General features: G+C 32.8%; 6 protein-coding genes across 25 annotated transcripts in view; 3 read left to right on the plus strand and 3 right to left on the minus strand.

Annotated features, from left to right (window-relative positions):
• Positions 1–4,591: 4,591 nt before the first annotated feature.
• On the minus strand, positions 4,592–11,021 carry LOC112291468 (ceramide kinase). Of its 2 annotated transcripts, none has more exons than XM_024538895.3 (15): positions 10,799–11,021; positions 10,185–10,264; positions 9,548–9,812; positions 9,139–9,291; positions 8,770–8,928; positions 8,337–8,429; positions 8,109–8,201; positions 7,441–7,939; positions 7,033–7,168; positions 6,456–6,611; positions 6,212–6,313; positions 5,967–6,084; positions 5,423–5,697; positions 5,234–5,300; positions 4,592–5,064 (listed from the first exon to the last, which is right to left on the minus strand). In XM_024538895.3, the coding sequence occupies exons 2-15, from the start codon at positions 10,214–10,216 to the stop codon at positions 4,924–4,926; spliced, it is 2,289 nt and encodes a 762-aa protein (XP_024394663.1). In that variant the 5' UTR covers positions 10,217–10,264; positions 10,799–11,021; the 3' UTR covers positions 4,592–4,923. The 2 variants fall into 2 exon arrangements, with proteins under 2 accessions (XP_024394663.1, XP_024394662.1); XM_024538894.3 differs by having other exon boundaries at positions 10,693–10,956.
• An 819-nt stretch (positions 11,022–11,840) lies between these two features.
• On the plus strand, positions 11,841–17,147 carry LOC112291679 (conserved oligomeric Golgi complex subunit 2). Its single transcript, XM_024539460.3, has 12 exons — positions 11,841–12,617; positions 12,968–13,177; positions 13,591–13,927; positions 14,421–14,582; positions 14,848–14,947; positions 15,075–15,287; positions 15,396–15,504; positions 15,644–15,844; positions 16,022–16,126; positions 16,342–16,464; positions 16,560–16,697; positions 16,894–17,147. The coding sequence occupies exons 1-12, from the start codon at positions 12,135–12,137 to the stop codon at positions 17,005–17,007; spliced, it is 2,295 nt and encodes a 764-aa protein (XP_024395228.1). The 5' UTR covers positions 11,841–12,134; the 3' UTR covers positions 17,008–17,147.
• A 1,947-nt stretch (positions 17,148–19,094) lies between these two features.
• On the minus strand, positions 19,095–21,024 carry LOC112290991 (uncharacterized). Of its 3 annotated transcripts, none has more exons than XM_024537898.3 (5): positions 20,802–21,024; positions 20,415–20,514; positions 20,125–20,186; positions 19,888–19,972; positions 19,095–19,674 (listed from the first exon to the last, which is right to left on the minus strand). In XM_024537898.3, exons 2-5 carry the CDS (start codon positions 20,470–20,472, stop codon positions 19,514–19,516), a joined length of 366 nt encoding a protein of 121 aa, XP_024393666.1. In that variant the 5' UTR covers positions 20,473–20,514; positions 20,802–21,024; the 3' UTR covers positions 19,095–19,513. The 3 variants fall into 3 exon arrangements, with proteins under 3 accessions (XP_024393666.1, XP_024393664.1, XP_024393665.1); XM_024537896.3 differs by lacking the exon at positions 20,802–21,024 and adding an exon at positions 20,636–20,791; XM_024537897.3 differs by lacking the exon at positions 20,802–21,024 and having other exon boundaries at positions 20,415–20,712.
• Positions 21,025–25,716: 4,692 nt separating this feature from the next.
• On the plus strand, positions 25,717–30,569 carry LOC112291159 (tubulin alpha chain). Of its 6 annotated transcripts, none has more exons than XM_024538236.3 (5): positions 25,718–26,153; positions 26,330–26,564; positions 26,828–27,198; positions 27,505–28,194; positions 30,244–30,569. In XM_024538236.3, the coding sequence occupies exons 1-4, from the start codon at positions 26,061–26,063 to the stop codon at positions 28,159–28,161; spliced, it is 1,356 nt and encodes a 451-aa protein (XP_024394004.1). In that variant the 5' UTR covers positions 25,718–26,060; the 3' UTR covers positions 28,162–28,194; positions 30,244–30,569. The 6 variants fall into 6 exon arrangements, with proteins under 6 accessions (XP_024394005.1, XP_024394004.1, XP_024394002.1 ...); XM_024538234.3 differs by lacking the exon at positions 30,244–30,569 and adding an exon at positions 28,291–28,558; XM_024538235.3 differs by lacking the exon at positions 30,244–30,569 and adding an exon at positions 28,306–28,558.
• Positions 30,570–35,871: 5,302 nt separating this feature from the next.
• LOC112291511 (DEAD-box ATP-dependent RNA helicase 11) lies at positions 35,872–40,259 on the minus strand. 6 transcript variants are annotated; one of them, XM_024539041.3, is made up of 6 exons: positions 39,930–40,259; positions 38,483–39,422; positions 38,169–38,252; positions 37,651–37,893; positions 37,071–37,352; positions 35,872–36,848 (listed from the first exon to the last, which is right to left on the minus strand). In XM_024539041.3, exons 2-6 carry the CDS (start codon positions 39,299–39,301, stop codon positions 36,369–36,371), a joined length of 1,908 nt encoding a protein of 635 aa, XP_024394809.1. In that variant the 5' UTR covers positions 39,302–39,422; positions 39,930–40,259; the 3' UTR covers positions 35,872–36,368. The 6 variants fall into 6 exon arrangements, with proteins under 6 accessions (XP_024394809.1, XP_024394805.1, XP_024394808.1 ...); XM_024539037.3 differs by lacking the exon at positions 39,930–40,259 and adding an exon at positions 39,820–39,915; XM_024539040.3 differs by lacking the exon at positions 39,930–40,259 and adding an exon at positions 39,786–39,873.
• A 29,312-nt stretch (positions 40,260–69,571) lies between these two features.
• Positions 69,572–71,293, plus strand: part of LOC112291745 (protein DETOXIFICATION 16) — a 2,924-nt gene continuing 1,202 nt past the window's right edge. The window contains exons 1-4 of one of the 7 annotated variants that reach the window (XM_090255892.1): positions 69,811–70,155; positions 70,365–70,488; positions 70,597–70,898; positions 71,004–71,293. The exon at positions 71,004–71,293 is cut by the window's right edge and continues 1,202 nt beyond it. In XM_090255892.1, coding sequence (XP_090112018.1) covers positions 70,608–70,898; positions 71,004–71,293 — 581 coding nt within the window. In that variant the 5' untranslated portion in view covers positions 69,811–70,155; positions 70,365–70,488; positions 70,597–70,607. The other 6 variants (XM_024539594.3, XM_090255891.1, XM_073538904.2 and 3 more) reach the window with 6 other exon arrangements.

Consider the following 71,293-nt stretch of genomic DNA (forward strand, 5'->3'; position numbering starts at 1 on the left):
TAGAAACTTACACAAAACCTTAATCATTGTCAAGAAACAATTTGGAAATACCATTGAGAGAAAAATGAGGACATTCTGCATTACTAAAAGATGATTAATTATAATAGGGTATTTGTATTATTGATACATAGGAATAGATATTTGGGACCTTCTAAAAAGAATTTAAAGCAATTACTTAAGTAGGATCCATAATCTAGGAATATTTTAGAAAGTCTAGTGTAATAGAATAAAATATAAATACGACTAGCTAAGGCCTTTTGGGTATTTGGTCATGTATGGCTTCAAATCTTTTTTTCTTAGTAAAGTTTGGTTTTTCATCTTCATATTTAATTCTGTTCTATTCTATTTTTATTTTCTCAGACTTATCTTTCATGTCCTATTCTATTTAATTCTATTCAATTTTATTCTAGTGTATTTTATTCTTGTCAATGCCTTTCTAATTTTTAGACTTTTTTAAGACTTTTTAGTCTTCTTGTCTTTAGTAATAGCCATTTTAGTTCAATATATTACCATCTTTGAGTGATTTCTTAGTCTTTTTGAGTGACATAAGAATACATTGAGATTTTGTTTCTTTGAGATTTATGTCTTTAACAGAAACTCTTTATTATAAATTTTATAGTTGATTTTAATTGTATAAAACTTACAAGATTGAAAGGCAAAAAAATGAAATTTTTTATCTTTGTTATATTATAATAATATTAAGTTTATGGCAAAGTTGGATGCATTTGTTTCTAAATAAAATGGTTTTGATAGATTTTTTTGAATTAATTTTAGAATTGATGGAAATAATTGTTTTAATACTTAAAAAGCATCTTTGGTCTTATTATCTCATGTGATTTTTTTTTAATAAGTCATATTAATAATACATTAATTTTAGAGTTTTTTTTATTAAAAATTTGATAGAAATTTACAAAGTCAAAAAAAAAATTGGACATCTTATATTAATATTATTATTTTTTGATTAAAAATAATTTGTATCTTTTGATTATCTATAAAAATTTCTTCTTTAAAAATAATTTATTCTAAAAATTCTAGTGAAGACTTGTGAACAAGACATTTCTCTAATTTGGTATAAAGAACTATTTTTTATAGTTTTTCTATAGAAGTCTTACATGTTGTTTGAATATGTAAAGATTTCACCAAGATAGATAATCATAAAGTCATCTAAATAGACTTTGAATTTATCATTCATTATGTGCTAAAAAGTAAGAAGGCCGTTAGTGAAGCCAAATAGCATAATATTAGTTCAAAATGGCCATACTTTACTTCAAAGGTAATTTTCTACTTGTCTTGTTTTTTAATATAAATAAGATTGTGAACTCTTCAAAGATCAATCTTGGTGAAGATATAAGTTTTTTTAAGTTTCTTCAAAAATCTTGCTATTTAGAATAAAGAATATCTATATTTCTTTACAATCTTATTAAAACCATAATAGTCAATATACATATGAAGAAAATCATTTTTTTCTTGATAAATAAGATTGGTGCTCTAGTTGGAAATTTAGAATATTAAATGAAGCCTTAAGTCAAATTTCCATCAATATATTCTTACAAAGTGTCCAATTTGGTTTGTAATAGATTATAAATTATTTTGTGTAGAAGTTGAAATACATCTAATAATTCAATTGTACAATCATAAGCTTGATATTTTAGTAACATATTTTCTTTTTACTTCTCAAATATATCCTTGAAATATTTATATTGAAGAGGCTTGTCTTATAAAGGTAGTATTATTGACCTATCCATTGATGTTGCATAAAAAATAAATTTTATATCATTTTTAGTAGCTCATATAAATTCTCTGTCTTCTATAAATAAAGATTGAGATGACTTGCTTACTTAAAAATTTATTCTTCTTAAGAATTTCTTCAATTCTTAAGCAATATCAAGATTATGTAATTTAAACCAAAAAAAAATCAAATACCATTGGATTTGAAGAAAAAACAAATATAAATAGAAATTTAATTTAATTATCATTATTGGCTTCTATAAAGAGATTCATGTCTAAAGCATATTTTTACAACTTAATTTGCCATGCAATAACAATATTTTGTACTAAAACGATGCAAATTATATAATTCAGCTTTGTAGGAAGAAAAATTACTTTATTAATTACTTAAGGACTTAAAAAATGGTAGTAGATATGATTGCCTTTTTCATTTCAAAATTTTTAATCAAACCGTGTTGCTTCTCCAATAATGATTATCTCTTTGCACTTATTACTTCTACAACATGAAGTCTTTAAGAAAGAACAAAAAAAAAAAGATTTTGTTTTGGTTGGTTTTTCTAAAGATTCTCCTTGCAGAGTAATATCTTTCTTACTTTATTTATAATTTTGTATAAGCTTTAATATCCTATTATATAATGTGATTTTTTAAAAAAATTAATTTAATTATTTTTTAAAAAATTAATATATATAGCACTATTTTTATTTTATTTTTTATATTATTTTTGATTAGAAATACTTTGATAATCTTTTACTATTTTTAGAATTTTGGATTAGTTATATTAAAATTAATTGAGATATGAAGATTTTGTAAAAACTTATATTTAGGAAAATTGTTAATCTTAGACATATTCAAGAATTACATGGAATAAATATTGTAAGCCAATAAATAAATAAATAAATAAATAATAATAAAAAAATAAAAAAAAATAAAAAAAACTTAAGTGTAATCAATCTTAAAGACTCTTGAAAAATTCTCTTTATTATGTGGATTATGTATGCATTAAAACTTTAAAAATTTAAAGCATAATTTTTTTTCTTAATTAAAAAATAATAAAAATTATTCTTTACTTACAAAAAAAATAGCTATAAGATTGTTGTTAGGTATTATTTTCATATAATAAAAAATGTTCCTAATCTAAAAATTAGACTAAGAAAATGAAAACATAGCATGTAATGGTCTAATACTTTTAACTTTTTCTACCAAAAATATTCTATTTTCTATTACATATGTCTTTATAATAGGAACCATAACACGTCATTATTAGAATTTCTATTAATTTGATTAAATTTAATTATATATATATAATATGCAATATTTTTTTGATATTGTTTATACTCAAAACAACAAAATCAAAGACTTTGGACAAATTAAGATGATGTTCTCTCTTGTTTAGGCACATAAGGATTTTTGTAAATATTTTATTACTTCTTTATCTTCTAAATGTCACGACATTCTTAACATAGAACCTTAGGTGTTTAAAAATGATAATAGGATTGATCTTTATAGTATAATAGAAGATCCATTGGTAGTTTTCCGACTTCAAGAACATAAATTAATTCCAATACTAAATCTATATTTTACATTATTACAACCTAAGGTCTTAGATCTTTACTAGATAGGTTTCCAATCACATGCCTTCTATTGGAGATATAAAAAAAAAAAAAAAAAAAAAAAAAAAAACCTTAAACAAATTAAATCAAAGAATAGGTTGTCGTAGGATGCATAATCTTCTTTTATTAGATGGTTTTATATGAATAATAAAAGCAGTACCTATATTAAAAGAAAGTGAAGAAAACCAAATAAATCTTAAATTATTTTATGAACCAATTGATTTCATTAAATTTGATCTATTGTTTTGTAATTGAAAAACCAAGCACAAATTTATGAACTATACTCAAGTACAAAACTACTTAAGTACAAATTTATAAACTATACGACCAAATTGGAAAGAATACTCAACACTAATCAATGAGATTAGAAAAATAGAATGGTATCTCAAAACAAGACTATTAATTCAATTGGTTTAGTGTTCAAGATATAGACGTGTATTCAAGCAAAGAAGGAAACTAACTATGCTTATATGTTACAAAGGTCTAGCAGCAAATGCCTGATAGAAAGCTCGAAGGCATTCCAATATCTCTCCTTTTGCCACGTTTTGCAATCACATAAGATGAAGGAACCTTACTAGCCTTGGATCGGCTCCAGAACGTGGTTTGGGTGAGGAGGTGCTAATGAGATCATAGTATCATCACTGCCGTGATTGATAAGCTGATTTTCTTTATCCTCTACTTACAAGACGAATTTGCTATGTATCATCTCCACTTGCAATTGAGGATAGAGGATGTAAAAACTTGAGCTTTTAATCAGACAGAAGATGACCCAATTACTGATCTGTAAACCAACTTTTTTCATAAACTACTTCCACCCAAGTCAGAAAATCGCCGATCTTGTATCATCAACCCTACCTGGATAGATTTTTATTTCGAGCATCACACGCGATATACAGCCATTTGGACCCGATAACGAGATCACCGAGTAATAATAATCGGTTAGGTGTTCCCATTCGACAACATTGGCACAATTGTAAGTCAAATGAAGAGAGGTCATGGGTTTGAAAGGATTGAGAATATCTATGACTTCAAACCATGAACAATTTGCTGGGGGGTAATGTTACCCACCCAACGCCCATTTCTCTACGTCTTGAGGAGTGTAATCGTCTTTCCAGAACAAGGCGAGTATGACTTCTGTCACTCTCAGCATTTCACTGTCACAGAATCACGGTGAAGCTCCTTTGATGTATTCCATGTGCGTCAATTTTTCTTGGGTTTATGGACGCATATATAGCACTGGCACAGATCAATATCGCAGCTCACCAATAGAATGCCTCGTTGATGATTGCAACAAATAATTACGAACATTTTGTAGCTTCCATTGAGTGGGAGCCTCAGCACTGCAACAAATGGTGTTTGGGGTTGTTTCATTCCCCTCGACTTGTCTCCCTGATTAATGGAGTAATTTCACAGAATGCTGGGGTCTCACTACTGTCTTAAAGCTTATAACGGCAGACATATCTGAGTATTGCCACGTGTACATCTCTACAGAAACAAGGCATTCTGAGCATTCTACCACAGGTACACAAGTGCTAATATTCATCTGCACCTAAAAGAGCTGAAATTACAAGCGATATCGCCAACTCAGGTTTCCGGACCCCTTGCAAACAGAGTGACAAGCCCACGGAATACTTGTCCCGTAAGCTGACGCGCTGGGAGAAGTTCGCCATCCACATTCCACACGCTTTCCTTATCCCCATGTGACAAAAACGTGAACAAGGGTGTCTGCGACACAAACAAACGTAAGCTCAAGTAAGAATAGAGTTTTGGTTATAATGTAGCAATTCAGAGATACGCCTTGTAGGGAAGAACAACCGTACCAGTAATTTCGTGAGAGGCAACACTATGTAGCTAATCAGAAAAATCATGTCAGAAGATTGACCCAGCTTCACACCTTATGATGCTCAACGAATGGAAAATTGAAAGGATCCGCACCACGTCTAGTCAAGCGCAGCAGCTGCCTGTTTAGAAAACCCCAATCAATTAAGAAAGAAACTAGACTATGATAAAAAGACTCGTCTTCCCTTCTTTCACAGCAAGTAAAATATTTTGGCTTCGAATTAAAGAGAACTATAAAACAAACCTGAGATAGTCAGGACGAGAACACTCTCGAATGAGGATTAGATGAAGCAGTCCATCTGCCAAGTGTGCATGGGCAGCCACTCCTTCCGGAGCTTTCTCATTCCGGCAAGACATGACTGCGGCACCTATGCTCTGAAACTTCGCATGGCATGTTTTCCATGTTGGTCCTTTACTACTCTCTTGTTGTCGGGGCCCCTCTGTGTCACTGTCACTGTTGATTACGTGGGAGAAATCAAACCCACTTGCACAAACTGCACAATTTGCGAGGCATACGACCTACAAGATTACACAGCCACTGTCATCGATGCAGCAAATTATTGCTTGAGATTTAGAATCTGAGATACGAACTGTAAAAAATGGTATGTCTATGAAAAAACTAAGAACTTAAGAAACGCTCAAGTAAATTCCAACACTCCACTCAAAAAGGATGGTTGTGAAGGTTTATCGAGGATAATGTGGTTTAACGACACAATAAAAAAATCACGTTGAACCACTCCTTGCAAGGTGCATTTTATTCTTACACAATTTTAATACAGTGAATATACCTTTTTGTTGTCATCAGGTCTGGTCTTGATAGATGTCTTTCTTGTCCAAGGGCCTTGAGGTATCTCTTTCTGGGGATCTGATGGGATATCTAAAAATGAGATTTCGGCCTCATAACTTCTGTTACATACACACGGTTTACAAATCGTGTGTCATGCAGCCGTCCCTTGGAATAATCTTTCCAAAAAGCCTTTATTAAGGAGATGGCTTAGCCATTGATAAGAACAGAAAAGGAAGAAAATCTCACTTGTGTTTTAAGAAGACCATACAGCCTGCAATATCATAACGAGCAGGACCCATCCACCGTAATTCCTCGCTTTCCCTCATCACATCTCCATAGAAACCATATCTGTCAAAAAGATCGTCAATAAACACTGTGAGCGCATGCATTGTGTTCGCATACAATCAGCAACCCATTCAAAGGGTAGTAAGATCCACAAATGTCTATGTTTACACAACTTAATTAATGTCTAATTCAGATGCATCCCTACCCAGCAAACGATGCTGCATAACGAACTTCAGGCTTCTCATCTGGTGACGCCTCCGGATCGTTTCTCCAGCCAGTAACTCTTACTATATCCAGAGGCATGCTGTCTCCTAGAATTATATGAAGCGCTGATGTTAATGGGTCACGTGTCCCTGTTGTACTGTACATGTGAACCAAGATGGAAATTTAAGAGGCAGTCACCAATATGAGGATGAATCTCTTTGACAACAGAGACAGATTTAATAGAAGACTCTAGGGAACAGGTAGCAACTAAATTTAAGGCTCACAGATATTCCCAACTGAATTCTAAAAATCCAATTATGTCATCGCAAAAACCAACCCGAACATATGCACTTACGGAACTCAAAACCCTAGCACGTAATTAGACTGAAACAAGTACCTTGTGGCCAAATTATGCCCAACCAATCAAAGATCGTGTGCAAAAGGGTGAAGCTCAGTGAGAGTAGAACAAACTTTTGGGCTTCAGAAGACGAAATTATCAACTTATAATTACATCGCATAGCAGTAAGACCAGCGAGTCAATGTTCTGAAGAACATGTTCGAAGTTAGACGCTGCATACCTGATAACAACAGTGTCTGTAGACCCGCCAGGTATTATTCCAATCCGCAGTTTGGGATTAGAATTCGATAAACAGGTGTTAGGATTCTCCAATTCTATACCTCTTCGACTCGAGGGAGTGAAGTCAGAAGCATCACCTGCAACCCATAGCTTAGAGCTTCATCACAAGAATCCATAATACAACAAAATCAAGTGTTGACATCGCCCTCCTTCCCAATCACAACAGATTTGCGAGAAATCGACCGCAGAAATCGGCCTTTCCATCAACGTTGAATTCACTCTTACCTACATTAACGTACTTACGACATCCCAACATGCTGCGCTTCGGAAGAAAAATGGTGCTAAACTTTTCCAAGAACAGACTCAACTGAGACATGACTTCAAGAAGTTAGGTGAATTGCGCACATACCTTTCCTCTTTGTACCGATAATTGATTCTGCTGGAACTGCTGCAGGCTGCAAAAAAATTCCTTGTTCATCCTGTACTGGCATATTGTGAGAGATAGAGCAGTAACTTGAATTACTATCAGCCTGTCTTAGCAACCCATCTTCAGTCATTTGAGTCAGTGTGTCGTTTACAGCTGCATGCAACCCGTCACACCCAGCCCCATTCGAACTAGTTTGTGTGCCCTTGTCAACATTCTTGGCGTCTTGACCGTTAACATTTTCTAAGGATAAAGGGACAGCTCCATTCTGGAGTAGTGGATACTGATCTGGAGAATTTTCAACTGATAGCTCTATCAAGCCTCCTTTGCCTTTAGGCATTACAATGGCCTCAGAATTACGCTGTTGAAGAAGCGTCCGCTTTTTATAGAAACTATTCAATGTTTGGGGCATAACGGCAGGCTGCGCTTTGTGGCGATGCATAACCAAGCCATTCAATACTTCGTTGAAGAAGCCATCTCCTCCCTACAAATTTAATAAAAATTGTAAGGAGCAATTCGTTCTGTTGATGTATCTGCAACCTTACAAATAACTTAAGAGCAACACTTATGTAGGGGAAAAGAAAGAAGTGAATATCCAGCTTGAAGTAAACGAAATTTGCCTCCTATGCAAAATCAGTCAGCAAACAACAAACCACAACAACAACGCCATCCAAAGCATTGAGTTCGTCTGTCGTAGCACGTTCCATTATATCATGTGCATGGCCTGCCCTTTCAGTCTTGACCACCTGCAACAATCAAGGACATACGAAAAGACTTCAAATTATATCACTAAACACAGCTGTAAAACATTTGAGTTCTTACACATTAATATTCACATAAGGCAAACCGCCCGAAGGATATGTATGAGGATTAGAAACTACCGTCACTTTAATCTTCGCCAGCTCAAACAGAGACGCTACGCGTTTCCATGTTTGGACACAAGATCCCTTTCCTCCATAAGGATTGACGAAGACCTGTATTAAATAAGACACCAAAGCAACTGATTACTTGCTTGCGTGCAGCAACATATAGCAAGTAGGCAGGTAAGATCTTTACATAATTCGTTCAACCACGCAACACCTAAAAAGACAACACGATTATTTTCTTCATATCACAACATCCGACACAGAAGCAAGAATAACAACGCAATCAAAGGAGCTTATAAATGACTTGAATCCACCTTTGAAATCAAACATCATGTACCTACTACTTCATACCCATGACAAGTTATGTCCTGAACTCCACATAACCAGGCAATACACTTGGAGCATCACAAAATACTGCACGTTTACGGTTCATCTAAATAAAACGCACCAGCAATTCTTTTGGCCTACGAGAATCTCCATGTAGTAGCATTTGGATTCGTTGAGTCCACTGCTGAACATCAGGAGCACTGGAGTGCCCGAACACATACACCTTTGGGACCCACTTGCCATCGAAACGCACGAACGTATGCACTTCAACCCTATGCAACTACCCTTCCAAGTATGAGGACAAGGCACACAAGCAAATGCCATCTTAAAGTCATATTCTATAATGTCATAACAGCACATTGCTATATTACACTTTTGACTGCAAAGTTGGAAACATATCGACACTATTTAAACCAGCAACACCAGAACTTGACACTTAAAAAATGAGACATGGTTACGACGATGGTATTCCACGTAAAAATTCGCATACCTGCTTTGGTGCGAGAGAACCTCCACACAACTGCACTTTGGCCTGGTTAACAGGACCTAAATCTAATGATTTTACGGCGAAAACTTCTGCTATCGGCAGGTGTCCTTCAGTATCCTTGATTGTATTTCTACAGCACAGTAACGCATTTGCATCCTATTCACCAACACTGTAAATAATTAATGCACCACTCAAAGCACTTGATACGCGAAGTTAGGCTTAAAAAACCGCCCAAACGACTTGAAAAAAAAGATACAATATCCTTTCTTCCAGAAGACTACGTCTTTTAAAACGGTAATGATAAACAACGACAAAAAATGGACCCTGCAGATCTACGTAGCATTCAATCAAATAAACATACTCTACTAGACTTCTATACTAGAAGAAAACAATGCAGGGTCACGATTAATACCAGCTTCTGATTGTCATCCTCGACAGCACGCCACAAAAGATGAGTGTTGGAAAGCGTTAGCGTAACTTGACCAACATTTTCAAGATAAAATGTGTCTTCCATCACTGTGTTACCATTTCCACAGGAATGTCGTCTGCCAGATCTGGACATACCGCAACAATCACCCTTACTTCCACTGTTACACGGTTCTTTGATATACACATCTTGTCCTTCTTGAGGGGCAGTGCCAATTGATATATATCGATGATTATCGCTTCTCATCACCCTGTGCATGAGCATTGAAAAGCATAAATGTAACGGCCATAGCTCTTGCTAATAGAGTGCACATGCATCAAACATGAGAATGAAAACAATATGGTAGCCATACAGCTTAAGAGGAATGTACAAGTGATGGCAATAACACAGGTAACATGATCAAATAACAAAAAATATCTCCAGAACGCGCCTATTTAAAGGGTTGAAAGCCCAATCATGCAAATGATCATACATATACCAAAAAAATGATGTGCAATGTCAATCCCAGCATAGGGGCCCATTTCACTACATTATGTGACGTGTGGACTACCCTTACCAACTCCATTCTTCAGTAGAATAAAGCAAAATGATTGAAAGCAGAGATTGTCAGCCTTTCACTTGCCTGCCTTTCGTGGGACCCTCGCCCAACGCCATTTAGAATTGCATTACAGCTGGAACGTTCCTCCTCCTCCTTCTTCGTCTCTGCAGAACCAAAATTGCCACCAAGGCAATGCGTAAAAAAAGTTTTAGGTAAGGGAGTCAAGAAAAGCAAAAAGACTTTCAATTGGTGCTGAGCAAACATCAGTTTTCTAGGTGCATTAGAACTACATGTTCGAGGCCGTTATCTGAGATTTTCTCTACAAAAGCTGTTCCAACTACAGAGATAGTCGACACGTTTCTTTGTAGCAGAACCTAAAGACATGACGTGAAAGATTTACGTCCAGCTGCGTTAAAAAATCTACATTCAACTCAATTTCCACTTCCAGTCAAACATTACAAACAGGGAGCCTACTGGCACTGAATCAAACCTACAAATCTCTCAGTATTTCAAGGAACGCACGCCATTACAATCCTACAGCAAGATACATCATTCGAAAAATTCATCCGACATCAAGCTCCAATGCGCGTACCAGGATCCACACTGTCCTCGCTAATCTTTACTGCGAATCAATCAAATCCAAAAAGCTCTCTCCATCCAGACAAAGCCAGATCAAGTTTGGAGCCCTAGAATCTGACCTTCAGAAATCGCCTTCGGATCACAGGAACTCTCACATCAGCAGCAGCAACTGAGGACGAAGATGGTTTCGGGAAAAATAATTATACATACAAGGAAGACAAAAAAAATAAAAGTAAAAAAATAAATAAGGAGCTAATTTATAAATTCCGCGTCAACATCGATGTGCATTTGCCTCGTCGATCATTCTCGGAACCGCAAAACCGCAAAATCTCAGCATTCGCGACCACCACGAAAATCGCACTGAAGTTGCTAGGAAGTTTGATGTTCGTCGAAGCTGCGACGGAAAGAAGCGGAGTCCGATGTGGCGTCAGTCGCCAACTCAGGATATTATTTCTGCCAACTCGACAAAAACAAATATATATATATATATATATATATATATACATGTGGCTGTTTAAACGTCATGGACGGCATTTCTGTTTGTGCGATTTTCATCGTCAAATTCCGTAACGATTTGCTCAGTTTCAGTTTACTAGATCTCCATCTTCGGATTTAACAACAACATATATATATATATATATATATAGATTACAAATTAAATTAAGAGTACAACTTCACAATTACTTTTTCTCAGTTTCAAATAGAGAAAAAATTGTCATGTACACATAGATATATAGACATAATCTTTGAAAAGATAGGAAACGATGAGTCTATGAATAGTTTGAAGTTGGTTTATATCTAATTCTGTAAGCACAGGAAATTTGAAGAATAAAAATAAAATAAAAATAGATATAGCCATAGCATTTGATTGGTCAAAAATAAACAGAAGCTCGTATACTTGTGTATTTTCTTGTATAAATTCTGTACCACAGAATCACAATCCGACAACCGCGAAAGACAACAATAAAGGATTCAAGAATAAGAAGGAAAAAATTAACTCAAAAAATGACATGGAATCTCACAGGATAGCAATACTTGCAAAAACGACGATATTAGATTGTTGCTCTGCTTGAAGGAGTCATTAAAAGTCGTAGTAAGAGGATTAAAAAAAGGTGCGTAAGTAAGCAAGGACGTGCGAAGAAGGGGAGGGGGGGGGAGGAGGACATGATGGTGTGTGAGCACCTTGAATGAATGGCGATACCGAGAAGAGACCGGTGGAGAGGGGCCCAGAGGAGACCATCTTGCGTGCGCTGCACAGTACTCTGCGAGCTCTGAGATCGGATCGGAAGCGAGTTTCCGAGGCCAGGGAATGAGCTTTGAGGACATTTTTGTGGTGCATGCGGTGAAAAATGCCTGAGGGCAGGTGATCTTGGAGGCACAATGGCGAGGCTGAGCATGTGTGTGCAGTGTTCGTGTTGTTAGTCTCTTTTCTCCTTGTAGCTGAGATCAGCAACCATGGCCCCAGTTGCGGAGACCGATTTTCCATCTCCACTCCAGCTGCCGTTAAGCCACAAGTCCGTGGCGTCTCTATTCCAGGACGATAGCTCGGGGCCTTTGTGGTTTAAGAAAGATGCGTTCCTCTCTGGTTCTTTTGATGCGGAGGCTTACATCTCAGATCTGCGACGCTTTGTGCCCTTCGAAACCCTAAGGGCCGAGCTTCGTGATCATTTGGGAGGGTTGAAAAGCGAGCTGGTGGAGCTTATTAATAGGGATTATGCTGATTTTGTAAACTTGACTACGAAGCTTGTGGACGTCGATGGCGCCGTGCTACGTATGCGTATGCCCTTGAACGAGCTCCGGGGGAAGCTTGTCGTGGTGAGGGATAATGTGAACAGCACGCTGCTTTTATTGCAAGACGGGTTGAAGAGACGGGCGGATGCGTCCGCTTCAAGAGAAATGCTGGATTTGCTATTGGACACTTCTCATGTTGTCTCCAAGGTTCATCTCCTGTCTACTCTTGTCTATCCTGTGGTTTCTTCTGTATCGCGTATGCGTTCTTCACGCAATTTTGCTAGCCTCTTTCTTCATTGTCTATGCCCAACACATAGCTTGAAAATTGCACTTGAGTAATAAATAGGACAAAATCCTTGCTCCTCATAGCTGAAGCGGTCCAAATCGAAGTATACTGTACTTACATTACGGCTTTCGGAAATTTTCAACTTGTTATTGGGCGATACCAATTTATATTCCGAACCTTTAAACGGTAATTGAGATCCAGTTATTTTACGCAACAAATTTTCAGGTTTATTCAATGAACTTCACTGATAGATTAGCCGAAAATTATGCAGGTTGAGAAGCTTCTACTGGAGTTGCAAAGTATGCCTGAAGAAGGGCCGCAGGTGCCTCCAGCTGAAAGGAACGACGGATTTAGGAGAGTATACAGCAACAGCAACTTAGGAGAAGAGCAGGGTGCCAGTCCGGAGGAAGCACGGAGTCGATTACTGGAAAGAATAGCTAGCGAAATGAATCGATTGAAGTTCTATGTTGCGCGTGCTGAGGTTTGTTTATGATTTATGTTTTTTCATGCGCATGTCTCAACATTCAAAATATTCATTTGTACTCTCTTTTTTGTCACTAGCCCGTATAGTTTCAAGTGAAAGTACGAATTAATGTAGGAAATTTGTTCAAATAATTATCTTGCAGTTCCGCTTTTCTTCTGTGGATTTCAAGTTATGATATTTTGTTTTTACACAGAGTGTCACATTTGTGCCACTTGCTCAGAGTCCCACACATTAGTCGTGAAGGTTTCAACATAAAATGACTTAAAAGGTCGCTCTTGTTTGCAACCAGCTACGCCCTGAATTTTACATACATTTGTGAAGGTATGTTTGGTTTATTGAGATTGTCCACCATGATACTCTTTGATATTCACATAGTTTTATCTCAATCTCGTCTTATCGTGTTTCCACAGGACTTGCCATTCATTCAAAATATGCAACCTCGCATAGGGAGCGCAGATGCGTTTTTGGATGCTAGTTTAAGGCGCTGTTTTGTGAGGGGTCTTGAACTTCGGAATGAAACTGTGATTATTCACTGTTTACGTGCATACGCTGCAATAGACAACAGTGCTGGAGCTGAGGAGGCATTTCGATCTGCTGTTGTGGCGCCATTTGTACAGAAAGCTCTTCTCTCACCGCCAACGGGAGTTGCAGTGGCTCCAAGAAGTGATAGGTTTGAAGAGTTTTTGGAAGAAATTAAGGCCTACATTCAAACTGATTGCCTGTTTCTTCTTGACAAGGCTGCGGCAGGTATTTATTACTTCTTACCGTACCTATCATTGTGCCCTAACATTGCTTTCGGGGTTACTTCATATTGAGAGTCCGGAAGTTTCTTGTTGCTTACCGTGTTACTTATTGAATGCCTTCGCCATTTCAAGCTACGTTTACAAGACCATGTACCTGCCTGCATTGGTGGAGCATGTCATTAGACACTTCAGTGCACAGCTACTCGATGGTGCCATATTGCAATGACATTAATAAAGTTACCATGAGAGTGATAGTATGTTGATAAGAACACATTGAAAGAAAATATCGACTGTTCTCTGATGCTACTAAAAGTTTTTAATAGGATGGTGAGCAGCGGATGGTCATAGAACACATTGTTGTAAAGATCAAAGGTATCAAATCCTGCGCTACATCTGATGTATCTCTTATTCATCCCCATACGGTGACTATACGTGTTCAAAAGTAGAGATGTTATGTGTGACTGACGCACTTGCCTTGTTCCTTTGGATTCTTGCAGCGAATTCCGGTCTTCTAGTATTCGACTTTTTGAGCAGTTCAATTTTGAAGGAGGTACTTTCGGCTCTACAAACTGGAAAGCCGGGTGTTTTTTCCCCAGGAAAACCTAAAGAGTTTTTGGTGAACTACAAGTCCAGTCTGAAATTTTTAAGTTTTCTAGAAGGTATTGCTTATTGCCTCAATTCTTACTATGCTTTGTGCTCTGTAACTTCATGTGCCTTTATGTGGCTTCTGTGGAAGCTTCTTACTATTTTTTTGAAGGGATTGTTCTACCCTACCATTATTGGCTTCTCTTGCCATTTCATGTGAATGCTTATTATTTCATCATCAGGAGTCTAGTGTTGTTGGCTGGGACATGGGTCAAACACAATATCAAGTATTTGCTGTTGGTATGGCGGTGTCTTTATGGTTTGTTTACCTTTTTGCAGGGTACTGTCGTTCAAAAAATGCAGTAGGTGCTTTTCGTACATCGGTTGCATACACGGATTTCCTCAAGCAATGGAACCTACAAATATATTTTACTTTGAGGTATGTTTGATTTGCTATCAGAACCACTAATGTTTTCATCCTGATGCTATATTTTATTTTGGAAGAGACGACCTCTGGCATTTGGTGATGAGCTAATGCAGGTGTGTAACCAATAATCTCTTGTTAGATTCCAAGAAATTGCGCAGTCTCTAGATAGCGCCCTTGCCGGACCTCCCGCAGCAGTAAAATCTCCGGATATAGCTGAGGAGAGCAAGGTTGGATTGGCTGTAAGCTCTAGTGTCTCGCTTTGGGAGTGCCTGCAACGCTGTTGGCAAGATGATGTGTACATTGATGCCATCTCTGATAAATTTCTGCGTCTTACACTCCAACTTCTGTCAAGGTTTGGCCATCTCGTCTTTATTTTGTTTGTTTGCTGTATGCATTCTCTGTTACTCGATTTCATCCCATGTTCATCTGTATTAACTTCGGTAATTGGAAAATTTCTTAGATATGCGACGTGGTTATCAGCTGGTTTGGCTGCTCGCAAAGCTGGCGATGCGACTAACTATCCAGGAGGCGAGTGGTCGTTAGCCTCTGCTCCTGAAGACTTTGCCCTTGTAGGGCTCTAATCTTCAACTTAAGAACTTTGTGTTGCCATTACTTCCTAGACATGCATCTCCTCCTTGAAGCGGGGCTCTTTGGGTTGGGCTAAGTTGGTGAGGTAGGTGTACACTAATGAGTTTGTTTTCTGTGCAGCTAAGACACGATGTAGAGCTTCTGGTTCGTATGGTGAAGAGTTCACATGTTGATAAAGTATTAGCTCTTCTTAATGGTAGCCCGGATAATGTTGTGGTGGTAGTGCGTGAAAGCCTGAATCTGGGGCTTCGATCTTTGTCGACTATGGTACCTGCTCTGTCTGATGTTCTCACGGATGCTTTGACCGATAAATGTGTAGAGGTAAGAGTGTTTCGTCTTTGTGATAGTTCACTTCCATCGGAACTACTGAAGAACTTATCGCGTACTGCTGTGTAATGCAGCTTGGTTTTCCATGGTTCAATACTCTAGTCTATCTAATAAGTGTTATGAGTCAGTTTATTTGCTGTGTTCTTAGTTAGCAACCCTGCTTGGTTGCAGGTTCTCAAGCAAGCTAAAGGTATCGTCGCAACATACCGCATGACAAATCGGCCACTCCCCAGTCGCCACTCACCCTATGTTTCGAGTGTCTTCCAGCCACTTAAGGTCAACTCTGTCGCACATGACGCTAACCTAGTGATTGTGGAGTTGAAGGTTTTCTTTACGAGCAATGTTTACTCTTTGAGATTTATGCATGCTCGCCTCCCACATTGACTTGAGTTACTCATCTGTGGTCATGCTTTTTCCAGAAGTTAGTTTTTATCCTCGTCTTAATGATTTGTTTTGATATTGGTTCCATGTGCGTTTTGTTTTTTATGCAGGCATTTTTGGAAGATGAAAGATATGCCCATGTAATGAAAGAGATGCAAGCAGAATTACTTGCTTTGGTGTCAGAAAAAATAACATCTCAATATGACGTTTTGGCACGAGACATGGTTTCAATGGTCAGTGTTCTTGTCCTGGCTTGTTCTTCGGTAACATGTTTGTCTTGATCTGATTGATCCGACATTCAGTCCTAATGTGGTGCTCTTGTCTGCAGGCTAGACAAACGGAAGCCTCATTGCTGCTTTTGAGGCGAGGTGCACGGCAAAGAGGTGCTGGAGCTGCTGACACTAATGACAACGTCTCTGATAACCTTTCTGATAAGATCTGTGCTCAGTTGTTCTTAGACGTTCAGGTATTCCTTTAATTAACTCTTAGTATTAAGTTGAGGCATTGACAAGATCCTGGTTGATACTGTAATCGTACTGTCTATAATTTGCTTCAAATTCTGCTGATTTTTTAGAAATTTCAAGTGGGTTACATGTGAGTGTCATTTGGTGTGCACAACACTCTTTCTAAATTGTCCGGGTCTTATTTGGGATGCTTAACAGGAATATGGTCGCCGTTTAGCAGCATTGGGAGTCAAAGCAACGGACATACCAGCCTACATCTCCTTGTGGCAATGCGTTGCTCCTCAGGATAGGCAAGACGTTGTCCAATTCTAGCCCATCTTTGATCACTAGTAGAAATTGTAGGCTATTTACCTTAAAATAACCGGGCACATGTTACCATACTGTGTGGGTTGGGTCATTAATGCGAAGGACTCTCAAATTATGCTTTTTATTCAGATAGTTATTTCCCAGTATGCAGCAAAGTATTTTTTTTTTTTTTTTTTTTTTTTTCTCTCTCTCTCTCTCTTATCGTGTTTTCATTTTCAGCTATTCGATTGCTAAATTGTTTATTAAGATCTGTTCTATTGGACCTTTGTGCTGAGCCTCTTCTGCTTTTTCATCATACTATGCATATATGTAGCCATCTAGAGGCCTGACAAGAGCATACAAGTTCTGCAGAATAATATTATCCTTCAGATCTCACTGTTTGCCGAGTGGCAACACTTGTACCGCCTTTGGTTGATGTTACGGATGCGTGTTTTTTGCTACACCATTGGTAGCTACTGATCTACAGTCTAAACAGCTTAAGGACAGCACACAAGTTCATTCGAGCCTAGGAACGGGAAGAAACTTAGGTAGGACTTGCTAAGACGTTCATTTCCTCAGATTTTACTGTGTCGGAAAATTTTGCATTGTACGTTTACTTTATTTCGTATAAGTTGGAGGTTGGATTCTGGATCATCGAGTTGAGCTGGGATAGCTTGTAAATTTAGCTAGGCTGATTTTACAGAACATGCAGAGAATGCTACGTTGGCATCCATGAGAGGTTTTTGTATTAATATCTCGTAAGGCAACCAAGTAATATTTGTATTCCACTCATCTAAGGTTCATTTTGTGAAAAGATTTGTAAAAAGTGTCATTGATAACTTGTTGGAAGTCAAATCTTAATTGAGGTTTAAGAAATACTATGGATCATGTTGCATACCAATAGTAAAATAGTATAAACATGCTGCATTTCTTATGACACGTTTTCATTGTAGAATAGGATTCTACTAGCATGTTAATAGATGAGGATAAAATGATTAGATTTTTTTTTTTTTAATTTAATAAAGGGGAAGACTTGTGCGATTAGGATTTAGTATATTAAATAATTTCATTTAAAAGATAATAATGTCTTTCTTGTTATAAACATGAAACGTGTTAAGTTGGTGTTGCAAATATTTTTAGAATTATTTTATAAATTATTACTTTTCTTGTAAATTAAATGACGGTTTTTTTCTACTCGGAAAAAATAGATTTTAACATAAATTTTACTTCCAAAAAAAAAGAAAAAATAAAGTGAATAATGTTAAATTTCAAATATAATAATAATGATAAAGACTAAAACAATGTGAATAATGTTATAACAGATGTTGATAATCACTCGTACATACTTGTGAGGCTACAAGTATCAGAAATCAAGAATACTGGTATGGAAAACAAAACATTAATGCATATAAAATTCCAAGATATTATTTTTTTACCTTAAATGTATAAACTCATTAGCCTTTAAATCACTAAAACAGTGATATAAAAAATTGTATAACACTTGCAATACTTACATAAATTTTCTCCTCAAGAATATAATATTGCTTAACAAAAAAACTAATTCTTATAATTAAATATATCTGAAAATCATAAAACATGTAAAAATAATCCAAAATTAATTGATAAGTCTAACATTAGTAGACATAACAACATCATATCTCGATCTCTCTCCCTTTCTCTCTATATGTGTGCAATTATAACATTTCCATAGTTGAACAGATTTTGACATAATTAATATTCAAGTATTAACTCTTTAATAGTTGGTTCAACCATATTACAACAGTAGTATTAGAAAGTCAATGCTCACTAGCTTTTCAATGTAGTGTTATTTTAACAGAATCACATTGTTATTGTACAGATCAACAGTTGTTATTTAATGATATTAAGAAATGGTTGTATTCATGTTTATTAATTTAATCAAGAATTTTTTTAAATATATGACTAATATCAGGAACTTGTAGAGGAATCTCCCACAGGCACATGATGTCCAAAAACAGCTTCTCCACGAACAACATGCTTCGAAGAATGCATCTAGAATTGGGGCTTCATTCCACAGTTGAATCAGATGCCACACTCCAGCAAGCAATGAAAGCAGATTGAGACAAATCTGGGAGTACGAGAAGGTAAAAATGCTTTTCTATGAATAAGACTTGGGGAAGATGACGACAGAATAAATTGCCATCTTCATCAAAAACACCGACTTGTTCGCAACCTTCATGTAGAATGCGGGGCAGATAGAAACCCTCTTGGAAATGTAAGCCTAATATTATCGTAAAACGTGGCACTATGGTATAATATACAAACAGCTATTGCTCTCCGCATAATCCCTACTTTCGGTGGATTTCAACGGCTGTCTGCAATTGACTGACAAACAGGCAGAAAGACAGACAAACAGATCCTCCTCGAAGTTGCAGGCACGACGATGACTAGAATCAGGTTCTGGTTGAATCAGACTAGCGCATTGCTTGATCTGTTCGGATAGTTCGGACGTTGGTGATAGAGCCTCAGTTGCTGCAACAATAGTGGAACGGACTCAAAAACCACACGAGACGACGTGAGTGGCATTGGTTTTGGAGCACTCCGAAGCACGGGGGAAGCAAGCCTTGATGTACTCGCAGTCACACCCCAGGTGGGTTCCGATCTCGCATCGAACCTGCTCACCAGGGAGGCATTCTTTGCCGGGTGCTTGGCACACTGCAAGCAAGCAACATGGTCAGAGATGCAGATGGTCAGATCCTCCGGGAATGGCATCACAGGACCCTCGAACAATCATGGTTCATCTCTGTTGCTCTTAGAATTCCTTGAGATTAGCCATTCGTTGAATACACTACCCCTGTCCTAGAGAGTTCTGGAGATGAGATCTGGTTGCAACGTCCCTGTGATACTGTGAAGATGGTGTGGACTTACACAGTTGTATATCAGTTCGGTGTACGCTGGGAGGTGCGAGTAGACGGCGACTAGCTAGGTTGTTCAGTTCCAACATCGAAGTTAACTGCATAGCCACTCAGACCTCATCTTGTTAGACCTTCAGCCAAAATTTTCCAATCACAGTATGACATTCTCACAGCCTCCATAGCGTTCATATCTACTGTCGAGTGCTTCAAATTCAAGGAATTATTGTGGATCGAGCATGACGCTGCTTGCCTGTGCAGCTTCAGCCTGGATTCTCGCCAAGTCTTGCATTGTCAGGTACTTCCGAACGCCCTCTACAGATTCCAAAATGTCTACTCATCAAATCCTCTCACCTCAACCATTTTTCAGATCCTAAATGTCGATACTTTCTTCTACTTCCTTGGATGCAAGCCGTGCCTCAAAGGCCAAATACCCTAAACTCTGTCGTGCTTCAGAAGCTCGAGACACACACAAAAGTACTAAGTAGCATTCACCGGAAGTTCGAAGAGGAATAGACGTGACAGTTTTGAGATATTAATTACCTGAGGCTACTAGCAATAACAAAAGAACGCCCATAACGTCAATGTACTTCGAGGCCATTGCCGCTCAGCTTTTGGATTTATGACGGCACAATTGAAGTATCTGCGGCACAGAATCAAAACTCTCAACCTTCAGACTCGAACACCGCAAAACTCCGCAAAATAGGAGTACCAGAAACTGACTTTCAAGCTACGAGTACGAATTGCAAGCTAGTGCCCCTAACCAGTAGCCACTTGCAAATGAGTCAACTTCCGCGGGCGGCGACGACAATTTCAAACTGCAGTGTCGTAGACGAGTGCGATCGCGATCTCCTAACGAGCCCCAGCTTAGCGAGACTATCAAGGCACGCTCTACCGCAATCAAAGCTAGCACTACTGTAGTCTCTGAACCTGTTCAATACGCGCTGAATGCTTCTTTTTCTTGAGAAGCAGATTTTCCAATCATGCAACGAAAAATTATGAGAGTGCCCTGGCAGCACAGTTCCAAGCTGGGAGTGGGTCCGATGCAATCAATCATCCACCATTGGCAAGGGAACCTCAACGAAATGGAATCTGGTGTGTTGGCGAGAATTATTTTCAGCAAGTCCGAAGCGTCTCGAAAGGGAAGCTTTTCCGCTCACGGCAATCAGAGGATCGAGCGATAGCAACGGCTATGTCAAGAGGGCTGTAGCAGTAGCATCCACATGCTCACCCAGACCTTGTCAGAGCCCTTGGGGATGACTCTGTGGAAGATATATTGGTCGGTCGGTTAACATTCATGGAGCTGGGGAATGAAACATAGAGTCAATAATGAAAAAAAACTATAATATTTCTTTTATCCGCACCACCATTTCTATAACAAGAGCTCAATGTGTGCCTTTATACTTATTTGAGCAGACAGCTCATATTTTAAGAAAACGCCTTTACATGAAAAGCTGAAGTTGAGAGAAAAGCATATCTTTGAAACAGTGACTTCTTGTGTATCTCTTCGTTTGGATGTCTAATGAATGTAAAGAATCTGTGGGTGACTCTCTTGATGCCCTCCAGGCATAACTTTTATAAGTGAGGACAGACTGGGATGTTGGTGAGCAATCATTCATGCATGGTTCTCGAGGTGGAATGATTCTACTTCGGAAAGTTGTATTATTACTGGCTCGATAATTGTGGGGATGTTGTGAATGAGTTTGACATGAATCATGGTCGCTCGTTTCGTCTTTCTTCTGTGTAAGCAAATCGATCCCGCCCGTTCCGAAGAACTTGATTTCGCGGGGAACAGAAACTGCAGGTAGACACTTCCGCGTCTACAAAATCCTGGACATTCGCTGACTACAACCCCGACATTTACACTCTCAGATCCTCCTCCTCACACTGCAGGGCCAGTTTCCACTTCTTCAAGCTCTCGGTGCCACTGCCAGATTGTATTTTTATTAGATCACAGTGGAAACTGTGTCTCGTCCGTGAGTAACGCAGATACCGAACTTCGACTACCGCTGGTCATCCATGGATCCGTTTTTTTCTAGAAATTCGAGATAAATGTAGTGGGAGGCAGTTTACATAAACTGACATATGTCGCTCCGTTCGTGCGCTCGTTGCTGACAGCGAAAGGCCATGGCGAATCGACGGGAGGATGGGGACCATGGCAGTGGAAACTTTCAGGCACACAAAAGCTTGCGGTGGTGATCCTGTAACATGCCAGTTCATTTCAGTTGCACCGTAGTGTGTTCTTTCGTCCAGGTTTCCATGAGAACTCAGTCCAGTGCACGAAGGAAACCGCGAGAGAGAGACTTCGACTTCGGTAGCGCGTGAGGACCTCGTGGATAGCGTGCTTGAAAATAAAACAAGCGATACCCATGGACGCAGTTTCTCAGTCTGCACCTGATGATCGTAACACAGCAAATCTCACTCTCAATCTCACCCTAGATCTGTCACTCTCCCACATGAGATCTGGTCGTTGCAAACCAAAAGCGGCTCAACTGATTGAGAATCTGTGAGTCGATGCCGCGGTTCCAAATGTGGGTTGGGTTGATTCAATGGGGCAATTATTGCTGGATGCGTGCCGGACAACGTCGCGCTCTTGTCGCTTTTCTATAGACGCCATTAACTTTCTTGCCTTTGTTGACATCCAATTGTTGCTTTTTGTATCATTGGGTCGTCGTAGTCTTGTGCATGCAATCAATATCTGCTCTGATAATAAACAACTAAACAGCTTCAGGCCTAAAAAACCAACACAGACTTGTCATACTTTTTCTGCCTTTCTTTCTTACTATTTCTATGTTACATTTGTGATGAAATATGCATTGTGGGTTGCGTTTTCCATTAATACAAACAAGTATTGAGGTGCTGCTCCTACGATGTTCAAATGAGTTTTTTTTTTTTTTTTTTTTTTTTTTTTTTTTTAAATTGGTTTATTCAGCTTCTTTCTCTTTTCTTCTTTTCTCTGTTTTGATTATTTCAGTATGAACGGGTTTAATAGTATTTTAATGTAGGGCATTGAGTTCAAGCAACACTTTCTTGTACTTGATTTGACTTCGGTCTGCATAATTATATTAAATGATGCTACTTAAATTATATAAATGTATTTTCAATAAATTGGCATGAAAGACAAATGGTACTACTGAAGAAGAATAAATGGTCTTCTATTTTGCCTTTCATGGCTAATAATGGATGTGATTGTAATAGTATAGAATATTGTGGTTACCATTGTGGCTTTACTCCCAATGACCTCTACACATACTTCTGAGCTCTCGGATAATGTTTATTATAGAAATTTTCTTCTTATTATTATTATTATTATTATTATTCTTATTAGCATTGTAAAATAGTGTTCAGAAAATACGTTTTTGCATCACCGTTATCATGTGAAGGATGCCAACAAATTGATGAGGGGAAGTCTTCATGTTATGGTGGATAGTAAATGGTAGAATTATTGACAAAGAAGATATTGTATGGATACCTTGGTAACAAACATGTTTATCAAGTTCTATTTAATATTTTATGCAAATGAATAGGGTAAGTTTAAACTATTAGTATATTAAATTTTATGTGAATATATATATATATATATATATATATATTTATTTATTTATTTATTTAAAGTTAAACTTTGATCTTTCAATCTTTTAATTTTTTTTTATTCATCCAATTATTCTATGATCTATTTGTATTTTTATTTTTAAATTCAAATCTGGCATAAATTTGAAACTAAAATTCTTTTACCATACAATAAACTTTACTATGTATGTATGTTTGTATGTATGTTTGTATATTTTATTTTATTTTATTTTTTTGAATTACATTAGTATAACTAAATGTTTTAAATCATAACTTCTATAGGATTCTACTACCTCATTGCAAATCTTTCCAATTTAACAATTTCAAAAAATATGATTTAAGTAATAATTAAAAAAATGAAAAATTTAATAAAATAAAAAAAATCAAATGAATGTAACATAAAAAGTATTTAGATATACATATGATTTCAAATTTTTGTAGATGGAAAATATCACTTGTAAAGAAATAAATATATATATATTTATATATATATATATCAAAATACTTGTCTTGAAGTTCAACAAACAGTCAAAGAAGAAAATTACCTTTGTAATAGTTATCAAAATTTACTTATTTTAATCTCTAAAATAACATTAAAATCCATGTAAAAATTCCAAAGTATCATATTCATGCATAAACTATTTCTTTACAAAAAACAAGTGTTTTTGATGAAGATTTGTTAATTTTTACACATATACATTTACATAATTTATTCTATTTAATTTCTTATTAAATAAGTGCATAATTTCTGATCATATTAATTATTTTATTTTATTTCATTTTTTTGAATCTCAAGTTGTGTCTTATTCCAATTAAAGAAGTTAAAAGTAATAGATGTTGTGTTGCTTCTGTTAACAATTGGCTATGCTTGATTCATAGTTGGGCAAAGGCAAAAACCGCTTTACAACTTACAAGATTGTTCAATGAGTTATTGCATTCCGCACATTTTATCATAATTTCGAATAATGATCATCAAGTCATTAATTGTGCCATCATTTGAAAACACTAAAAACAAAAACTACAAAAGATTTTCAACACTACAAAAGATTTTTTCTCATAACTTTTTTGAATCATAAAATCATGGATCTTCAACGCGTCATTTGTACTTATTCAATCAAAAAAAGTCCACAGCACATTTTTCCATGTCAAAATACAACACATTCACTCTAAAATTTAATGTTTACACACAAACGCATACACACACACACACAGAAATTCATTCAAAAAGTGGGATATAACACGAATCAGATCTTACCAAATTGAAGCTCCTGTGCAATGAAACCGTGTAACTATGCTGATTTATGTCAATGCTTTGAATATATGAATACATTTTCCACAACATTTGCATCAAGTGCATAAATACACATACCTCATAAATTCTAGTTGGGTTTGTTTCAGTATGTCAGCAGTATCCATAAACCCTAATTCATAAGCCCTTAAACCTTGACCTCACATTCAGTTCATCACTGAGAATCGAGATCGCGCAATTAAGCACCATTTGTTTGTGGAATTTTGTCATGGAATTTTGACGTTGGTTGATCACGTCGCACATACTATGTCAGTAGGACTTCTTTTGCTTGGATTACGAGTTTGCTCATTACATTGTATTCCATTCTGATATCAGTAGTATGGACTGAAGGTGCACGTAATTCTGTGTCTTTGTACACATTTTGAGGAAGAAAAAACGTTCCTGCTGCATCAGATTAATGCCGAAGGTTTCCATATTCACAATGACATTCCGTTTTCTCCAAAGCGAGACTCTTCGTTGAACTTCAGGTTTTGGTTTCGAGTGAGACACGAGGCTATTCATTTGAATTCTCTTCTGTGTTGCTGGATAGCCTGACGGGTTTTGGTCTCTATGTCAATGACCATCAACGAGAGGTATTCGGGATGATGGTGTGAGACGTTACACGGAGAATGGGTATTTTCTTAATCGTTTAATGCTCAAGTTTCGCATACATCGTTTGTTTGCTACACCATACTTCATTATCCAGCAAACATCTGTGAGCGAAAGGATGTTTGCTGATTGTTATGACGCTTCTTTCTCTATAAAACTACGTCTACACGACTCTTTTTCATGCATGTCCTGTATCTGCGGCTTCAGCTTCGAAAGCTCACAAAATTTCTGAGTTATCAGGGAAGTGAAGGAGGCCAGCTTCCCACTGAATGAGTGTTGATTTACACGTGAAGTCAGAAGTTGATTAGTGGGTTCCATGAATAGGACGTTATGCAGCAGTTGCCTCCTAACTGCCGCGCCTGCCCGGTAGTTAATGGCATGCTTTATTCGACGGTTAAGATTATTTCGATTCCGAATTTCTCATGTGTGGGGCTTCAGCTGAAAGTATCAATAAGCTGTACCTGCTCCATGGCAATTTTTGTGTGCAATTCTCGTTGCTCACTAATTCGCCCAATTCATTTGAGTTTCGGGACTTTGGAGGATAAGTTCAGGTGAGGCAAAAGTCTCTGCTATTTTCCCATCTTCGTAATCATCAGGTGCTTCATCTAGCATTGAGCCTCTCGCTCAATCTTGCAAACAATTTATCCATCGTAGTTCTGTACAACAATTTTTGTGCTAAGTGTCTGGACTTGTTACTAAAGAATTTCAGCAAGCGGAAAGAAATGAGAGAGTGTGTGTCTATCCATATTGGTCAGGCAGGAATCCAGGTTGGCAATGCTTGTTGGGAGCTTTTCTGCTTAGAGCATGGCATTCAGGTATGTAATCTTCGCAAAAATGTGCTGCATTCATTCAGACGCATGTGACGAATTGTCAGAATTTTTCAAACGATTGGGTTTCTCATTGTTCGATAATTTCAACTTACTACCAGTATCTAAGTGCAATTCCAACAGTCCTTGTTAGGTCTGAATGCCAATCGTGTGCTAATGTGCAGCCGGATGGTCAACTGCCAATGGAAAAGACGTGCAACGGAGGAGATGACGCCTTCATGACCTTCTTCAGCGAGACCGGTGCTGGGAAGCATGTACCGCGTTGCATATTCTTGGACTTGGAACCTACGGTGATAGACGAAGTGAGAACTGGCACATATCGTCAGCTTTTTCACCCCGAGCAGCTCATCAGCGGCAAAGAAGATGCTGCCAACAATTTCGCTCGTGGGCACTACACCAGTAAATAAAACTTCAACTTCTTAAAGTTAATAAATTGCAAGTGTCTCGGAGTTGATAATGCATTCGGTGTTCGAAACAAATTTTACTATGCTTGGAGAAAATCTCGAAATGCTTGTGTACATATATGCTCTCTGAGGTTAACAGTAAATGTTTATTCGAATAATTGCGCAAAATCTTCTATGAATCTTTTGTAAATAATCTCCTTTATTAAAAATAGAGTCTGATCCCATAACCTCAAACTATGTGAATATATCGATTTGCAGTTGGGAAGGAGAGCGTTGATCTTTGCTTGGATAGAATCCGCAAGCTTGCGGACGGCTGCACTGGTCTTCAGGGATTTCTGGTGTTCCATTCGGTGGGAGGTGGTACTGGATCAGGCCTGGGTTCTCTGCTTCTGGAAAGATTATCTGTGGATTATGGTAAGAAGTCGAAGATATCCATGTGCGTCTTTCCAAGCCCACAAGTGTCCGGAGCTGTGGTGGAGCCTTACAATGGCGTTTTGTCTACTCATTCTCTTCTGGAGCACACAGATGTTGCGATCATGCTTGACAATGAGGCAATATATGACATATGCCGCAGAAACCTAGACATGGAGCGACCAACCTACACCAATTTGAACCGGCTTGTTTGCCAGGTTATTATACAACTCGACCAGTTTTTGTATCTGACAGATAGTAAAACCTTGCTTTCGATATAATTCTTGAAGTTCATATTGTGAAACAACCAAGATTCTTATTTACAAGTTTTTACGAAGTAATTCAAAGCTATATCTTGTTTTGCCATGATTTCTGTCTATCGATAACTTCCAGAAGACGCTTGTTGTAGATTCTCACGATCACCAGGAAGTGGTTCAAAGGTTGAAACATTATTTGCATCTCAGAGAACATTTTGCCAAGCGGCTCCGTCTTACTTTCACACATACTTGATGCATTTCTTGCAGGTCGTATCATCGCTGACAGCATCCTTGCGCTTCGATGGAGCCCTGAACGTGGACCTTGCAGAGTTTCAGACCAACCTGGTGCCTTACCCCCGAATACACTTCATGCTTTCATCCTATGCGCCGGTGATTTCCGCTGAGAAGGCTTACCATGAGCAATTGTCAGTTTATGCGCTCACCAACAGCGTGTTTGAGCCCTCCAACATGATGGCCAAGTGCGATCCCCGGCATGGTAAGTACATGGCTTGCTGCCTGATGTATCGCGGCGACGTGGTACCCAAGGATGTGAATGCTGCGATCGGCACCATCAAGACCAAGCGCACCATCCAGTTTGTGGACTGGTGCCCCACAGGATTCAAGTGCGGGATCAACTACCAGCCTCCTACAGTGGTGCCCGGAGGAGATCTTGCCCGTGTACAGCGCGCTGTGTGCATGCTGTCCAACACCACTAGTGTGGCGGAGGTATTCTCTCGGTTAGACCACAAGTTTGATCTCATGTATTCCAAGCGTGCATTTGTGCACTGGTACGTTGGTGAAGGAATGGAAGAGGGCGAGTTCTCTGAGGCACGCGAGGATCTTGCTGCTCTTGAGAAGGATTACGAGGAGGTTGGAGCCGAGTCAGATGAGACAGGCTATGAAGACGAAGGAGAAGAATATTAAAGAATTCTACGACGAGCTCAACGCTTGCCATATGTGGGTCTCAGTTTTCTGACCAGATTCTAATTCTCCATCCAGCTTTTATTTTCGCACCCTCTGTCTCTAAACAACTATATGAGCTTTGCCCTGCAGTTGCTTTGTTTTCAGGTCTGAAGTTTTTGGCTCTTTCTGAAGTTGGATAACTGGTTCAACTTAACTTGAATCCTCTCCCAACGTTTGCACTGATTTTTTCGTCAGTCACAAGTCTGAAGAGAGTGAAATATGCTCAAATTGTCAACCTCCTAGTGGCGTTGGGTCAGAACAGCAGCAAGTTAACATTAGGTGTGTGATTTTTACTGAACTGATCTCTTTTATGGTTGTTAGTAGGTGACCACTTAATCAATATGTTTACATTGACATACTCTCTGGGTCATCTTGTTCATCCTCACGCTGCTCATCAGAGTGCCAGCTACAACTGTTTCTTGTGCACATGACGAGAGGCATGTCACTTGGATTGAGCTCTTATAACATCACTCTTTAGCATCAAATTTTGAACTAAAAATCACAACCCCAATCCCTCGCATTAAGTTTGCAAAATCTATCACGCGTGACCCAATTCAGCTCTAAAAACATACCATTACCTGGTTAAACGATGCCTCAAATGTGGTGACATCAGAAAATATCGGTTGGCATAGTTTAGAAAATTATCTAAACAAGTGCTGACAAAGAGAAGATCTTCTTGTTACTATTTTGTTTGAGATTTTTTGCAAAAGAGCTTTTGGAAGTACACATGGTAGATTTTTTTGAATTTCTATAATTTTTGACAATCTAAAAAATCATTAGTCTTTCTGGACAAAAAAATATAACAGTAGTAAAGAGTTTATTGTTTAAAAATATTAAGTCAATTACATATGGCAAAATTTCTAAAAATATAAAATTTTATATTAATAAAAATATATATATATATATATATATATATTTTTATATATTTATATATTTATTTATATATTTATATATATCAAATTTCAATTACATACAAATTATTTGAATTAGGAAGGTAGGCTAAATTTTTATTAAAATAAAATATATGTAATTCTAAAATATATTTTAGAACACAATGGTACATTTCTACAATATTTATGATTTTATTGTAAAACTAGCTGTTACTAATGATATTATGTAATAGATAAGTAGATTTTTTAAAAAACTATTCCATACATCTTTTAAAGTTAATTTTTAATTATGAAAGAAAATATAAAAAGATGTTTAACTCATATAAGGTATTAAAATTTGTTATCTTTACTAAAATATTCAATACTATACTAAAATTTATAATAACTATTATAAAATTTAGATTTAATTGCAGATATATATATATATATATATATATATATATATATATATATATATAGATGTTTATTTTTAAACATTAAAAAGTATGGATCTTTTAACATAAATATATTTTATCAATTTTTATAATACTAATGAATATAAATGAATTAAAAGTTGATATTAGTGGTTTTTTAGATTTAGTCTTACAATTTTATATAAAATCATACAACAAAAAATTCTTCAAAAAATATTAAAAAAATAAAATAAAAAAAAACTTAGTCACAAAATTTTAAGTAAAACATTTGCAACAAAAAAATTTGATTGTATGATGTTGCAAAAAAAATGTTAAAAATAAATAAATATTTTGATTAAATATAAATAAGAAAAAAATATGTACTTTTTAAATATAAATATTTTATTAGATTTTTTTTATTTTCTATAATTAACTTAAGTAATTATACTCTCGTTTTATAGTTCCATACAAGTATTAAATAAGTATATTTATTATTAAAAAAATATGTCATTGAAAAATATAGAAATTTGATTTTCAAATATAAAAAATCAATAAAACTTTAATTTTCTATATATATATATATATATATATAGTATAAAAATATAGTATAAAAAAGGTAAAATTAAAAAGAAATAACAAATCATTATTAATTTGTACAATCAACCTGTTTGATGAAATTGTGCCAATATTGATTAATGTGAATTTTATTCTTGATTTAAAAATAACTTCTATATGCACTAAACTTGGTGGATTATAAACAGGCAGAAAATGGAGAATTTTTGTAGTTTCTAAAAGGTTATGAACAAGAGGATCAAAAACCTATATGAGCTTTTTAAAAACATTTTTGTAGGTGGAGTTGCAATTGTATCTAACTAAGAAGAAACTTTAGTAGATATAACTCAATTATTTCATATACGATTGAATTATATGAGTGGCTAAGTACTTACAAAAAAATTGTAGTACCAACTCATAAAAGATTACATACTTGTGAGATAGAATATTTTGAACATTCTATATTTGAAAACCATTACATAATGAGCTTGAATATTTTTTTTTGTTGCAATAAAAGTATGCTAGTTTATAGACATCTAAATATATGGAAGCATTCACCAATTGCTTCTAAACTACAATAGTATGTATACATCTTTTGTAGATGATTCTTTAAAAAAATTGTATATACAATGAAGTAAAAATCAAAATTATTTCTTATTATTAAAGAATAGGAAAAAATATAGAAAATAAAATTATAATAAAGGTTATAGTTTTAATATTTGACAATAGAAGAGAATATAAATTATTTTTATTTTATAAGTTCTAAAAAACTAAAAAAAAAAATTAAAAAAAATAAAAAAAATGCCTATTGTTTGAATTTCTTATGAATTTATCAACAAAAGAAAGTAAATGTAAAGCAATAGAGTTAGAGATTAGTTAAGACTAAGTATTTTTAAATACTAAATACATATTTATGTTTAATAAAAAAGAAGATTAAAATTAAATCCTAATGTTAAGAAATATATTTTTAAAGATTACAAAAAAATCATAAAAAAGATATTAATTATAGAATCTAAAGAAAAATAAGATCTTTGTTAGTAGAAGTATAAAATTTGATATAATCTCCATATTGAAAGCAAATAATATATATATATATATATATATATATTTACACAATTAGATTCTATGATCTTGAAATAAGGATTGATGTTCCCAAATCATTACATAGTATTGATAAAATCTTAGATTCCACTACACCTAAGGCAGTTAATTGTGTAGAAAGACCAATCCTAGAATTGTAGAAGTTTCAAAATAAGAGACAAATTCTTAACAGATTTGGATATGAAGTTATAATAGCATTTGCTTTGATTACAAAAAATGGTGAGATTTTTGCATTTTCAGAAGCTAAAAAGATAAGTATGAATACAAATAGTATGGCAAGATATAACACAAAATACATAAAAAAAAAAGATATGTTCAAATAAAATTGCTATTTGAAAATTTTAAAAATATAAAAAATAAAATAAAAATATTATAATATTAAAATTACTTCTATTTTTATATTATTAATAATAGTTTCAAAAATTAATTTGGAGTTGGTGAAATTAAATGATACTTTATATATATATATGGAGTTATTTTAAACAAATCTATATGAATAAAGATAAAGGATTTAGAATATTTAGAAAAAAAAACCTTAAAGGTAGGTTAAAAAAATCACTATATGGAGTGAAGCAAAATTCTAAGCAATAAAATAATCAATTTGTTGTCTTCAAGACAAATCAAAGATATATTTGCTATAATACTCATTGTTACATGTATTTCAAATAACTACAAAAAGCTAAATTATATTGTTATATTATAATTTTTATTAAATTTTAACAATATATTGGTTGCAACAAGAAAAATATTTATATAAATAATTTTAAGATGTAATTAAGTAAATATTTTGATATAAAATATATAAGACAAAGAAAGTTTTAAGTGTTGATATCTTAATAATAATAACAATAGTAATAATAATCTTATAAAAAAGATAATTCAAAAAGATATTGATGTATTTTATTATAAAGAAAGAAAAATAAATAAGAAATTCTCTAAAAACTTATTTTAGATTATTTTCAATATTACATCTTAGAACTAAAGATAAAATATAAAAAAAATTGCTATTGTATGTGCAAGTATAATAGATAACTTTTTGTATGTAATGGTAAGTATAAGATAAGATATCTTGTATGATGTAAGTAAAAACGATAGATATACAGAAAATTTAAAGAAAATATATCAAAAGGAATAAAATAGATAATTTTCTATCTAAAAGGCATTGTGAATGTTTACATCATGTTTAGTGTAAAACATAAGAAAATTAGCAGTACCATGAAATTTGTTGACATTGAGTTTTTAAAAAACCTGGACAAAAAAATAAAATAAAATAAAATAAAATTACATGTTATGTTTTTGTGATGGTTGATGGATCTATTTAGAAAGGATAGATATAGAAATAAATATATTGACAAAACTAAAGATGGTTCAGAAACACTAGTATTTTTTTAAGCTTTTTGAATATGAAATGTGCTTGATAGAAAAGCATTTGTCAATATATAATATAAAACACATTAATGCTTATTTTTACTTATTACAACAATACTTAGATGAAGATTACGATTTTTATAGAATTATTTTGTATTGTGCTTAAGTTTGTGTATATAAATATGGATGTATGTATGTATGTATGTACAAATATATATATATATATACACATACATATTCTATAGTGGAATTACTTGCCATATAGTTAAATATTCAAATGATGATTCTTAAGAGAGAAGAAAAGTATTTTTACCAATATTTCTATTAAAAAAATGGCTACTAATTGCAAAAATAAAAAAATTATATTATATAATTAAATTTATTTATATAATATAAAATAAAATTATATCAAATATAGTAAAAATTATTATTATTTTAAAATTAAAATAGTTCTTCAAAATAATATATTTAAATTAAGTCAAAAAGATGGTTGGATTAAAAAATAATAATAGTAATTTTAATTCTTTGTTATTTATCAAATACCAATGATTTGTTTTTATCATAACTCAAATATGTTTCTTGTGAAGTTAAAATATATAATTTATAAAAGAATTTTAAAAGTTACTATAATAATATTTTATAATGTTTGCTTAAAAGATGACAAATGAGATATTTGATACTATCTTAAGATCAAATTTTTATTAGAATCATAATTTATACACTAAAAATAAAAATAATCTAATGAAAATAATGTTATTAAGTTGTAGAAATTAATTATATTATGAATGCTTGACTATATAATCATATTGACAATAATAAAAATATATTATTATAGAAAGACATAAGAAACAAGTAAAAGAAGACTTATTGACATTAGTTTTGTTAAATATATTTTTTACACTTAAAATTTCTTTTATTTTATTTTTTGATAGATATAGGTGTGCATATTTACTTTATCTAGTTTTGTGATTAGTTATAGTTTGATGCAAGAGTCAAGCTATACTTTAGATAATTTGACTTAAGAAAGATAATATTAAGATTAAATTATATTTAAATATATTTGAATTACATATTTTATAATCATGATAAAAATAAAATATACATATCTATTCTTAATTACACTATATGATATATATACAATGTATATATGTACAAAATAATTACAAACAATGAACATTATCAATGAACAATTAGGTTTATTTCTAAAATTATAATGTGACTCTTATTGATGTGTTTGACAACCTAGGTCTAATATGCTAATTGTTATTATTAGTTCCAAGTGTATTCTAATTACTAATATTATAGTCTCAATTGTTACTACTCTTGTTTTATTTATTTATTCTTTCATCTATGTAATTTTTTTACCAAGCTACTTGATGACTACACTCTTCTTTTACAAAATTAGTATAATAGATGCTTATATTATTTAAGAAAATTGAAGTAAAGAGTAGATAGAAATATGTTAAATAGAAAATATTTTCATTAGAAAATATTAAAAAATATTCTAGATATAAAATAAATCTATAGAAACTTTTAGACATGCCACATGGCTATAGATACTTTTTAAGGTATTTGTTTTATTTAATAGTAATTTGATATAGAAGTGATCTATAACTTTGACACTTAGACCATAAAGAAGCTTTGATATGGCATTTTTAGTAGCTAATATATATATAGAAATAAGTGAGAAACAAATATAAAAAAATTAAAGATTTTTGAGTTAGGACCAAAATACAAGAAATGTATTAATAAGATTGAAGAAGACATTAGTCTTATTTCTATATATATACTAGCTACTAAAAATGCCATATCAAAGCTTCTTTATGGTCTAAGTGTCAAAGTTATAGATCACTTCTATATCAAATTACTATTAAATAAAACAAATACCTTAAAAAGTATCTATAGCCATGTGGCATGTCTAAAAGATTCTATAGATTTATTTTATATCTAGAATATTTTTTAATATTTTCTAATGAAAATATTTTCTATTTAACATATTTCTATCTACTCTTTACTTCAATTTTCTTAAATAATATAAGCATCTATTATACTAATTTTGTAAAAGAAGAGTGTAGTCATCAAGTAGCTTGGTAAAAAAATTACATAGATGAAAGAATAAATAAATCACACAAGAGTAGTAACAATTGAGACTATAATATTAGTAATTAGAATACACTTGGAACTAATAATAATAATTAGCATATTAGACCTAGGTTGTCAAACACATCAATAAGAGTCACATTATAATTTTAGAAATAAACCTAATTGTTCATTGATAATGTTCATTGTTTGTAATTATTTTGTACATATATACATTGTATATATATCATATAGTGTAATTAAGAATAGATATGTATATTTTAACAATATATATATATATATATTTTATCTCTTATATATATATATATATATATATTTTATCTCTTAGCTTTTGTGAGTAGCTTACTAACAAGAAACCAATTGTTGAAAGTTCTTAAAATATTAGTAAGAGGGATGCAAGGTTAAGAGTGTGAGGATTGATATTTTTAAAATATATATATATATATATATAGATATGAACAATTTGACAAGATTAAAGGTTTATTAAAATGTTCTAAGGCAAGGAGTCATTTGTAGTTTCTCCTCATACAAAACGAGCCGGGTACCCATTCTGCTACGGCCACCCATTCTGCTACGGCCGTAGTCAGTAACTTTGTTACCTTAGTGGTGGAATCTGGAAGTATATATGTTTTAATGACCACATCCATTAGTTCATTTCAAATGCTAGCATTGATTTTTGGGACACCTCAAAGAATATACTGTGTGGCACAGCAAATATCACGAGTTTAAACCCGGGGTTGCACACGGGTTAGCTTCAAAATCCAGAGAATTTAATTGATCCGAAGTAAGATGTATCCGTCTCCAGATAGGTATGGACTAGTGGTAAGTGTTCAAACGTTGAAAATGAAGTCGCTGCAATTCACGAACCACCACGACTTGCTACACTCTGCGAGATACTACAACGGAAAACATGCAAATTAGAATATAGCAAACAGTGAGAGGCTGGGTGTTCTAGAAGTAAAGAGGTTTGTTATTATTGCATCTTCTGTGAACGGCATATCTTCCATATGCTTTGACTTTCTCGACCTCATTATACTGATCTCTGGGTTAACAATTCTGTACCACAGTGGATAACTGACGGTTCAAGAAAGCATAACAATTGTTTATTGACTACTGTGCTCACAAAGAAAACTAAGACCAACTAGGGAGACATAAGTGAATCCATGTGCTGATGTCTTTTCCATAGAGGTTTCAACTAGTAACCATGTCGGTTAATCAAAACAGAGGATATCATAGATACAGAGTTATGCCAAATTCAAAGTACTTAATTTCCAAGATCAGAGGTTGCTTACAACATCTCCGACCGAAACTTGAGAAAACTTTATTCGCACATCACCAAAGCGCAGCAAAAGTGTAGATTCAACAGTAGGATTCTGTACCAGCACCAATTGGGCACTTGAAGGCCACTTACCACAGTTCAACATCTCCTACAAACTCTCCATCCGAATTCAAGGTAAAATTTGATACCAATGTACTTCTGAATATGTAGCTCCTACATTTTGCAGACAACAGTGGGAGAAGACCCCAATGACAAATGCAGACCCCGGCTATCCATGACTCTTCAGCTCTGCCTCAAATACTGAGCGATAATATACACCCGGCCAAGTGAGAGCCGACCAGTCAATCTACGACCTACCAGAACAAAAGGGGCGGTCATCATGTCTAAAGAACGGTATAAGAAAATTGTGAGCAAAACTGTGCACCTCTCGTAAGGGCGTGTCTGAAGCTACCAAAAGCATCTACTTGACTCGCTACGACATTAGCTCTAATCCCAAGCGCTGCTTCCACCTCCATATCCACCTCCACCATATCCACCACCGCCACCACCGTACCCGCCATGATGGCCTCCACCACCACCCCTGGCACCATCTCTACGGAAATCACGTCCTCCAAACTTCGATCCCCCACCTCCTGACCGCCTGTTCCTACCTCCACCTCCATAACTCGCTCTGGTGGCATAGTTAGTCAGCCATCCTGGTACTTCCTGACTGGACTCGGTCATCAGCTCTGCCAAAGATCTTGCTAATGACTGGTCTTTCTCATTGAAGAAAGCTGTGGCTACACCACTCTTCCCAGCACGACCTGTACGCCCAATACGATGTACATAGTCATCGATATCAGAGGGCAGATCGAAATTCACAACATGAGCAACATGTGGAATATCCAGCCCTCGAGCAGCCACATCCGTCGCAACAAGAATAGGTGTAACACCAGTCCGGAAGGATCTCAAAGCATGCTCACGCTCCTGCATTCGAAACGTCAACCAACAATCAATTCCACAAAACACCAGGACAGAGCTAAGATGCAGAGCCCACAACCTCCTCGGCAGCAACCACATGTCACTAGCAGGTTCTGGATGCAGAAGACTTCAAGAAGGTCTTCATTATAGCTTCCATGATAACTTTCCAAATCCACTCCACTCACAACCATCCCAGGAAAATGAAACACGGGGTAACCGCGAACAAACCTGTTGGCTCCGATCGCCGTGAATTGTTGTAGCAGGGAAACCCATGCGACACAGCCAGTCCTCCAAAGAATCTGCTCCTTTCTTAGTCTCTACAAAGACTAAAGTTAAAGACTGCTGTCCAGGAGGAGCCAAAGCACTCTGAGCGTGGATCAAGTCCATCAGCATGCTACGTTTGTCCGAATCTTGCACATATTCTACGCGTTGCACTATCAGTTCTGTACTGGACCCCACCCTACCCACGGCAAGGAAGATGTAGTTCGACAAAAAGTCTGATGCCAGTCTCTGCCAAAAACAATTGTTATCAACTGAGCAAATTTGTCCTGTGCAGAATAAATCATACAAGATACTCCGAGACTTCTACAAGAGAGCACAGCTGCAAATAGAGATAATGGAAAAACAATATAAAAAGTTTGGAGTCGCAGCCTGCGAAGTGGCGTATTTGAGGGAGCCAGACATTCCATTTGAAAAGATTCAACTGAGAATGAGAAAATTTTCTTTATGCAAATGAAATGAGATACCAACCCACAATCTTCAACGATATGCTGATAATTTCAATCAGCGTAAGTATATACCCAAGTACCTGAATTTCTCTAGGAAAGGTGGCGCTAAACAGCATGGTTTGACGTTCACCAGCCGGTGGCATATCCATTTGTTCCACTATTCTACGAATTTGGGGTTCGAAACCCATATCCAACATCCGGTCGGCCTCATCCAACGCCAAATATCGAACCATGGATAAGGATACCCTAGCCCTCTCCAAAAGGTCACTCAAACGTCCGGGGGTTGCAACTAAAATGTCTACACCTCTTTCCATTTCCCTAAGCTGCAATTTCAAAAAAATCAACATTAACATACAGAAAAACAACATTCGTGTAGAACATGCGCACAGAACTACTCGTGGAAGGTTACCCGTACTAAAAAAAACGCAACTACAGCATAGGAGGAAATAGTTACCATACTAACCTTACTTAAAGGTGCCTGCTTAAGATAAATAGACGAAGAAAGATAAACCATAAAAGTGATCACCAGAATTTCACATTTTCATGTTTCACCCTGGCTTCCATTTCCTGACAAGAACATGCAGCCACGGAAACATACCTGATTATGGACAGGAGCGCCACCATAACAGACTACTACTTTAATGCCAGTCTGATACGCAAACTTTTTGGCTTCGTCACTAATCTGCAAGGAAACAATAGTACCCACCAAAAAGTTTCCTAAGTATTCAACATTACCAGGGTAATAATCACATATACTATTATTCCAAAATATAAGGTTGGGCGCAATACTTCCTAGAACTCTACGATAAAAGTCAAGTTACGGACGGGCACTTCAAGTACATGCATCAACACTTGTAACTCCCATTACTACATTAATTCGTCCGACTCGCCAAAAGGCACAAAACAACTCACTTGGCACGACAATTCCCTCGTGGGTGAAAGTATAAGAGCCAGCGGCAGGGCCTTCCTTCCGCCACGAGAACGCCCAGGGGGGGTGTTCCTCATTATTCCTGCAATAATCGGAAAGCAGAATGCGGCAGTTTTTCCACTGCCTGTCTGTGCGCAAGCCATTAGATCCCGACCATGCAAACTAATCGGAATCGCATACCTCTGCACCGGCGTTGGCTTCGTGTACTTGCATCGCCGAATGTTCTCGTTGAGTGCTGGGCCAAGATCAATTTCTGCGAAAGTGTTCACAGGAGGGGGCACGTTGTTCCCACTCGTTTCCACCGGAATATCTTCATAAGCATCGAAATTGATGCCCGTATTTTCTGCCTCAAAGATCGTCTCTGAAACTTGTTCGTCATTGGCAAAAGGGTTGGCCTCCCTCTCCCAACCTCCTCTATGACCTCTCCCAACGCCTCCATAGCTTCTACCAGAACCGTTTGAATTTCCCCAGCTCGCTGCATGGTTCACTGCTGCACCAGAGCCCCAACCAGATCCATTGCTGACCCTTGCTGCAACTCCGCCGTCCGCTTGGGGGGCGGCAGCGGCTACAGGATTCGGGTTTCCCCAAGCAGGTCGCCCTCCCGGCGCCCCTCGGGCAGAATCTTTTGACTCCGCAACCGTGGGATTGATCACTCTATCCACAGCAGCAGCAGCTTGAGGACGGTTTCGCAAATGAGGAGGAACATATGATGGCCTGGCAGACCGACCACATGAAGCACCCTCTGAACTTCCATTCTCAGGGGCCACCATATCCGGTGGCAACTCGGCCCATGTTGAAGGCATATCTTGACCAAGCACCTGCTCCAAATAGACTAATGGTAACTCCTCGATTCTTTCGAACGTTAAATCCACTTACGCTTTAGATTTTAAATTGATAGCTGACTCAAACAATAGGCAAAAAAGTCTGCACGCCCGCACAAGACCAACAACCATTAATTACTATCCAACATACAACATCCAGGCATATAGCAACACAGACTAGCTCACATGAGTATCAAGATACACTCTCAAGGATTCCACACCTGGAGAAACCCTAACTATGCCCGCAAGACGGAGACCACAACAGAAAGTACACAAAACTGACAACCTGATTGAGAACAGTCTTGAGATCTAAATCTAACGACAAGTACCGTGCGAAAACAACGCCACGGGAGGTGAAAAAAATTGAGTCTCTATCACTCAACCAACAGTTTATAGGCTAACCTCACCGACCACGTGACATGAAAACACAAAACCAAAACCTAGGCAGCAAGGCAACGTTACGAACCGCGAAGCTTCACAGTACAAATTCAAATACTAACCGACAGGTGTAAGAAAGGGAGAGAGCGACTTGGAATCCTAGTCGAAGATGTTAAACGACGTAAGAGGAGTGAAGAGAAAATGACAAGAAGTGGAGGAGAGAACACGGCACCTGACCAAGTGACGACGGCGGCGCCCATGGCCTGTCTGGTGCAGCAGGGGTTGAAACAACCGAAAGGAAAGAAGCGGCTCAATAAAATGGTGAAGAAGAAGAAGAAGAGCAAGGTGAAATCTAAACCCGTAACTCTAACGGGATCTTACGGTCAATCTCCAACTTACGAAGGCCTCAGTTGATTAGACAAAAAAAAACAGGGTTAAGCAAAAGAGAGAGACCAGCTGCACGAGGCGTGGCAACGGCGGAAAGGACTATTGCAGCACTGCACTGCACTGCAGAGCAGTAGTAGTCACAAGGCAAAGGCACAGGGCACAGGCCCAGGCATGGAAAGTGCTGGCTGGCTGCTGGCTGGTCCTCCCTCCCAAACCCTGATCCCCTTCCCTGCTAGCTAGCTAGGTGCCAATTTTTCCCCTTTCACACGGGCCGATGTGGTGTCCTTCCTCAGCGGGGCCTATTTTGAATGGAAGCGCGTTAATCGCCCGATTGGGTGGTTTGAATCCGCAGAATCTCCCGATTCTATGACATCGCTTCAGCGTCCAGTGCTTTTAAACACTATACAGATATAATAGATATTTTATTTTATTTATTTATTTATTTGTATGTATAACATGAGCGAGAGTCATGTGGCAAATTCTAATTGGCTGGAAGGAATTCACACCTACCGCGTCCATTTTCATTTTCCATTCCCTGCAACACATGAATTGCAGCCCATTCTTCACTCTTCACTTCCTCTTAGAATTCTTATATATATATATATATATATATATGTATGTATGTATGTATATGTATGTAGGTGTAGATGGATGTATATATTTCTGTAAACATTAAAAATATGTGTACATGTTTAGATTGCTTGTGATAGATTATATGAATAAAGAGTCCATATATGGATTTATGTGTTACCACTTTTCTTCCATATTTTTTTTTATTTTGTCTTTTTAATAACATATGAATTATTTTTAGTACAAAACAACAATTGAGTTGACTATGAGGAACTATATTTTTTAGTTATCAACTTATATATATATATATATATATATGCAAATACAAATATCAAGTTTATTGAGAGTATACAAAATCACCGAAAAAACACATATAATCATTAAAAATAAAAATTGATAATTTTTTTTATTAAATATATGATTTTATTGTTATAATTTTAATTTATATTAATAAAAATAATTAAATACATTATGTTCTTTGAATGCATAATATATTATGATAACTTATATTGATTAATGTAAGTACTTATAATTGTAGTTATAATAATAATATAATTATAAATTATACTCAAAGTTATAAAAGTTATTGTATGTGATTTTAGTATCTAATAATAATAATTTATTATTTTATTGGTTGTATTTTATTTTCAAACATGTCATATATAGTTTTAGAATCTTGAATTATTTTGTGGTGTGAAAAATAGCTTAACTTATTTAAGTAGAGATTCTTATTTTTTCCTTGAAAGTGTGTTGGTTGTGCATTTATATTTGATTTTGTTTACATACTTTGTGATTGATTTATAGCACTTAATGTGTTGTGTGTAATGATCTTTTTTTAGATAATAAGACATTATTAATTTAGATGCCAACAAACTTTCTTATAATCCAAGTCCTTTAGAGGAAGACTTAAATTGCTTTGGAGCTCAATGGCATGGAGATTGCAATAGAGAGGCAATTCTTGGATGGCATGCAACTTTATACTTGACTTTGATATGTGGTTCTATAGCTATGGTTCATAATCAAAGCTCATATGAAAAATGAAATAAAATCTATGTAATTAGCGATGTATGAAAGGATTCAATAGTCTTGCACAAGCTTCAACAAAGAACAATTTTTTTTAATTATTTCTATTATAAAGAGATAGGATTAATTATCAAATAATAAGGTTCTATTGATAAAATAATTTGTTATTTTGTAAATGGCTTGATAGAATTAGGTACATAGTTTCAAGATCGGATCAAAGAACTTCATTGATATAGCAAGTACAGTAAGAACTTGGACATTTTAGGTTGTATATAACACATTCTACATTATGTAACCAATATTGGTAGAATTGTATATATCAAAAAGTAGCCACATATGTTTTTTTAATGTGAAGTGTGTAATTTGGTCAAATGAAGCTTTAATACTTTATCACCTCAATTGAAGCCTTTAACTATCATAGATTTGGATTATTGTTTCTCTTTAGACTTTTTTGGACAACTTATTATTACTTCACCTAGAGCTAAATACATGTTGATGATAGTAGAGTATTTTAGAAAATGACTTAATCTTATAGCTATCATAGAATTCTTCAAAATTGATAGTTATATCTTTTCTTAATTATGTGTTGGTACATTTTGGAGCACATGCTAAAATTTCAATAGATTAAGGGAGAGAGTTCTTTAAAACATTTGAAACTTTATATACTAAAGCTTTGATAGATTATTGTACCACCTGTAAAAATCACCTTGAAACAAATGACTTGGCTATAAGAGTTGTTTAGACTATCAAGAAAATTTTTTAGAAGTATGAATTACTTCATAGTAATTATCATAATTGAAACTTAATATTGTTGTACATTGCAATAGGTATCAAGGATAAGAACTTGATAAAAGAAAATAAACAAGTCAAATTTTTGTCAAAGAAAGATGATAATATATATATATATATATATATATATATATATATATATATTTACTAAAAAAAAAACTAAAATAGCTAATGCCAAAAGACAAGAAAACTACAGACTTTTTAAAACTAAATTAACAAAAAAAAAAAAAAAAAAAAAAAAAAAAAATTGACAAAAGTGAAGAAGATTTCATTCTTATCTCTATATATACTATCTATCTAAGAATTACATGGCAACACTCTATAGGACCTCTAATACGTGTTTAATTTGTAAAACACATATCTTAATCTATAAAGTAAGTTTTCTATAAGTACCACATTATTAACTTATACCACAAGCTACGAATACATATAACATGTGGCTAATTTGTTGGCCAAGTTTATAATCTATCAATCACCTATAGACATGTATAAACATGAAATTACATCTATAAAGCTTCTAAAAAGTTTTTAGGAACCTTTTTAGAAGATATTATAAAATTAATTTATTTTTATCTACTTCTATCTATTTATATTACTTAAATAACTATTAATATACATATATATATATATATATCATTAAAATTACCTCTTTTTTTAAAAGTGAATTCCATAAGGAGCAATAATCACATGTTGATGAAGTCTAAGATGCAATAAATTATATTTCTTACATACCCTAATTGTTGTTTCTTTTAAAAGTAGTTGATAGGTCCTCTTAGCCATTGATAATATCCTACTCTATGACAAGAATATCACCCTTTTATTTGATCATTGTTGAGACATTCATAACTTTTTTCAAACAAAATATTTATTATATCATCAAGAATTATTCATATCTCCAATAAAATCATTAAATATTAGAAGTCTTGTCTAAGATCATGATATCAAATTCATTGTAACTTTCTATCTATTTGAAGAAGAGCATGTTATTCTTGAGGGTCTTCATCTTGATTACATCATCTTAAAGGTTGTGACAATCACAATGTCTTGTTTAATAAGTTAACAAATAATAAAATTTGAATTGAATTTGCCAATTGTAGATTTTTCATCTTGTTAGCATCACAAAATACATAAAATTCACAATAAAGGATAAAAGATATAATACAATCTTTATTAAACACATTTTGTTTTATAATAGGAAATTTCTTGACTTTTCATCTTAATTTTTGATGGATGTTATTGATGAAAAGTTTTAAATTTCTTTAATACATTTACAAGTTTCTTTGTTAACTTCTATGTGTATTCATAAATATCATATCTATGCCAATAAGTAAGATAGTTTAGCCTATTTCTATGCTCCATTAGATCTAAGACTTCTTCCATCTCAAATTTTTTATTATTATTAATTTTTATAAGAAGCGATGGCATTTGTCTTTTTTTCAAGATATTTATTGTCTTATATGGCTTAAAAAGAAATATGTGAAATACAAGATGGATTTTCATAAACTCTCATAAATATAATCAATAAGTAATTGAATTGACTTATTCATATGTAGAAAATGGTTCAAGTCTAGATAAATCTAACTTATCACAAGGACAAATAGTCTTAATATTACAATGAAATAATCATACTTTATTACCAACATTGAATTGAGGTTGTTCATTGTGCTGGCATCCACATTAAACTTTTATTGTTATTGAATTTTTTTTAGATTTATTTTGATTGTTGTATGTAGCTCAAATATATCATTTATCAAATCTTTTGCCATAGGATTATTAAAATTTGAAAAGTTAAAAGCATCAAATTGTGGACGATAATTATAATTAATATAAAAAAATATTATTAAATAAAATAATATATTTTATTATTATAAGGAAAATTTTGCCAATGACAAAAGAATTATTCAATTATCTTATTGGTAATTGATGGTACACTTCAAATATTCCTCCAAGACTTGATTTATGCACTTTGTTTATTTATTGATTAGAGGATAGAAAGCCAAAGATAGTTTAATGTCCACCTTAAGAATCTTCAAAATTTTTCTTCAAAATCTTGATACAAAATGAATCTCCCTATTTCATATAATATTCTTGGATAATCTATAATAGCAATAAATATTGTCAAGAAAAAGCTTTGTTGTTTCTTTACTTGTCATAGAATTTGTATATGGTATAAAATGTGCTATCTTAATAAAATAATCTATTAATCCAAATATAAAATCATAGGAATTTGAAATTAAAAAATCCATCATAAAATCCATAGAAATAAAAGGCCATGGTTGTTGTGGAATAAATAATAGTTGAAAAAATTTATAAAAATAGTGACAAGGAGTTTTTGATCTTGAATAAACATCATATGATTGTACAAATCTTTGACTGCTTTCTTTATTTCAAGCCACCAAAAAACTTTGGATATTAATTCTAAAGTATTTAAAGTATTTAAATTCTAAAGTATATTTAAATTTCTTGTAATTCATATATTCAATGATTAAACTAAAAGCACCTTCTAGAAATGGTACTATTTCTAAAATGAATCTACAATTACAAAAAGTTCTTTGTTGTTGATCTTGTAATTAATCTTTGCTATTGAAAATTTTCTTGAATTTCAAAGAAATATTAAATCTTAAATCAATTCTAAATATATCTTAAATTCTAAATTAATCCTAATAAAATCCTAAATTTTAAACCAAATCTTAATCAAATTCTAAATCTTAAATCAAATTCTAATTAATTCCTAAATAAACTCTAATCAAAACCTAATTAATTTAAATCAATCCTAGGATAGTATTAGAACTTTAATATTTATTGATTCAATTATATATGTTGCTTAAAATTTTATAAATCTCTCAATTTTTTATTTAAAAAAAAAACACAAATTTTTTGAAGAGAATTGAACTTACAAAATGAAAAAAAAATGTCATAATCCACTTAAGTATTGCCCGACTTCTATCTTTGACCTTAATATTAATCTTTTAGCAATAATAATTCCTAATTGAAACTTTAACTTACTCTCAAATTTTACACAAGTGGTGATAGTCATGTCAATTATTAGTTTTAATAAAAATTACTTCAATTCAATTGATAGATTATTGTAAATCTTAAATAACCTTATTAGATCTAAAAATCCAATTTTCAAGATCCAAATCTATTTGAACTTCAATAACCTTTAATCCAACCATTTGATTAAGCTCAAAATAACAACATATATTTAAGATAACCATATTTAAAATTTTATAAAATTTTATTTATAGATCTACTACAAAACTTATAAAATTGCCTAAATTATAAATCTTATTTTATTTCATAAAATATAGAGTCAGTAAAAACAACCCTAATTTAGCAAAGCTCTTATAAAGTCATTACAAGTTCAAATTTCTTAAATCTAATACTTAAAAAAATATTATGAAGTCTTCTTCCAAATTCCATTCTTCAATTTATAAAAGAACTCCAAAGTTGCTATAGGTGCGTGGTTTTGTGCCTTGGAATCTGATTTTGATTCAAGGTGATAATTTAACTTCTCTAAAGATTAATATTTTTCTTCTTGAGGTAATTTTTGCTAAAATCAATTTCTGATTTTTTCTTATAAATGCTTATATTCTTTATTTTTATAATTTATTTTATTTTTATTTATTTATGGCTCTACAAAATAAACAAAAGTCTACTTTATAAAAACACAATATTTGTACTTTTAGTTTACTATATTTTGATTATAATCTATATTTTTAAGATGAATCGCTATAATATTTTGAAATAGGATCTTTTAAAATATAATATTTTCTTCACTCTTTCACCTATTAGCCATGTTACTTCACAACATTTATAAATCTTCAATCTGTATATCTTCCAATATGCACCAAGTTTTTTCATCACATTAATGTAGAATTTTTTTCATCTTTATTAAATTCTTGATCTTTAATTTATTCTTTTACTCTCATCTCAATTTTTTATAATAGATTTTGTTCTTCATTAAAATAAATATCTTCATTTTTTTATTTAAATAATTTGATTTCCTTATCTAATATATATATCTTCAATTTTGTACCATCAAATTTTTGTAACAAGTATGTTCTATTGTTATATACTTTTTTGATAACACAAGGCCCAAACCATCTCTTTGCAAAATTCTTTATTATGCTATGTTGATTGTTCAAACTACTATCATAAACTAATATTCAATTGCCATTTTATATTGCCTTAGATCATAGTTGATGCAATACATCTCATGTAAGCACTATCTTTTCTATTGGCATTATTGATTTTTTTCCATACATTAATTCAAAAGGCATATAATCTATTAATGAACTATGAATTATGTGATCTGTTCCATAGTGCAATGGATAATAGTCTAGGCCATTCCTATATTTTATCATTGTATGCTTTTATTAATGCCTTAAGAATATGTGAATGTCTATGCTCACTCTTAACATCACCTTCTAGATTATATGTTGTTGATAAAAAAAAATTAATTCCTATTCTACTAAAGAATTGTCATGCTTCTCTTGCATCTAATTCATTCCTATCAACTTTAATTTTTTCAATACAATAATTGCAACAAATAACATCTTTCAATAAAAATTGACATACACTTTTAATATCTTTTTGTTAGGGACATAGTCCTTAGACCTTTCTAGAGACAAGTTTCTAGAACCTTCTAGAAAGAAGTCTCTACAAACTTCCAGAAGATTCCTTGAATATTTTCTTAGAATATTCTTCAAAGATTCCCTAAAGATTCTTTGAAGATTTCCTAAAGATTCCTTTAGAAGGCTCTAGAAGATTCTTAGAATATTCTAGTAGATTCTAGGAAGTTACTTAAGAAGCTTCCTAGCTCTTGGATAGTTGCTCGAGAAGCTTCATAGTTCTTGGGAAGCTTCTTGATGCCCTTCTTTAGAACCATAGGCCAGTAGTATATATAGGAATCGAGGTTGAAGAGTTCTTCAGTCTCGACAACACACCTCTTGAAGCTCTAGCTCAATTATCTTGGCGTTGCTCTTGTACTCATCGTATAATCTAGTTCTTGTCATTTCTTCTTGAACTTCTTGTTTAGATTTCTTGTTTGTATTTTTGGTCCATGACAATTTGTCGAGACTACCTTTATCTTAATATCAGAGCTGAATCCTTCTTGTTTGAGAGCGGATTACCCCTCTTCTTGAAGGTATTCTAGCGCTTTAGGGGTTGAGGATTACCTTCCTCTAAACTGATATTTTCTCAATCACAATATCAGAGCTTAGTTCTTTGAGGCAGAGAGTGGACTACTCCTTTCTTTGGAGATACTTGAGCGTTCTAAGGGTTGCGGATTACCCTCTCTTGGACTGATATTAATTCCTTCTTTTTGTTTAGCATAGCTAGTAAAAAAGACTATTAACATCGATTTCAGAGCTTTGCCTTCTTGATAGAGTGCGGATTACTCCTCTTCTCGAAAGCATTGAGGCATTTTTAGAGGTTGCGGATTACTCTCCTCTAAAACTGAAATCGTTTAGTGTTTTTTTTTCTTTTCTCCGAGTAGGTTTTAGTGACAGGTAGTGCTACAATTTTCTCCAAGAGACTTAGCAATTTCTTCTTCTCTCAAAATTTTAATCCATCTATTCTCTAAATATGGAAGTAGACCAAGTCATAGACAGTGCATCCCCACAAGTAGACAATAGAGTGGCAACTCTTGCAGATCTTCAAGCTCTTATGAATAGTGTACGAAAGGAGATTGCATTTCTTTGCAATCTAAGTAAAGAACCTCAAATTGATCTAGTGACCGAAGAAGCTAGACGCAAAATTCATAGCCTACAACAAGAGATTATTCGACTGAGAGAAGCAAGACATGTGTTACATACGACCCCTATGGATACTTCAAGGATTAGTACGAAAGAACCAAAAGCGAGTATGCCAGACAAGTTTGACGAAACAAGAGCCAACTTCCGAGGTTTTGTGCAACAAGTACGGCTTTACCTACGCCTATACCCTTCTCGTTATCCGAATGGATTTACCTAGGTTGCTTTCATAGGTACTCTTCTATCAGGAAATACTCGCTCTTGGTTTGCTCCACTATTGGAGAAGGATTCTCCAATATTGTACGACCTAGAGGCTTTCATAGAGAGACTTACTGCTGCGTTTGGAGATAGCGATCGAGAAAGAGTGGCTGAAAGAAAGATACAAAATCTGCGACAAGGATCACGTTCTGCTGCAATCTATGCTGCAGAATTTCAACGGCTTACATGCGATCTTGATTGGAATGATAAGGCGTTCATGACACGATTTTGATATGAACTGAGAGATGATGTCAAGAACTTATTGATCACTATGCCTAAGGCGGATACTTTAGAAGAACTTATATCTCAGGCAATTATTTGTGACAACGGCCTCTTTGAATTACGACAAGAAAGACGATCAGGCTGGAGAAATGATGGAGCATTTGCTACATTTTCAAAAGGTCCAGAGAATCACTCCACAGATCCTGAACCCATGCAAATTGATGCGGTACGTTTCAAATCCCTCACAGCTGAGGAAAGGAAGCGACGGTTTGAACAAAACTTGTGTTTATATTGCGGAGAAGCGGGCCATAAAGCTGTAGATTGTCGGAAGAAACAGAAGCCTCAAACAACAAGACTCAGGAGTACAAGCATGCAGGAAAACAAGGACGCCCAGCCACAATAGGGACCGTGCGGCTGCACATCTCAACATCCAAAATTAATCAAGGTCCCTTTCTCTCAACTCAACCTTCAGATTGTTTTATGGTACCTTTACATCTGGGTATTCAAGAACTACAAGTCGATGCTTTATTAGACTCGGGTGCATCCGCTTGCTTTATAGATGAAGAGTTTGCCAAGCTTCACAATATTTCTCTTGTAAAGAAACTTAAGCCTGTCCATGTAGAAGTCATAGACGGACGACCATTGTCTTCGGGCAATGTTATCCATGAAATTAAACCATTGAAGGTATGTCTTAAAAACCATGAGAGCAATATTGTGTTTAATGTTATCAAGACTCCTTCATATCCTATCATTTTGGGACTATCTTGGCTTGATAGATATAATCCATTGATAGATTGGAAGTTGCGGAAAGTGACATTTCCAACAAACTCCTTGAAGGTGGAATCTGCCAAGACAATGTCTAGAAACAAATCCTTGTTTATAGGTGTAAAGGCTTTCATGAAGGAAGCCAAGCAAAATACACCTCTTGTCATCTTCGCAACTCCGACTCGAGAAGATGCAACTCCGACTTTGGTTATTCCAAAGCAGTATGAAGAATTCAAAGATGTCTTTGAAAAGAAGAATGCTGATATGCTGCCAGAGCATCGACCCTATGACTGTGCCATTGAGTTGCAAGAAGGAGCACAACTACCTTTTGGACCAATCTACAATTTGTCGCAGACGGAGTTGACTGAGTTGCGGAAGTACATTGACGAGAATCTAGCCAAGAACTTCATCCGTCATTCGAAGTCGCCAGTTGGGGCACCAATCTTATTTGTGAAGAAGAAGGATGGCTCACTACGGATGTGCGTGGACTATCGAGGTCTCAACAAGGTGACAAAAAAGAATCACTACCCACTACCTTTGATCTCTGGTCTTCTAGAACAACTTGGGCGTGCAAGGATCTTTACAAAGATTGACCTAAGGAGAGCTTACAACCTTCTGCGAATTAAGGAAGGAGATGAATGGAAGACAGCGTTCCGAACAAGGTATGGCCATTTTGAATACAATGTCATGCCATTTGGTCTTACTAATGCTCCAGCGGTCTTTCAACACATGATGAATGACATCTTTCGAGAGCATCTAGACGATTTTGTTGTCATCTATCTAGATGATATTTTGATATTTTCTAAGAACGAGGAAGAACATGAGAAGCACGTTCGTCTGGTACTCAAAAAACTACAGGAGCGAGGACTCTATGCCAAATTGGAGAAGTGCTTATTTCACCAAACTGAGATGGAATTTTTGGGATTCATCGTGACTACGGAAGGCTTGAAGATGGATCCAAAGAAGGTGGAAGCAATCATGTCTTGGGAAGTTTCGAAGACGGTTAGGAACGTACAATGTTTTTTTGGATTTGCTAACTACTATCGGATCTTCATCAAGAATTATTCTCAAGTTGCTGCCCCCCTCACTCGGTTAACGTGTAAGGACAAGCTCGAATGGGGACCTATCCCACAAAAAGCATTTCAAGATTTGAAGATGGTATTTACTACAGCTCCAATCTTGGTACATCCGTACTTTACAAAGGCCTTTTATTTGGAGACAGATGATTCGGATTTTGCTTTGGGAGCTGTACTTTCATAGATGGGCGTAGATGAGAAGCTCCATCCAGTTGCGTTCTATTCTCGAAAATTCTCTGCTGCTGAGATCAACTATGAGATCCACGATAAGGAACTCCTTGCTATAGTAGATTCTTTCCAAGAGTGGCGCCACTTTCTCGAAGGATCTGCACATCCAGTGACCGTATATACGGATCACAAGAATTTGGAGTATTTTATGTCGGCTCAGGTTTTGAATCGGCATTAAGCTCGGTAGAGTATGTCACTATCCAGGTTCGACTTTGTTATTACTTATCGACCTGGGAAGCAACAAGGGTTGTCCGATGCATTATCAAGGAGATCATATCTCGCCCCAAAGGCTGGAGATGCAGCATTTGATCAACAGTGCACGACATTGTTGAAGCCAGAGAAATTTCGGCTCAACGCAGCTATTGTACCAATTGATGCTGACTTCCTCGATCAGGTACTGGTTGCAACCATTGAAGATTCTCTAGCCCTTGATATCAAGCAACATGCTAGTGATGATAAATTCAAGATGGAAGGAAATCTAGTATATTTCGAAGAGCGGTTGTATATCCCAAAAGGGCCAACACGACTCCGAGTTCTTCAATCTCGTCATGACTTTCCAGCTGCGGGACATTTTGGATTCAATAAGACCTTGGAACTTATTTCCCGCGATTTTTGATGGCCTCAAATGTGGAAGGATGTGAAAGATTTTGTTGTATCTTGTGACATTTGTTCAAGATCCAAAAACCCTCGACATCGGCCTTATGGACTTCTACAGCCATTGCCTATTCCGCGCCGACCATGGTCTTCAGTTTCCATGGACTTTATTACGGATCTACCACCATCAAATTCATTTGACAGCATTTTTGTTGTTGTAGACCGGCTTACAAAGATGGCACATTTTGTCCCTTGCAAGAAGACATCGTCAAGCGAAGACACAGCAAGACTCTTTCTTGATAATGTGTATCGATATCATGGTCTACCAGATGATATCGTATCGGATCGAGGAATCCAGTTTGTGTCAAAGTTTTGGAAATCTCTTTTTGAAATATTGAAGGTGGATATCAAGCTTTCTTCGGCATTTCATCCTCAAACGGACGGCCAAACAGAACGGGTGAATCAAGTTTTAGAGCAATATTTACGTTGCACCATCAACTATCAACAAGATGATTGGGTCGCATATCTACCGCTAGCCGAGTTCGCATATAACAACACCCTTCATGCGTCAACTCAACAAACGCCATTCTTTTCCAATTATGGATACCATCCGAAGCTTGACTTATGGAATTCGTCAACAATTAACAATCCAGCAGCTGAAAGATTGGTGAAGGAGCTTTCGCAGCTTCAAACTACATTGAAGCTTCAATTGCAAACTGCCCAAGAATCTTACAAGGCGTCCGCGGACAAATTTCGGAATCAGGCACCTAAATTCACGATTGGAGACAAAGTTTGGCTGCTTCGACGAAACATTAAGACCAAGCGGCCATGTGACAAATTGGACTATCGAAGTTTGGGACCATTTGTTATCCAGAAGTAGATCAATCCTATAGCGTATCGTCTGGAGTTACCAGCTACTATGAAGGTACATCCTGTCTTTCATGTTTCTTTGTTGGAGCCTTATCGAGAATCGTCTTTTTTTGGAAGAGTACAATGTCCACCACCTAGCATAGAAATAGAGAACCACGAAGAATACGAGGTGGAAAAGGTCCTGGATTCACGGCAAAGACGGGGTAAATTAGAATACTTTGTGCATTGGAGCGGTTACGATATTAATGAACGAACATGGGAGCCGGCCAAAAATCTCGCGAATGCGCCGCAAAAGGTACAGGAGTTTCATCGACAATATCCTGAGAAACCCAAGCCGGTTCGACGATAGCTTCTTACTGAAGCTTGCTCATCCAGAAAACAGAAAAGAGGAGAGAGCACCACCAAAATCCATAGTTGATGTAGTCATTCTCTCCAAGATAGCGTAGAACTTTGTTAGTAGCCCAAGTTTGTTCTTATTGTTTTAGCCTTTGAATATGGAAAGCCAAGATACTACACTTGTCATGTCATCTCAAGCAACTAGCTCACGAAGACGACCACGAGATGAAGAACCGCTTGCACCACGACGACGTCGAAGGATTCCGAGCAACAGATCGCTGGTGATTGTATTTGAGGTCGAGCCTGCCTACAATGGTCAGCCAGAAGGAGTGTTTGCAAGACAATTTCACAATGAAGACACGGAGGTTCATGCTTGGTCAGAAGTTGAAGGCGTGGGCCACTACCGTTGGCTTCAAGGACCATTGAATCACTTGCCTTGTGAACAACAATTGGAGTTCATAAGAGAGGTTATGCGATAGATCTTCATTTTCTTGCGTTGGTATTGACTGACGATAACATTGCTTCTCGGAGACCTCAAAGCTAAAGGAGGAGGTGATGTTAGGAACATAGTCCTTAAACCTTTCTAGAGACAAGTTTCTAGAACCTTCTAGAAAGAAGTCTCTAGAAACTGCCAGAAGATTCCTTGAATATTCTCTTAGAATATTCTTCAAAGATTCTCTAAAGATTCTTTGAAGATTCCCTAAAGATTCTCTTAGAAGGCTCTAGAAGATTCTTAGAATATTCTAGTAGATTCTAGGAAGTTACTTGAGAAGCTTCCTAGCTCTTGGGTAGTTGCTCGAGAAGCTTCATAGTTCTTGGGAAGCTTCTTGATGCGCTTCCTTAGAACCATAGGCCAGTAGTATATATAGGAATCGAGGCTGAAGAGTTCTTCAGTCTCGACAACACACCTCTTGAAGCTCTAGCTCAATTCTCTTAGCGTTGCTCTTGTACTCATCTGATAATCTAGTTCTTGTCATTTCTTCTTGAACTTCTTGTTTAGATTTCTTGTTTGTATTTTTGGTCCGTGACACTTTTATTCTTAATGCTTGTCTTTCAACCATATTCAATAAATCTCCTTGTACAAATATTTTATTTGTCCAAATCTCATAGGCATTATTACAAAATCAACCACCCACTTGTAATGTAAAGCTAAAAGATATGTTGGATGTAATCTATCTTTATGCCAATTATTTAAATATACTTGGCAAATTTTATAAGATTTTCTATATCTTTGTACATGCGTTTCCACTAATATTTTTCTTTCAACTTAATAAATATTGTCCAAATACCACAATGTCCTATTCATAAAATTTTATGAAATTCCTTAATAATCTTTTGTTGAGCTTGTAAATCACATATAACCCACTATGATACTTCTCCTTTCTTCTTTCAATCCTTTTATAAATATCCATTACATAAAAAATATCCATAGGTTTTTTTATGGATTTTTTAAAATTCTTAATCTATCCAATTTACTTGCTGCTTTAATGTGCTTAAATATTCTTCAACATCTTTTTATTCTCCTTCATATAAATCTCTTAATAATATTTCTAATGGTGTATTCAAACATACACCTTCTCCCTATCATAATGCATAAGTATAAAAATTTATATCCATATCATCTTTTAAATCAATTATATATTTTTTATTATAATGTCTTACTTTTGATAATATATTTGTCAGTGATTTTTTTTTATAATATATTTAAATTTTAGATTCATAGATTTGATATATACTATCTATTTTAACATTGCAATATCAAGAATTGAACAACTTATAATCATGCTCAATAAAAATAAAAAATCTATTTTTATAATTATTAATACATTAATCAAATATATATATATTTTTATTTTTTTATAACTATTACTACATTCTATAATTTTCTTTTGATTTAAGCATATATCTTCTACCCAGCATTCAAAACCTTTCTTCTAAATCTTATTACATATTTATTTTCTTATTCATTATCTTATCTAACTATCTAATCTATTCCAATTAGCCTTGCATCAACTATTAATATCATTGGTCTTTCACATTCATAATTTATTTTCTTTAAGATTGGAGGTAAAGAAAGAAGTTCTTTGAATTTTTTCATAACTTCTCTTTGTTCTCTTTTTTATTGAAATTTTGTATTCTTTCTTAATAACTCATATAATGTATTTGCTACATATACAAAATGAGGTATCTATATATGATAAAAAATACATGTTCTTAAAAACCTTCTAACTTTGAGTGTGTTTGTACATTCTTTCATTTTTTAAATAATATCAATATTTGCCATACTTGGCTTGTATTCATATAATCCATACAACTGAAACGTTTTTTATTCCAACTATTGATTTCGCTTCTAATAAGGTTAAATGAATTTCTTCTAATTTTATCAAAATCTTCTCACAGTCATCAATATGATTTGCTACAAACTTTCTACATCCTTTTGAATCCAAAGTCTCATATTTTTTTTCTTCTTTGCATTCCTTAATTGGTACAATATCTTAGAAAGGTATTATTATACTTAAAATAAATTCTCTTAATATTCTATACTTTCTATTTATCATGTGTACTACAAAATTTGTGGCCCTTTGTGATAAGGTATACATTTTGACCAATCCTAATGGTGTCTTCATAATTGTTAAATCTCTACTTTGTATTGTCAATTGAAATTGATCATATCTTGAATAAAAATCTTCTATAGAATAAATTTCTTTCTCTACAAATGCCTCTATAAATTCATCCACAATTATATTTAAATCTATAACTTTAATAGTTATGTTATTTATTAGTTGCATATCTTCAATAAACCTCAATGTTTCATTTTTTTAGGTACTATAAGCTACTAATTAGAATATGGTGCAATAGATGGTTCTAAAATTTCGATCCTAATCTTTAAATTGAATAATTCAACTAGCTTTGGCAAATAAGCCTTTGAAACTAGAATTGGCCTCAAATTCCATAGTTCATGTGAAATTGTGAAAATAACTATAAGTATTGTAATACTTAAATAATTACATCCTATCTCATATGATTCAAGTACAAATGCCTTATCATTTTATAAAAGAATTTTTTTGAAATATCTCTCTTCATTCTTTGTTAAAAATTCCTCACATCCAACTTTCTAATCATTTAATATCAATTCATGACTTATTTTTTTTGGATTTCACAAATTGGATTATATAAAAGCTCTTTCAACCCTTTCTTCAAAATCCAATGGTAGTCACAATGCTACTAGTTTAATCTTCTTTGCAATAGTCTTCTATTTTGTATTCACCTTCACTTCATATTTATCCATATATTCTTTCATCCCATTAAAATTTTCTTAGAATGTGCATTTATTATCTTATCACCACCTTCAAAATCTAAATCTAATAATATTTACAAAGTATCTATAATATCACCAAAGTAAGATTCTTCAAACATCCTTGATATGTATTTATCTTCATCGATCTTTTTGCATTTCTTCAAATCTTGTTTCATATTGTCGACATTTTTTTCTATCTTTTTAAAATTATCTATATTTTTGAATGAAATATATTCATTTTATGAAAATTTTATAATAGCTTTATTTTTTCTATTAGGTGGGATACCATCATCCCTTCTACTATTCCAACCCTACTTTACAATGGCCTTTGGTAAAAATACTTTAAGTTGTTAAGATCTTCAAATTCTCAATATATCCTTGGTAAAAGATTATTTTTTAAACTATTTTTTTTATGATTTATACAAATTGTTAAAAATTACACAACCCTCTTTCCATCTTAATTTTTTATTCTTGTATAGATTGAACCATCATCTATTACCTTTGCTTTTATTTGTGTAACAATAATATATGGTTGTCCTAATATAATAGAATATGTAGATATATCATGTACAAAGAAATTTTATTTCTAAATAACATCTCCTATCATCACTTTGATATTTAAATAAGCTCCATAAAAATCTTCTTTTGAATTATTTGTTATTCTTATCATCCATCCATGTTCAATATTAATAGGCTATTTTCTTAGTTTATATGATTTTTTTGATATCAAATTGATTTCAAAACTATGATGAATCAATGATATGATAAGTTCTTCTAAATCTTCCAATTTTATCAAAATTTTAATAATAATCCTTATCCAATGACTTCAAGAATAATAATTAGAAGCTTGAATTATATATATATATATATATATATATATATATATATATATATATATATATATATATTTTGTAAATCTTACTTACAAGATATTTCCAAAAAAATACATTTTATCTTTATGATCTTCATTGCTATCCATTGCTCTTATTTCTTATGTATTTGATATCATAATATCTCTTATAGATTGTTGTTTTTTCTTTAATATATCAATAATAACTTCATAAAATTCATGCTTTTTAATTCCTAGGATTTCACCAACTATAAAGTCAATCTTTTTACTTAATATCTGCTCTTTGTGAGTCCCATCAAAGCATCTTAATTAGTAGATTAGTTAAAAATATATTTTAAAGTTATTTAATTATATAAATATTAAGGTTAAAAAGTATATTTGAATATTTAATTATTTATTAGAATTTAGAAGTATTTATAAGTTATAAAACTCTTATTAGAAGAAAAATTATAAAATAGAGTCTAAGTAAGTCTTAGAAGTAATTATTTGAGTTAATTTAATATTTTTATTTATCATTAAGTATTAAGAATTAGTTATTAAGACCAATTTCTTCATTGGCCTCCTATCTATATAATTTACTAATAAAAATCCTATCAATGATGAGTTAGTAGTTAGAAGAAGCATAAAGAGAACTTCATATTTTTTTAGTAATTTTTTAGAAAATAGGATTTTTAGTGAATGTAAATTAATTTTATTACTATAAAAAATAAATAAGATAGTAAAATACAATCTTAAATATATATCATTATTATAAAAATATTATATTATTTTTTAGAATTTATTTAGAATTTACTTAGAATTTTTTAGGAATTTTTATAGAAGATTTCAAGACCTTAGTAAAATTGAGTTTTTACCATCTTCGGAGCCATTATGAAGAAATGAAGCAAGATTCAAGGGCCTCGCAAGGTTCTTAGGCTAACAAGGTGTTTTTAAAAACCATGGTGAAGTCGAAAATGAAAAAAAATGAGTTTTACTAGTAGAAAATAGGAAGACCAGCAGCTAGTCTAGTCCTTGTAGGAAGAGAGGTGTACAAGTCCGACATGGGTTTTAGCACCTTAGGTATAGGTATGAAGATAAGACTAAGGCCTATTTAAAAACTCCATATATACTACTTGTGAGCTTTGGTGAGGCTCAAACTCTTGATCTCTTAAGCTAGTTATCTTTGAAGTAAAAATTATTCACCTAACTTGTCTATTATTTACATTCTATCTTTAATCTATCATAACTTATTCATAGTAACTTGGATTTACATATTTTTTATGTCATTGAAAAGATAAAAAATTACCTATTAAAATATATATTTTTTATTTATTTTTATATTTTATTGGATAAAAATCTAGTAAATAGACTATGACTAGTTTATAGTGTATAATTGCTTAATTACACTTATTTCAATTGTTTTGTGTTGTTCTTCTTTTATTCTTTGTTCTTATTACTTCCACTTTATTCCACCAATTATAAGCAATTCTTAATTGAGGCCATCTTGTAATTTGGATTGAAGGGTGAATAATACTATCACACTCCTCCAATAATTTCTTCAAATTTGTAGTAGCTGCAATATTTGATTGTAATTTTTAAGTAGGAGCCTTTTCTTTTTCTTTCATAATTTTTCTTTCTTTTGTAAAAATATTCTCTATTCTCTCTTCATGCATAGCATTCTTTTATTGTTGTATTTGTTTTTCTCCTATTAGTTTTTTTTTATGGCCCTTCATTATTTTTATTTTTTTTCTATTAATACTTTATATTGACTCTTTATAATATGAACATGCACTAATAAGCCATCTATTAGATCATCATATTTAATAATTTTCCAAATATTATTGCCAACATGTTTTAAATTATTTCTATTATATATATTATTTAGGATAATTCATTGCATTTGACCACAAAAAAATAGATTCTTCTAGAAATTCTAAATTTATGCTTAAAATTTTGTCTAGATTTACTTCTATCTAATATGTTGATGCTTTATTGGTTGAGATTGTATGCACTTTAAAAGCATCTTCGACAAACACATTCATTCTTCTTTTATCAAAATTTGTCTCTATTTTTTTTTTTCTACTTTCTCTTAAGTATATCATATTATCTTTCAAAAAAAAATATATATATATATTACACGTCTATAAAATTCTCATATTTTCTTCTTGAATGATTTGTGCTATCACACCACATATACCTATAGACTATATCTTCTTTTGGTGTTAAGTTTTATCTTGTTGATACTCTTCATAATTGATTCTTTGCATCCAATTTTGCAATATTTTTTTGCAAATTTCTTATTCCTTGTATAATTTCATCAATGCCAATTTCTTCTTTTTTTGATGTAGACATTAAAGATTGAATAATAGATATAGGATGGATAGTAGGTATTTTTTCTTTAGAAAGTTGCAATGGTCTTTGAATACCTATACTATCTTTTTTTCTTTCTCTCTTTGCAAGAAATTCTATTCCCTCTTCTATTTCTTTTCAATTTTTTGTCAATCCTTCATTTTTTTATTTTTTTATTTTTTATCTTCAAGTAAGTTTTTTTAACTTTTCTTACAATTTTCTATCAACCACTTAAAAAAAAGCTCTACTTTACTTGGATCCAATAATTGCTTCTCTTTCTTCAATAAATAAGAATATTAATTTTTAAACTCCTTTGGTAATTTCATTGCTAAAAGATCCTTCTTAGGCCTTTGAATCCATTCATAAAATAACTTATTTGTAACTATGTCAGTATCTTCTAAAACAATTCATCTTTTAATGCTTGAGACAATTTTTCCTATGGACCTCTAAAATGTCCTATAATGGATCTTATAAAATTTCATATCGTTGATGCAATAGCCATTTCAAATAATTGAACCATCTCCTTCTTTTAAACACACTTCAATTTTCTTTCTTTTACATAAAATCTTAAATATTTTGTAATATCTTTTGCTTCAAATTAATTAATTTTGTCCATAACCGCTTCTAATGCTTTGTTTGTCATATCTTCTTTGCAATCTTTAAACTATTGTTGCTGTATGAATAAGACAAAAGCCTCAAACATGCTTAAAGAATTAGAATCAAAATACATATCTTGTCTCCTGCTTATAATTCTACTTTCAACTCTACTTGAAGCATAAATTGAAGCACCATCAAAAGCCTTTCCTTCCATTCAATTGCTTTCATTCTCCATAATTTAAATAAATAAAAAAATAATATAAATACCTTTTATATTAAGCTTTTTATGTCAAGTTCATGAAATATGTTGTATTATGTGAAATTTTGCTTGAGAATATACTGGATATGTAATTATGGAAGATATGAGAAAATTATAATAATAAGTCCTAACAACTCTAATAAAATCATATATAAAATGCAATTAAAGCTTAATAAATATAATCAAACATTAATCAAGTCTAATTAAATTTTTATAGAAATTATAAAAGAAATACATAGAAATCTTAAAAAACCTTTATAAAATCCTTAAGAAATCCTAAAAAAATCCTAAATCTTAAAACAATCCTAATTAGATCCTAAACACTAAATCAATTCTGATTAGGTCTCAAATTCTAAATAAAATTATAATCAAATTATAAATAAAATTATAATCAAATTATAAATAAAATTATAATCAAATTCTAAATCCTAAATCAAATTTTAATTAATTCCTAAACAAATCCTAACCAAAAGCTAATCAATTCAAACCAACCTTACAACAATTTTAGAACCTTAATATTTATTGATTAATTTTTTTTATCTTACTTAAAATTTCACACACCTCTCAATTTCTTAATTAACAAAAATCACAATAAATTTGAAGAGAATTGAACTTACAAAATGAAAGAAAAATGTTGTAATCCACTCAGGTATCAACTTGCTTCCATCTTTGATCTCAATGTTGATCTTTTAGTAGCAATAACTCTTAACTGAACCATTAACTTACTCTCAATTTTTTTATAAGTATTGGCAGTCAAATAAACTATTAGCTCTAATAAAAATCACTTTTTTTCAATTAAAAAATTATTAAAAAATATAAATAATCTTATTGAATTTAAAAATCTAATTTCTTAGATCTTAATTAATTAGAATTTTTATAATTGTTAATCCAACTATTTGATTAACTTCAAATTAATAATATTTATTTAGCACAATATTACTCATAACCTCACAAAATTTCACCTATAGATCTATATAAACCTATAGATCTATAGGTGAAATTTATTTAGCACAATATTACTCATAACCTTATAAAATTTAGATAATTTTTAATCTTTGTCTAAATTTTGTAAGTTTTGCCCAAATTATAAATCCTATTTTATTTCACAAAATCTAGAGTCATTCAAAACAACCTTGATTTTGTAAATTTCTTACAAAATCATTATAAGCTCAAATTGCTGAAATCTAATGCTTAAAAATATCCTATAAAGTCTTCTTCCAAATCCCACTCTTTGATTTATAAAAGAACCTAAGAGTCATTAAAAGTATACAATTTGATGCCTCAATGTTTGATTTTAACAATTGGTCCTCTTTGGATATCAATTTTTGTCTTCTTGATATGATTTTTTGCTAAAATTAATTCCTAATTCTCTCTTACATATGCTTATATTCTTTATTTTTCAAATATATCTTATTTTGTCTTATTTATGGCTCTACAAAATAAATAGAAGCCTATTTTGTAAAAAGATAGCATTTGCACTTTCAATTTATTATCTTTTGACTATTATCTATATTTTTAAGATGATTTGCTATAGTATTTTGAAATTATATCTTTTAAAATATGATATATATTTTTTTTATTATTCTTTTACATATTAGCTATGTTATATCATGACACTCTTTTTTGATTCTACTTAAGTTTGTCTTTACAAGTCAAATGTATAAATGGAGCTACATTTTGAGAGATGTTCTTAATGAAGATCCAATTATTATTTGCAAATTCCAAAAAATATTAGACATCTCTTATAATTTTTGAGATTTACCAATTTAGAATAAAAAATATAAATCTTACTTATTGCAATACAAATTGTATCATGTTTTCTATATATGGATCAAAACTTTTCCAAAAAAATCTCTAAATTATCCAATATTAGATCATATCATTCAAAATTTTGATGAAAACAATGATAATGCAAAATTTGAAAGAAGTATATCAATAAATCTTGTGATTTTAGAATTGAATAGCTTTAGGATTGAAGTTCAATTGTCAATTTTATTTAATTGGTGAATCTTCAAAATTTTGATCTTGTGCCATAAAACTTCTTGGACCAAGTAATTTTTGGTTCTCTAATGCTTGAATAATGTTCCATTATAAGAAAAGAAGCATGATTTGGTGTAAATGTTGAAGTAGCTCCAATCATCTCTATATCCTCAATATTTACTAATCTTATTATTTTTTGTGAAATTAAATTAAATTGTTGTATAGCAAGTATTAATTTTCTCAATTATTCTTATATTTCTATCATTTCAATCTTTATTTTTGCAAGCTTTGCCATAATTATTCAATAAAAAAAAGATATCTAATATTTTTCAAGATAAATCAAAAAAAGAATTGAAAAACAAAAAAAAAATTAAAAATAATATCAATTTAGAAGTAAACAATCCATAATTTCTAATATACTTATGTCTTATTAAAAATATATATAACTTATTTTTAATCAAGAAGAAACAAAGCTTTAATATTATATGTATATTCTTATTAATCTATTAAGAATCAAAACTTAATAAAGGCAAATTAACAAATGAATTTTTTTTCAAAGAAAGATGATACAATAGAAATAAAGAAATATATATATTAAAAAGAAATTAGAATGGCTATAGCTAAAAAAAGTAAAAACTATAGATCCTTAAAATTAAAATAAAAGCAAAAAAAAAATTGATAAGAGTGAAAAAGGCTTCATTCTTGTCTCTATACTATCTATTTAAGAGCCATATGGTAGCATTCTATAGGATTTTTAGTATATGTCTAATTTGTGAAATATATGTCTTAACTTGTAGGATAAGTTTTTCATAAATGTGCCAAATTTTTAGCTAACACTACAAGCTACCAATACATGCAACACGTGGTTAATTTTTTGGCCAAGTTTTTAATATATCAATTATCTATAGATCTGTATAAAAACAAAACTACATCTCTGAAGATTTTCTAGAAGATATTTTAAAATTAATTTATTTTTATTTATTTCTATCTATTTATATTATATAGGTAATTATTAGGATAAATATGTATGTCCATAACAATAGGTTATCTTTTTAATAAATAAAAATCTTAAACATTTTATGGTTCATATGAGTTGTTGTAAAGATAGAAATTAATCCTACTAAGCTCAATATATAAAAAATTAATTCTAGTTGTAGATTTGGATGATCTTAATGTTTCAACTTAATGTCTATTTGATCAAGTAAAGTTATTTAAAAAGGCCATGCTTATGGCTATAGAAAACTTATCTATTGCTCAATATCAAAATATCCTATGATATGCTTGTATTTGTAGTAGAACTTATTGACTTCAATTGCAAAGATTTTATAAATTTGCAACTCAAGATGCCTACTCAAGATGCCTACAATACTTATTGTTAAGATAAGGCATATAATTTTATGTATGAAAGATATGTTATATAGTGGTATTTTGTTGCTTGAAAGTAAGAATGTATCAAGGACAAGAATTCAAAGAAGATACATAAATGAATGAGAAATCAATCAAAGAGAGATGAAAAATTAGAAATAAGAAACTAAAAATATTTAATAAAAAATTGAAATGGCTATTGTCCAAAGCTAGAAAATTAGAGATTCTTAAAACTAAACTAGAAGAAAGAAAAGAATTGACAAGAGTGAAGAAGGCTTCATTCTTTCCTCTATATATACTATTTATCTAAGAACTATGTGGCAACATTCTAAAGGACCTCAAACATGTTTCTTATTTATAAAATATGTGTCTTAACTTATAAAACAAGTTTCTTATATATATGCCACATCATTTGCTTGTACCACAATCTACCAATATATAGAACACATGACTAATTTGTTGGCTAAGTTTCTAACCTATCAATCACCTATAAATATGTATAAAGGTGAAATCATATCTTTAAAGCTTCTAGGAAGCTTTTCTATAAGATATTATTAAAATAACTTGCTTTCATCTAGTTCTATCTATTCATATTATTTGAATATTTATAAATATGTTTGTCATATTATTCTTCCTTCTAGAGACAAGTTCCACAAGGAGTGGTGATTACATATTGATAAAATTTAAGATGCAGCAAATTATATTTGTTACATATTTTAATTGTTGTTTCTTTTGAAGGTAGTTGATTAATCTTCTTAGCCATTAATAATGTCTTATTCTAGGGTAGGAAGACTATCCTATTATTTAATTATTATTAAGGCATTTATAACTTCTTTTAAAAAATAAATTATAATACCATCAAGAGTCATTCCTATTTCAAATAAAATCACCAAATATCAAAGGTCTCTTCCAAAGTCATGATACTAGATTCATTGTATCTTGCAACCTATTCAAAAAAAAAATTTGTTTTTAAAGGTCTTCATTTCAATTATGTCATCTTGAAAGCTATGATAATTATAATATCTAATCTAATAAGTTAGCAAATAATGGCTCTTTAGTTGAATCTATTAGTTGATATTTTTTTTCTCTCTTTAGTACTCCAAATATATAGAAACTATAAACAAAGTTAGAAGGTTGAATACAATCTTTCTTAAACTGTAATTCTTTTATAATAAAGATTTACTATCCATCATCTTGATTTTGATAGATGTCATTGATGAAAAGTATCAAACTTCTTTGTTGTATTTGCAAGATTTTTGGCTGCCAAAAATATATATATTTATTCTAATAATTACCTTATGATTAAAGAATAATACATAAAAATAATTTAATTTTATAAAAAAAATTGGATTATTTTCCTAGAAGCTTTATAGATGATGCTTTGATTTTACATGTGTTTGTAGATAATTACTAGGTTAGAAACTTGGTCAATAAATTAGCCACGTGACACATGTATTAGTAGCTTTAAGAACAAGCTAATTATGTGGCACATACATAGATAACTTACCTTACAAGTTAAGACATGTATCTAGCAAAAATAATACATGTTGGAGGTCTTATAGAATATTGCCATAAAGCCCTTAGTTAGAGAGTATATATAGAGGCAAGAGTGAAGCCTTCTTTACTCTTGTCAATACTTATTATAGTCTTTTGTCTTCTTTCAAGACTTTAAGTCTTCTTTTTTTGGGCAATAGCCATTCTAATTTAATATTATATCATCTTTGAGTAATTTTTTAGTTCTTTCAATAACATAAGAATGTATTGAGGATTTTCTTCTTTGAGATTCATGTCATCAATAGTTTGACAAGAGTGCAAAATTATTATTTTTATTGTGTTTTAGAAGTGAATGGATTATTTTATTTTTATTATTGTATTTTGAAGGTTGTGAATTATCTACCTTAAAATACTTTTCTAACATTATTATTATTTTTAAAAAAAACAAATTATTCTTTTTTATAATTTTTTTTATTTATTATTAAAGATTATAAATTATCCTCCTTTAATTTGACTTGTGGATTTATTAAGTTTTTTAAAATAGAAAGAAAAATCATAGATGCTACATTTAACAGAAGTTAGAATAAAAAAATAACTATTGCAAATCTTCATCAACTTGTCAATACTTTTATTGTAAAAATTTTATGTATTTTTAGAGCCAACCATAAAAGTACTAATCCTTTGTCTATAGAAGAAGTTCAAAGTCTATGTCATGAAGTTGTGTAATTAAAAGAAGCAAGTAAATCAATTTTATAAATAAATCTAAGAAGTTTTGTTTCTATAAGTACAATGCGGACTATGATTAATATGCTCAAGAAGTTTAATAGAAGAAGATCAAAAATTTTACAATTTCTACAATAAGCCAAATTATATCTAAAGCTACATCCTTTCAAATATCCTAAAATATTTATTCAAGTTGAATTTATAAGTGCACTTCTATCTAAAAGTGTTCTTTCTTATTTTTTAATTTTAATAGAAAAAGATTCACGACTCTTTTATGATTTTTCAAAAAGACTTTGTCAAAAAATAAGAAATATCTTTAGTTTAAAAAACTAAATTTGTACATGTAAAAGTCATAGATGGTCGTTTGTTATTTTTTGGAGATATTATCCATAGGATTGTTCCTTTAAATGTAATAATTAAAGATTATAATAGCATAGTAATATTTAATATAATAAGATCTTCTAACCTAATTATTGTAAGATTATCATGGTTAAAAAATATATAATCTTTAAATAAATTAAATTTTTTGTAATCTTAATTTTTTTAGTAGTTTAATAAAAAATATTTTTAGTCAAGTAGAAATATATAAATCTAGTACATCCAAATCCTTATTAGTACATATAAGAACTTTCATGTATGCAGCAAAAAAAAGATCATTTTTTTTTTTATTTATGGCATACTTATTTTTGATGGTGAAAAAGTATCAAGTGATATTCCTAGCTAATATCAAGATTTTTAAGATATTTTTAAAGAAAAAAAATGTAGATATTCTTTTAAAGCATCAACCTTATGATTGTTTAATTGATCTTCAAGAAGAATCTCAATCACCATTTGGACTAATCTATAGCTTATCATAGAATGAATTTGCTACTTTAAAGAAGTACATTGATGAAAACTTAGTTAAGAACTTAATATGTGATTTGATATCTCTATTAGAAGCTTCTATCTTAATTGTGAAGAAAAATGATAGAGCTCTATGAATGTATATAGACTATCAAGAACTTAACAAGATCACTATTAAGAATAAGTATCTCCTATTTATGATTTCAAGTCTTTTTTATCAACTCAATTAAACAAAGATCTATACAAAAATAGACCCACAAAAGTATATAACTTATTCTATATAAAAAAAAGATGAATGGAAGATTGTTTTTTGAACTATGCATGGATATTTTGAATATAATGTCATATCTTTTAGACTTACAAACGTACAAGCTATTTTTCAACATTTCTTGAATGATATTTTTTGTGAATTTCTTAATAATTTTATTATTTATTATTTAAATAACATCCTAATCTATTTTAAAAACACAAAAGAGTATAAAGTTAATGTTTGTCTTATATTACAAAAACTAAGAAATATAAGATTATATGCCAAGATGGAATAGTGTGAATTTTACACCACTCAAGTTGATTTTTTATGATACATCATTTCAATCAATGGTCTTATGATGGATCCTAAGAAGGTTCAAACTATCATACATTAAAAGATCTCAAAAATAATGAGAGATATATAATGCTTTTTGAAATTTTTCAATTATTAAAATAACTTTATCAATAATTTTTCTCAAGTTGGGGCTTCTCTTATATATCTAATATGTAAAGACACACTTAAGTAGAATAAAGTAGGCAAAGAATTGTTTGAAGCCTTGAAGACAATATTTATTTTTGTACCAATTTTATATTGCATCAATTTCTTTAAGATATTTTTTATGTAAAAAAATACATCAAACTTTTCTATAGGTGTTTTTTTTTCACAAATGGAAGCAAATAACAAGCTCTACTTCATAGCTTTTTATTCTAAGAAGTTTTTAGTAGCCAAGATCAATTATGAGATTTATAATACAAAACTTCTTGCAATTGTGGATTTATTTCAAGAATGGTGTTGTCAACGACATGAATTAAAAGATGATGCATAAACCAATAAAATCCGTGTCAAAGAAAGGGTGACAAAATAAAAATAAGAAAGTATGTATATTAGAAGAAACTAGAAAGGCTTATTTCCAAAAGACAAGAAAACTTAATATTCTTGAAACTAGACTAGAAGCAAGAAAGGAGTTGACAAGAGTGAAGAGGGCTTCACTCTTGTCTCTATATATACTATCTAACTAAGGGCTATGTGGCAATGTTCTATATGACCTTCAATATGTGTTGACTTTGTATGACACATGCCTTGATTTATAAGGTAAATTTTACTATGTGTGGGCCGCATAATTAGCTTGATCTTCAAGCTAACAATATATGTGGTACATGGCCAACTTATTGATCACGTTTCTAATCCAAAAAGTCAATTAAAGACACCTATAAAGTCAAAGCAACGTCTATGAAGCTTCTAAGAAGCTTTCATAGAAGATATTATAGAATTAACTTACTTTTACCTATTTTTACTTATTTCTATCTATTTATATAAGTAATTACTAGCTTATGCATATATTTAATGTTTTTTTTTATGGATTTAAAATATAAAATTATTTTCAAATGCAAAAAATATATCTAAAGAAACTATTAGTGTCATAATAATTATAATAATAATAAATAATTATGATTTTTATTTTTATTTTTATTGTAGCTAAGTGAAATAATTTAGTATCAAATATTAAATTAATTTTAACATTTTCTTTAAGCAACAATTATTGATTTTAATAATGCTGATATTTGTAATACGTGATTGTCAATTAAACAAATAAAATATAAGAATATACAAACTACTTTTCAATAAGGTAAATCCATATGGAAATATTCTTGATATAATTTTTTCCTATTTAACACGGATTCCATTACATATCTTTATTATTAAGTTCAATAACATCCTTAAGGATATTTGAATAAAATTGATACATCATATCTTTCTATCCAAAAAATTCCTTTCAATATTACTTATTTTGGTGAAATAGTACAAAGTAATTCAAGTACATTTCTTTTAGAGATAACAAGGCTTTACATATGTATTTATATCTTGGATATATATATATATATATATATATTTATGTATGGAACTCTCTTAGAAAAATTGTATGTATTATATTTTTATTGTTTGGTTATTTATTTATTTATTTATTTTTGGCTAATATAATGCCATCATTATAGCAACCTAGAAATAAATATTAGTTCCAAAAAAAATTTCTGATAATTATGAATTATTTTGTAATGTTAATAAAACTTCTATTGATTTTTTTTTTAAAAAAATATTAAATTTTTATTAATTTATATATAATAATAAAATGATTCACTTATTTACTAAATATATTTATCCTATCATAACCATCATTTAAAAAATGGATCATCACTTGAAACCATCATTACAATTATGGCTCTCACTACTACCTATTTTGTTTCTTGGTCCCACTTTCTTCATTCTCAACCTTCTTGAGTTTGACCTTAGTCTTAGTTTTTCCTTGTTGTTCATGATAGGATGGGTCATTTTAACATTTTTTTTTTTTCTCTCTCTCTCTCTCTCTCTATATATATATATATATATATCCATATAATTTCTTTAAATTTATGTTTTGATATGTTATGAATTTTTTAAGATATAAAACCAAATAAAAATTAGTATAATAAAAAATATATGATAGTAATATTATTTAAAATTTTAAACTTATAAAAGTAAATATGTATGCTATCTTTTATCTATAATCTCATTATTTTTTTTTTCATTTTTATACTTTTTTGTTGAATAACCTAATACTAATTTTAATATAGTTATTTTAAAAAAACAAAGTAAATGGGTAGAAAAATTCTTAGAAAAATTCATATACTGTCCACGTGGGACCTGGCTATGTATAATTTTTGTTGAGAAGGAGAAGCAAAATGAAAAGAGAGCATACTTTGTGAAAAGCACTAACTAAAGTACAATGATATAATTGTATCTTTGATATCTTTAATATCGTTGACAAATTATAAAGTACATTGATACCAAGTTGTATCAAGAGTAGTACAAGGCCATCAACAATACAGATTTTTTTAATTATTTTAAACAGGTATTTGTAAAGAGATCAAGTCTGTTTACACCAATAACATCAAACTACTCGTTCAAATAATGTTTTCTTATTCACCCACTTTGGATTCTGCCAGTTTTGATTTTGTCGGAGAGATTTAGCAGGTGACATCTTTGACTCTGACTCCGAATCAAATGAGCAGCGCCTTAAATTTCGAACCCAGCGAATTTTCTTTTTGTGCACATGTTGCGAAGGCGCTGCAATGCGCATCAAAGTCAAGGAAGGATGAGGACGAAGAATAGGAGGAGGAGATTCGGTGTGCATTTGACCGAGAGTGTTGCACAGCATCTCCTTCTATTACTGATGTCGCCAAGCAGCAATGCGGGAGGACCCCTTTTTGGGTAGTCGCAAAAAGCATTCTCCTACGCAAAGTGCTGCACTCTTTTACAACATTGACTCGATCAATCACTGACCAGTCTCAGGCTGTTCAGAGAAAAACATTGTTGTTGATGTTTTTGTTGTTGTTGTTGTTGTTGTTGTTATTATTGTCCTTTGTTAAGCTGTGCAGGTCCCTTGGTTTTGCTGATGTTTACTCAAAAGCTGGGGTCGCTGCGGTGAATTTTGCTCTTGCTTCTTTGCAGTTTGTGACGAGCTTTGTCAGACGTCGTGAATTGCTATGAGTTTGCTAATGTTCGTTGCCAGAATTGGTGGAAGACGAGTTCTAGGGTTTTTCATGTGTCCGCAAACTCTGGGTAGGCAGACTGACGGCCTCTCTTCAACCGAGGAATCATGTGGGCGTTGGATGTGGCGCCCAACTTCTGCTTAGAACTGGACTTAGTTCTGCACTTTGATGAATTGTAGCGAGTTGATTCGAGAATCGGAGTTTGCGAGAACATTTTTAGGTGGAGTTGGGAGCTTAGACAGTTTTGAAGGCTTATCCAACCTGCTGTCCTGTTTGCAGAAATTTGAAGAGATGAATTGGCGTTAGTGGTGATTGTTCGTCATCACCGCCGCCCCGATCAAGACAGTATCGAGTTTGAGGTCTACCGTTTCGAAGCTGAGCTCTGAGATTTGAGAATTTGAGTGTGAGGCCGACAAAATGGACCCAGATGCTTCGTATATAGAACCTCTCATTGATAATGGAAACAGCGAAAATCCCAAAAAGGATGGTAACATTCATGTAATCGTCGCAGGGGGGAACAATATGTCCGCCGACAGCGGTGGAAGGGATGGCGAGAGCATCAGAGGCTTGTTCACGACCGAGCTCAGCAAACAGTTATGGTTGGCTGGTCCCATGATCGCTGTAAATTTTCTCGAGTATTCTCTCCTCGTCGTGTCCGTCATGTTTGTGGGACACCTGGGGGAGCTCTCGCTTGCTGGTGCTGCGTTAGCGTCGTCCTTCGCGGCCGTCTCTGGTTTAAGTCTGCTGGTAGGCATGGGTTGTGCTCTGGAGACGTTGTGCGGACAATCATTTGGTGCAAAAAATTATCAGATGGTGGGCATTTACCTTCAGAGAGGAATCATTGTCCTTTTTCTCACTGCAATACCAGTCGCTGCGATCTGGTGGAACATGACCAATATCCTGATTGCACTTGGCCAGGACCCAGAGATTGCTGAAAAGTCTGGAGAGTACGCACGGTTCCTGATTCCATCGCTGTTTGCCTACGCGGCGATACAACCCCTAGTGAAATTTCTGCAAGCTCAGAGCCTCGTTTTTGTAATGTCTTTCTCCTCCCTCACCACATTGTGCTTCTTCCACATACCTCTCTGCTACCTAATGATATTTAAATTAGGGGTTGGGTTCCGAGGCGCTGCCATTGCTACAAGCGTTTCAAATTGGGTGAATGTTACAATTCTGGCTACCTATGTGAGGTTCTCGCCCCACTGCAA

This window comes from Physcomitrium patens, chromosome 14 (genome assembly GCF_059467195.1).
Source record: "Physcomitrium patens ecotype Gransden chromosome 14, ASM5946719v1, whole genome shotgun sequence".
Taxonomy (NCBI): domain Eukaryota; kingdom Viridiplantae; phylum Streptophyta; class Bryopsida; order Funariales; family Funariaceae; genus Physcomitrium; species Physcomitrium patens.

Excerpts from the sequence above, each read along its gene's own strand:
- LOC112291468 (XM_024538895.3), bottom strand. The coding sequence starts at position 10,216 with ATGGCGTTGGGCGAGGGTCCCACGAAAGGCAG. Across the intron at positions 8,430-8,769 it reads GTAGGCCAAAAGAATTGCTG|GTCTTCGTCAATCCTTATGG; the intron begins GTGCGTTTTATT and ends TATTTAATACAG. Across the intron at positions 6,314-6,455 it reads TATGCAGCATCGTTTGCTGG|ATATGGTTTCTATGGAGATG; the intron begins GTAGGGATGCAT and ends TCTTTTTGACAG.
- LOC112291679 (XM_024539460.3), top strand. The coding sequence starts at position 12,135 with ATGGCCCCAGTTGCGGAGACCGATTTTCCATCTCCACTCCAGCTGCCG. Across the intron at positions 15,845-16,021 it reads TGACCGATAAATGTGTAGAG|GTTCTCAAGCAAGCTAAAGG; the intron begins GTAAGAGTGTTT and ends GCTTGGTTGCAG. Across the intron at positions 16,465-16,559 it reads CACGAGACATGGTTTCAATG|GCTAGACAAACGGAAGCCTC; the intron begins GTCAGTGTTCTT and ends TCTTGTCTGCAG.
- LOC112290991 (XM_024537898.3), bottom strand. The coding sequence starts at position 20,472 with ATGGCCTCGAAGTACATTGACGTTATGGGCGTTCTTTTGTTATTGCTA. Across the intron at positions 19,973-20,124 it reads TCCAGGCTGAAGCTGCACAG|TTAACTTCGATGTTGGAACT; the intron begins GCAAGCAGCGTC and ends GTGGCTATGCAG. Across the intron at positions 19,675-19,887 it reads CCGAACTGATATACAACTGT|TGTGCCAAGCACCCGGCAAA; the intron begins GTAAGTCCACAC and ends GCTTGCTTGCAG.
- LOC112291159 (XM_024538236.3), top strand. The coding sequence starts at position 26,061 with ATGAGAGAGTGTGTGTCTATCCATATTGGTCAGGCAGGAATCCAGGTT. Across the intron at positions 26,565-26,827 it reads CGCTCGTGGGCACTACACCA|TTGGGAAGGAGAGCGTTGAT; the intron begins GTAAATAAAACT and ends ATCGATTTGCAG. Across the intron at positions 27,199-27,504 it reads TGAACCGGCTTGTTTGCCAG|GTCGTATCATCGCTGACAGC; the intron begins GTTATTATACAA and ends CATTTCTTGCAG.
- LOC112291511 (XM_024539041.3), bottom strand. The coding sequence starts at position 39,301 with ATGCCTTCAACATGGGCCGAGTTGCCACCGGATATGGTGGCCCCTGAG. Across the intron at positions 38,253-38,482 it reads CGAGGGAATTGTCGTGCCAA|ATTAGTGACGAAGCCAAAAA; the intron begins GTGAGTTGTTTT and ends GTTTCCTTGCAG. Across the intron at positions 36,849-37,070 it reads ACGGCGATCGGAGCCAACAG|GAGCGTGAGCATGCTTTGAG; the intron begins GTTTGTTCGCGG and ends TTTCGAATGCAG.